This window comes from Nycticebus coucang, chromosome 12 (genome assembly GCF_027406575.1).
Source record: "Nycticebus coucang isolate mNycCou1 chromosome 12, mNycCou1.pri, whole genome shotgun sequence".
NCBI lineage: Eukaryota > Metazoa > Chordata > Mammalia > Primates > Lorisidae > Nycticebus > Nycticebus coucang.
The window spans coordinates 67,416,919-67,482,116 of record NC_069791.1 but is presented as its reverse complement, the minus strand read 5'-3'; the positions used below and the strand labels follow the sequence as shown (position 1 = coordinate 67,482,116).

The 65,198-nt window shown below is 48.2% G+C and overlaps 2 protein-coding genes across 11 annotated transcripts in view; both read right to left on the bottom strand.

Annotated features, from left to right (window-relative positions):
* The window catches only part of KDELR2 (KDEL endoplasmic reticulum protein retention receptor 2), a 21,381-nt gene extending 1,182 nt beyond the window's left edge, over positions 1-20,199 (bottom strand). The window contains exons 1-4 of the mRNA XM_053554492.1: positions 19,962-20,199; positions 9,280-9,380; positions 5,051-5,209; positions 700-952 (exon numbers count right to left, since the gene is read on the bottom strand). Of these exons, the coding sequence (XP_053410467.1) occupies positions 700-952; positions 5,051-5,209; positions 9,280-9,380; positions 19,962-20,052 (604 nt within the window). The 5' untranslated portion in view covers positions 20,053-20,199. The remainder of the gene's footprint in view (positions 1-699; positions 953-5,050; positions 5,210-9,279; positions 9,381-19,961) is intronic.
* Positions 20,200-27,482: 7,283 nt separating this feature from the next.
* GRID2IP (Grid2 interacting protein) lies at positions 27,483-63,012 on the bottom strand. 10 transcript variants are annotated; one of them, XM_053557415.1, is made up of 22 exons: positions 62,599-63,012; positions 57,446-57,600; positions 48,464-48,712; positions 48,191-48,276; positions 44,664-44,733; positions 44,244-44,338; positions 43,705-43,888; positions 40,406-40,560; positions 38,856-39,005; positions 38,568-38,665; positions 38,240-38,357; positions 37,219-37,559; positions 36,437-36,853; positions 34,196-34,283; positions 33,251-33,328; positions 32,507-32,703; positions 32,041-32,196; positions 31,806-31,892; positions 31,319-31,448; positions 31,111-31,229; positions 29,010-29,174; positions 27,483-28,784 (listed from the first exon to the last, which is right to left on the bottom strand). In XM_053557415.1, exons 1-22 carry the CDS (start codon positions 63,010-63,012, stop codon positions 28,713-28,715), a joined length of 3,624 nt encoding a protein of 1,207 aa, XP_053413390.1. In that variant the 3' UTR covers positions 27,483-28,712. The 10 variants fall into 10 exon arrangements, 9 of the variants coding, with proteins under 9 accessions (XP_053413390.1, XP_053413382.1, XP_053413384.1 ...); XM_053557407.1 differs by lacking the exons at positions 57,446-57,600; positions 62,599-63,012 and adding an exon at positions 56,183-56,300 and having other exon boundaries at positions 33,251-33,340; XM_053557409.1 differs by lacking the exons at positions 57,446-57,600; positions 62,599-63,012 and adding an exon at positions 56,183-56,300.
* Between the last annotated feature and the right edge of the window lie 2,186 nt (positions 63,013-65,198).

Sequence of the window (65,198 nt, the reverse complement as noted above, 5' to 3'; positions counted from 1 at the left end):
GACTACAGGCGCCCGCCACAATGCCCAGCCATTTTTTGGTTGCAGCCGTCATTGTTGTTTGGTGGGCCAGGGCTGGATTTGAACCCGCCAACTCAGGTGTATGTGGTTGGTGCCTTAACCGTTTGAGCCACAGGCGCCAAGCCGTTTATTTATTTTAGAGATGAGGTCTTACTCTGTCACCCAGGCTGGAGTGCAGTGGCACAATCATAGCTCACTGTAACCCTGAACTCTTGGGCTCAAGTGATCCTCCTGCCCCAGCCTCCAGAGTAGCTGGGATTGTAGGTATAAGACACCATACCTAGCTAATTTTTTAATTTTTGTAGAGACAAGGTCTCCAGACCTCAAGGTGGTTCTCCTGCTTTACCCTTCCAAGGTATTGGTATTACAGGCATAAGCCACTGCACCTGACCAGATCTGTTTATTGTCATGAAAAAATCTAAGCAGGATTAAAAAGTAGGGTATAGAATAGCATGTATATATACAGTGACACATCTGGCATCATGTCTACTGAAACAGTAATAAAGATTATCCTTGACTGTCAGGATACCCTGATCTAGAATTTTATTTGGCAATCATTTGTTTCTCTGAAACCAGTTCTGCTTTGTGAAGAGTACCAGATTAGGAGAGTGTTGGGCAAAGGAGCTGTTCTCTTCAAAGAACACATGATTGTAGAAACAACCCAAGTAGCACTGGACATACCTTTTGTAATGTACAAGTAAAAGAAGTCACAGTATAAAATGGTCTGGACTACGCCGGCCACAACAGCAATGAGGTCAAAGAAGCCCTCAAAGTAGAAGCGCCAGATCCAGTTGACAAGATACAAAGCTCGATAGAGGCCCAGGAAGAACAGGTAGTGGGTGGTGATGGTCTCAGCCTCCCCAGTCTTGCTAATCATAAAGAGCTGTGGGAGGATAGCCACTGATTCAAGGTAGATGGAGAAGGTCCATAAAATCTGGAAGAGAAACATCAAGCTTCAGTCAGGACCCAGTGCCCACCACAAATTATAGGAAATACTCCTGCTTTCCTGTAAAGCCAGCTTAAGAAGGGGGGGAAGTCTGAGGGTATGGGCATCTCAGCCCAAAACAGAACAGTCTGGTATCTGCATAAATTATAGACACTTAAAGAACTTTTTTTTTTTTTTTTGAGACAGAGCCTCAAGCTGTCTCCCTGGGTAGAGTGCTGTGGCATCACAGCTCACAGCAACCTCCAACTCTTGGGCTCGAGCAATTCTCCTGCCTCCACCTCCCAAGTAGCTGGGACTACAGGCGCCCACCACAACGCCCTGCTATTTTTTTGGTTGCAGCCGACATTCTTGTTTCGTGGGCCTGGGCTGCATTTGAACCCGCCAGCTCAGGTGTATGTAGTTGGCGCCTTAGCTGCTTGAGCCACAGGCACCAAGCCAGAAACTTAATGAACATTTAAGAAACAGGACACTGCCAATGAGAAGCTAAATAATCTAGTCATTTACTGTTTTGAATGTTCATTACCTTGTCTGTCCAATGTCTTATTCTTCCCTGTACAATTTTCTAGGAATCTGCATATAGATGTTCCTCCTGGATAAACTATGCTTGCTCTGATCTGGATCTGGGGTTCTGAATCAACTCTACTTTCCAACAAGGTTGGCATTAATATTGGTAATTAGTTTTCTCCTCCATTCTCACTGTTGTTTTTCCTCATCAACTGATCTCCTTACCAGACTACCTAAATATTTTCACCATTTTTCTTTTTCGTTAAGCTTTTTGATGTGGTTGAATCAAAGGGGTAAAAAATTGGAATTGTATCTACACAGACTCACTGCCCAACATGTTACTTTATTCATGTTGATCAAAAAAGGACTTATAAGTAGTCCTTGAGTGTTTTAAAAGTCTAGGCACTCCCAGCATCTGTCAAACACCAACAGCAGCACTGTAACCTGATACAACTCCAGGATACTAAGCAGCAGCACTTAGGAGCAGATCAGTGAACTGCACAGTGCCAAAAGCACCATAAACCGCCTTTCCTAAAGGTGAGGAGTGTAGCTCTGGTGCTCAGGAGAGTCACAGACACAGCATCAATGTGTGACATCTATACATGAAGAAGAAACAAAATTTGGGCCAGAGTAGGGAAAAGACCATGTTCTTCCAACACTAGGACAGGCAGGGCCCTGTATTTGATACCACAGAAGTCCAACTAATGAAATCCAGTTTTAAGTTTATATTCTAAAGGAGTCAGGCAATAAGCTGTCTCCAGACACAAATACTTGAGTGCTTATTTCTTAGCCATAATTTTTTAATACCAAATAGTGAATGTTCCACCAGTAGTTTGCTAAATTAGAAAATAAAATCCACAAAATCTAACATTATCTGCCAACAGGTCTATTTACCTAGGGAACCAGACATGACCACCACTTAACCTTTTGAACATGAACAATACCTACAGGCATTCAGATGGTTCAGATGCCGGCTTCAATATAAGATGCTTTGGTGCTAATCACACCTGTAGGTATTCATTTTGCAAACAAAAACTGGACAACACCTGTTACTGTTACATGACCTGACTTGAGTCTGTAAGCATCACATGCTTCAGTTCTCAATATTTTTCACAATTATGCCTAAACTAATTTGTACAACAGAGGATTCTTGTGGGAGTATATATAAATATTGAGTGGGATAAATTTGAAGAGTTGTCAAGTTTAGAAGACTCTATCACTGTTGGAGAATTTGTATATAGAGGTAGCTTTAAAAATACTTCTCACAAAAAAACAAACTGTCAAGTACCTCAGAATCTGATTTGGAAAACCAAAGTGTAGAACCTATTTCAAATTTAAAAGAAGTCAATCCTTGGCACCTTCAATGGAGAGAAGACAATTTTCTTTTCTTTCTTCTTCTCTCTCTTTTTTTTTTTTTTTGTAGAGACAGAGTCTCACTGTACCGCCCTCGGGTAGAGTGCTGTGGCGTCACACGGCTCACAGCAACCTCTAACTCTTGGGCTTATGCGATTCTCTTGCCTCAGCCTCCCGAGCAGCTGGGACTACAGGCGTGCGCCACAACGCCCGGCTATTTTTCTGTTGCAGTTTGGCCGGGGCTGGGTCCGAACCGGCCACCCTCGGCATATGGGGCAGGCGCCCTACTCACTGAGCCACAGGCACCGCCCTTCTTCTTCTTTTTTTTGCAGTTTTTGGCTGGAGCTGGGTTTGAACCCACCACCTCCGGCATATGGGGCCGGCGCCCTACTCCTTTGAGCCACACGTGCCCCCTGAGAGAAGATAATTTGAATCCAAAAAAATATGATTTTGATGTTCTGAGTTATACCATGCAGAAAAGGATTATTAAATTTTTATTGGCATGGCAAATATTTACCATTTCATATTAAATTTTGCTTGCATATTACTTTTTTTTTTGGAGACATAAATCTCACTCTGTCACCCTGGGTAGAGTGTCATGACATCATAGCTCACAGCAACCTCAAACTCTTGGGCTCAAGTGATCCTCCTGCCTCAGCTTCCCAAGTAGCGGGGACTATAGGTGCCCACCTCAATGCCTGGCTAGTTTTTCTATTTTTAGTAAAGACAGGGTCTCACTCTTGCTCAGGCTGGTTTTGAACTCCTGAGCTCAGGTGATCCACCTGCCCCACCTGCCTCAGCCTCCCAGAGTGCTAGGATTATAGACATGAGCCACCAAGCCCAGCTCATAATGCTTTTTTTTTTTTTTTTTTTTGAGACAGAGTCTCACTATGTCACCCTTGGTAGAGTGCCGTGGCATCACAGCTCATAGCACCCTCAAACTCTTGGGCATAAGAGATTATCTTGCCTGAGCCTCCCAAGTAGCTGGGACTATAGGCACCTGCCACAACAGCTGGGTATTTTCTTGTTGTAGTTGTCATTGTTGTTTAGCTGGCCCTGGCAGGGCTTGAACCTGCTAGCCTCAGTACATGTGGTTGACGCCGTAACCACTGTGCTATGGGCGCTAAACCTCATATTACTTATTTTTTTTTATAAATATAAAATATTGAAACTAAAACCAACTTGGGTGAGTACAACCTTTTTGGAAGGAAGTCTGGAGAAACCTCAAAGCACTCAACCTAGACCTCCCATTTGATCCTGCAATCCCATTACTGGGCATCTACCCAGAAGGAAAAAAATCCTTTTATCATAAGGACACTTGTACTAGACTGTTTATTGCAGCTCAATTTACAATCGCCAAAATGTGGAAACAGCCTAAATGCCCACCAACCCAGGAATGGATTAACAAGCTGTGGTATATGTATACCATGGAATACTACTCAGCCATTCAAAAAAATGGAGACTTTACATCCTTCGTATTAACCTGGATGGATGTGGAAGACATTATTCTTAGTAAAGCATCACAAGAATGGAGAAGCATGAATCCTATGTACTCAATTTTGATATGAGGACAATTAATGACAATTATGGGGGGAACAGAAAGAGGGAAGGAGGGAGGGGGGTGGGGCCTTGGTGTGTGTCACACTTTATGGGGGCAAGACATGATTGCAAGAGGGACTTTACCTAACAATTGCAATCAGTGTAACCTGGCTTATTGTACCCTCAATGAATCCCCAGCAATAAAAAATAATAATAATAATTAATTGTAAAACCAACTTGGGTGAATTATTTTGATTAGTAAAAGACCAAAGAATGGGGGCTGGGCATGGTGGCTCACACCCATAATCCTAGCACTTTGGGAGGCTGAGTAAGGTTGATCTTCTGAACTCAAGAGTTCTAGACCAGCCTGAGCAAAAGCAAGACCCCAACTCTAAAAAATAGCCAGGTATTGTGGTGGGTGCCTGTAGTCCCAGCTACTTTGGAGGCTGGGACAAGAGGACCACCTGAACCCAAGAATTTGAGGTTGTTGTGAGCTATGATGCTACGGCACTCAACCCCAGGATACAGAGGGAGACTCTGTCTCAAAAAAAAAAAAAAAAAAAAAAAAAGAAATCAAAGAATGTCCAGTAGAGTGCTATGTATGTTAACGGTTGTTTCAATAACTGCACACGTTAATGGCATATTTTGTTTCTGAGCCCTCCACAAAGGGTTAATAACCTCTTTACTAACCTCCAGTGGAGAGAAATCATGATTGACTAGGAATGAGAGGCCTCCCACAGGGACCACCAGAAACTCCACTCGGAAGGTATCATGATTTCCATCGTAGGTTGCCTTAAATTTCATGTAGATCAGGTATACTGTGGCGTAGGAGCAGGCAATGTAGATAAGCTAAAAACAAAAGAAAAAAATACCAGGTTGTCAGTTCCTTTCAATGGTTCCAACTTCCTCAGCTTTCTATATCACTCATATATTTAGAAAAGCTAGATTTTTTTTTCCCCTTGGCTTTAAACATAGTAAAATTAGTTTTTGGGGGTGTACAGTTCTATGATTGATACTATGTATAACCAACACCACCACAATTAGGACAAAGAACAATTCCATCACCCCCAAAATTCCACCATGCTGTTCCTTTGTAGTCAAGCCTCCCTCAGGCTTAACCTCTGAACTCCTAATTTCTTTGTCCCTAGGACAACCTTTTCAAAGATGCCACATAAATGGAGTCATACAGTATGCTGCCTTTTGAGTCTGGCTTCTTTCAGTTACCATAATGCATCTGAGTGTCAACTGAATTTGTTGTAGGTACAGAAGATCCTTGAATAACATTGTTTTAAAATAGATTCCTGTCTGAGATCACTGTGTGGCATTTGCAATTCTCCTCATAACTCTGTGGGTTTTCTCTGGGTACTCTGGTTTCCTCCCATATCCCAAAGATGTGCATGTTAGGTATGAATTGGCATGTCTACAATCTCTTGTCCCAGTTTAAGTGAGTGTGGGAGTGTATACAAGTAGCCCTTTGATGGAATGGCATCCTATCTAGGTTTGGTCCTGCCTCACATCCTAAACTGCTAAGATAGGCTCCAGTCACTTGTGACCCTGAAGTGGCAGGCTGGAAGATTATAATCATACAAAAAAAAAGATTATAATCATACAAATGTGAGACAATAAACAACGCAGCATGGGCTCAGCGCCCATAGCACAATGGTTATGGCACCAGTCACATACTCTGAGGGTGGCAGTTTCGAACCCAGCCTGGGCCAGCTAAACAACAATGACAACTGCAACAACAACAACAAAAATAGTCAGGTGTTGTGGTGTGCACCTGTAGTCCCAGCTACTTGGGAGGCTGAGGCAAGAGAATTGCTTAAGCCCAAGAGTTGGAGGTTGCTGTGAGCTGCTGTGATGCCAAGGTACTCTACAGAGGGCAACATAGTGAAACTCTGTCTCAAAAACAAACCAAAAAAAACAACAATGCAGAATGAAAGCACCCAGTAAGACTGCCATATTTGATATTGTTTGCTTTTGAACTGTGGTGGTAGGAGGTACTCCTTAAAATTTTCACTTTGCAAACATGTATTACTTGCTTTAATACACTACCACTATGACCACCATTTCTTACTGATTCACCAAAAACTGGGTAATTATCTTGTTTTTATTAATATTTCTTAAAAGTAAGCACAGCTGGCCAGGCGCAATGGCTCATGGCTATAATCTCAGCACTCTGGGAGGCTGAGGCAGGTAGATTGCCTGAGCTCAGGAGTTCGAGACCAGCCTGAGCAAGAGCAAGACTCTGTCTCTGAAAAATTAGCTGGGAGTCGTAGCAGGTACCTGTATTCCTAGCTACTTGGGAGACTGAGGCAAGAGAATCGTTTGACTGATTTTGAGCTCAAGAGTTTGAAGTTGCTGTGACCTGTGACACCATGGCACTCGTACCAAGGGCAACAACAACAAAAAAAGAAGTATGTATAGCTTGCATTTATTTCAATATTTTATATTAGAAGTCTTTTGGTCTTTATTTAGAAGTTTGGTGATATTTTTGTGATCAGAAATATGCCACAGGAACTTAACTCTTGTTTCTTTTTTTTTGTTTTTGAGACAGAGTCTCAAGCTGTTGCCCTGGGTAGAGTGCCATGGCATCACCACTCACAGCAACCTACAACTCCTGGGCTCAAGCGATTCTCCTGCTTCCACCTCCCAAGTACCTGGGACTACAGGTGCCTGCCACAACGCCCAGCTATTTTTTGGTTGCACCAGAGTCGTTTGGACTCTGTTCAGTTCAGGTGTATGTGGCTGGTGCCTTAGCCGCTTGAGCCACAGGCGCCAAGCCTTAACTCTCATTTCTATCAATTAGCCTATGGTAAAATTGGTTCCTTTCTAGAATTGCAATTTACAAGAACCTATTGACAGTATTAAGTGAGATTTACTGTATTAACAATTTGTCTCTTTTTATTGCTGAGAAGTAGTCCTTTTTTTTGAGACAGTCTCACTATGTTGCCGTTGGTAGAGTACTGTGGTGTCACAGCTCACAGCAACCTCAAACTCTTGGGCTTAAGTGATTCTCTTGCCTCAGCCTCCCAAATAGCTGGGACTGCAGGCACCCACAACAATGCCTATGTTTTTTTTTTTTTTTTTTGGTAGTTGTCATTGTTTGGCAGGCCTGGGCCAGGTTCAAACCTGCCGGCACCCTAACTGCTGAGATACAGGTGCTAAGCCAGAGTAGCTGTCCACTGTATTTTTGTACCACAGTTTGTATATTCACTCACTAAAGGACAAGTGGGTTGTCTATAGTTTGGGGGGATAATGAATAAAGCTGCTATGAATATTTGTGTACAGCCTAGAATAGAGCTGGCTACCCAGGGGTTCAGTTTCAGTATTTGTAGAATGAATGAATGAAATAAGTCAGACGCCTATTATCTATTCCTAGAAGCCTATTATCTATTCCTAGAAGCCCTATACTTTTCCTTCACAGCACCCATCACAAACCACAGTCATTGGGTGCTACCTGTGGCTCAAAGGAGTAGGGCGCCGGCCCCATATGCCGGAGGTGGCAGGTTCAAACCCAGCCCCAGCCAAAAACTGCAAAAAACAAACAAACAAACAAAAAAAAACTACAGTCATTTATTTACTTCTATGATGCTCTGTCTACCCTCACCCACCAGACTACAAGACTTTGGCTTGTTTTCTACTGTTTCCTCAGTGCTTGACACTGTAGATATTCACAAGCATGATTTCAGTGACTATGGGAAAGAACTGAGGCTCATTTAATCCACTACTTCCCCAAGTGTTGAGTGTGGACCACCAGTGGCACAAAAGATGTTAAAGAGTATGCCAACACTTGTTTTAATGTGAATTAGGAAAAACATAAGAAAGACAAAGGTGTCATGGAAACTAATGTGTAAAACAAATTAAAAGGTTTAAAAATATATATATATATATATATTTTTTTTTTTTTTTTTTTTTGAAATCTCTGGTAGAGTGCCGTAGCATCGCAGCTCACAGCAAACTCAAATGCTTGGGCTCAAAGAGATTGTCTTGTCTCAGCCTCCCAAATAGGTAGGACTGTAGGCGCCCACCACAATGCCCAGTTATTTATTTATTTATTTTTGAGACAGAGTCTCACTTTGTCACCCTTGGTAGAGTGCCCTGCTGTCATAGCTCACAGCGACCTCAAATTCCTGGGCTTAAGGGATTCTCTTGCCTCTGCCTCCCAAGTAGCTGGGACTATAGAAGCCCATCACAATGCCCAGTTATTTCTAGAAATGAGGTCTCACTCTGGTTCAGGCTGATCTCAAACCTATGAACTCAGGCAATCCACCTGCCTTGGCCTCCCAAGTGCTGGGATTACAGGCATGAGCTATCATGCCTGGCCACAGCTATTTTTTTAGAGATGAAGTCTCACTTTGGCTGAGGCTTAAAAAATATATTATTAAATTATGCCACAGACATTATTAAAGCATGCAAATGTAATAAAAATGGCACACAGCAGAAGTTTAAGAAAAATTGACCAAGTGAAAAAGAAAAAAAAAGTAGAAGCCTAAACGCAATTCCCTTACATTGCAGAAAAAACAAAATTCTGCCACTGGAAGTCTTGGATTTAATTCCTTGTTATGTACCAACTTGTTGGATTTCTCGGGGGAGTCTGTAATTTCCCACTGCTTGAAAATATAATAGTTATCCTTCCTTATAGGGTTATCAAGAGCTTTAGAAGATTTATCATACCTGAGGAACTTAAAATAAAAAATATCTAACTTCAAAGTAAATAGAAACTGTTTTGAAACAGAGTATGTGCAATTTTTATTCCCAATTATATGTACAAGGTGGTCTAAAAGTTTTAAAGGCAAGAATAGCATATTTATACATTATTCTTGGAGATTTTTAATTAAGAACACAGCTATAAATTAACAGTTTCCATAGGTTGCACACTACAGATAAAATACATTCTATCTGATGCCATACCATACCTTCATAGATGTATTATATAATGAAATAAATGAAGTAAAAAGATCCAGGTAACGAGTTGTGAAGACCAGTGCAAACAGAAGCTGGCTTTTCCCAGAAATACCTAAAGAAACAAAAGGAAAGTATTAGAAAAGCCCTCAAGGGCTTCACGATCCTGTAGATCACACTGTGTAGGAAGTACAGGTAGGGAAAGTGGGGCACTTGGGGTCAAAGGTCCAGGTCCAGGTATGACTTTAAACAAACAAGAGAAGTTGTAGGATTTTTTTTTCCCCTTAACATTCCTGAACATGCTCCTTTTGGGAGGTTCTAACAACTTTTCTGTCTTACTCTGATGGGCGAATGGGTGACTACAGGAAAATGACTTAGTTATGTCACCTCCGATAATGCTAGGATATTATCATTCAAATGAACATTATATTTCTCTCTTTTTTTTTTTTACAAAAGAGAAATTTATATTTATTTTATTAATGAAGCTGGCTAGATAATGATATCTTATGAAGAAAACTTTTTTTTTCTTTTTTTTTTATTGTTGGGGATTCATTGAGGATACAATAATATATTTCTCAAATATATTAGGTAGGAATAAATTTCATTCAGTAATTCTGCTGTTATTTAGTGTTGTGACTTCAGATCTTTTTCCCATTTTAAAACAACATTTTCATGGTGACAAATCTTTTGATAATGGAGTTAGAATCTATTCTGATTAAGGGGATGAGGAATCATATAAAGAACACTGACTCTGGTTAAGAGTTTGAGCAGTAACTCCCACTGGAATAATGGCATGACCTCCCATGGTGACTTCTTTGCTAAGGGCAGTGTAATTTACCTGAATGTTAAGATTTTTTAAAAAATTCCATCTCTTAGACCTCATATTAGTATTAAAAACGTTCTTGAATGCTATGACAACATAAAAGTTACATGAGGATAGGAACCTACAACTACAACCAACTTCAAAAGCAACTTTTTTAATACCTTGAAGCTGTTTTACTTCCACCCAATCAATCCACCCCAGAGCTGTGGCATAGCCAGACTCAGCTGGGAATACCAGAAGTTCACAGAGTGTGCACACAACTTTTCTGACATCTATATTTAGCCAAATATATATGTGACGGAGGACAAAAACTATAGGTTTTAGATACTGGAGAACCAGTGAACTCATTAAGGAAACTAAAGGTTGACTAAATATCAGAAACCACCCACCCTTGTCTACAATTAAAACATCACATTTTAGTAAGCATGTATTTGATAGAAATGTCACTGCACTCAAATCATTCACAACACTCCTCAGAACTTAAAAATTCCGTTGTTTTTCATTATTTTACAAAGAATCATTTTCCAGGTTACTGAAATTAAAAGCCTGTTACTTAAAAAAAATTTTTTTAAGAGATAAAGTCTAGATCTGTCCTTCAAGCTGAAGTGCTGTGGTATGATTGTTAGCTCACTGCAACCTGGAACTCCTGGGCTCTGGGCATCCTTCCACCTCAACCTCTCACATAACTAAAACTGACTAGGACTACAAGCATGTGGCATTATGCCCAGTTAATTTAATTTTTAGAGACAAATATTTTGCTATGCTGCCCAGCCTAGTCTTGAACTCCCGGCCTCCAGAGATCCTCCTGACTCAGCTGCCAGAGTCACTAGAATTATAGGCATGAGCCATTGTGGGCAGCAAGAATGTTACTTTCTCAGTATGAATAACTGCAGTCCCACTCTGTTCACAAGAACACCTAAAAAAAAACTGGAAAGGGTGGCTCAGTCGGTGGGGCGCCGGCCCCATAAACCGAGGGTGACAGGTTCAAACCTGGCCCCGGCCAAACTGCAACCAAAAAATAGCCGGGCGTTGTGGCGGGCGCCTGTAGTCCCAGCTACTCGGGAGGCTGAGGCAAGAGAATCGCTTAAGCCCAGGAGTTGGAGGTTGCTGTGAGCTGTGTGAGGCCACTGCACTCTACTGAGGGCCATAAAGTGAGACTCTGTCTCTACAAAAAAAAAAAAAAGTTGACTCCATTCTTCCACATTCATCGTTAGAAATCAATTTTGAGGACGAAAGGGGGAGATACAGACAGTAAACCTGCTGTTTATTCTTTCCCCCAATAATAGAGAACTTTTTTTTTTCCTATCAGACACCAAGGATCCAAAGCAGAAAGAACGAGATTGATGCTAACAGAGAAAACTAGAGAGAGAATACAAAAGGGAAGAAAGATGACATTTGATGTCTACTGAAGCCTTGAGAGAGAAATTGCAGTCTATCTCCTATATGGTTCTTTCCCACATTTTAAATAAAAACTTACAGAATATAGATAAGGCAAATTTTCTTATAAATGGTTTATTCTAATGGAACTTTGACGGGCAAGCAGATTTGAAATTTTGTCCACATTTCAGCATTCTTATACCAAAAACTAGGCAGGAACTATCATATTGCTTTGATGTTTGAGACCCAAGTCACACACCACCTCCTCTGGGAGGTCTTCTCTGAAGACACCCTCCCTTGGTGCTGCTGATTCACTCAACAAATACATAATAGGGACTACTTCATGCCAGCTGCTGCCCTAGCTCCAATTACAGGACTTACAAAAATACACTATGATGATCTAGTTCCTGCCTCCCTTCTCCCCCAAACCTCCACTCAATACCAAGATCTCTAAAGGCTGGGGTTATGCCTTATTCTATCTTGTATTCCCTGTGGTGGGCACTGGCCCTGACACACGGCAGGGTTCAGAAAACATATGATGAATGAAGAACAAATGGACAAAAGAAAATGGAATTCATTTTATCTTCATGTCATGGTGCAAATTCTCATTCTGTGGTATTTTGGGAACACTTCTGAGGAATTTCCAAGTCATACTGTGTCTCTATGACTGTAAATAGGCAATGTACACTGAGCTCTGCCCTAATTTACTACCAACTATAGGGTGGGAAAGCCCCAAGTGAGCACAGGGCAGAGGAGAGAGGACAGGCACCATGTGGTTTGGAGTCTGTGCCATGGTAGAGAATCCATGCAGGAACTGCCAAGCTGGAACAGTTCCACAATGCTCTCCCTGGCCTAGGATCCTGTTTAGCAAGTTGTAGCTTTTTCCCTTAAAACAGCAAAAATTGTCCTGTCTTCATAGGAAGTTGAAGATCTGAGCTGAATACAGGAGGAGATAGGGCAGGAATCTCCTGGGGGTAGGGAGAAGAACATCTGCTACTAAGTCAGAGCAACTTCCATAGTCAGTTTCTTTGTTTTGAGGTCAAAGCAAGCAAAGGTAGGTAATAAGCTCTGACAGATCCTCTTGTAGATGTTTGTATAACTGACATCCCAATACTAAATGAACCAAACATTCATGTTTAAGAGTATAACTTGTTGGCTCCGCACCTGTAGCACAGTGGTTACAGCATCGGCCACATACACCAAAGTTGGCGGGTTTGAGCCCACTCAGGGCTGCTGAACAACAATGACAACTGCAAAAAAAAAAAAAAAAAAAAAAAAAAATAGCCAGGCAACTGTAGTTCCAGCTACTTGGGAGGCTGAGGCAAAAGAATCGCTTAAGCCCAAGAGTTGGAGGTTGCTGTGAGCTGTGACGCTACAGTACTCTACAAAGGGTAACAAAGTAAGACTCTGTCTTCAAAAAAAAATGAGTGTAACTTGTTAAACAGAAATCAATCATTAAACTTAACATCATTCTTGTCTTGATCTCACTAGTCCAAGTAAAATTTATTATAATAATAATTATTAATTTCAGAGATGGGACTTTCTCTGTTGCTCAGGCTAGAGTGCAGTGGTATAATCATTGCTCACTCCTGGCATATCTCTTGGCCTAGCCTCCCAAGTAGCTAGGACTACTCAGGTGTACACCACCACACCTGACTAACTTTTCTTTTCTTTTTTTTTCTTTAGAGATGCAGTCTCACTGTGTTGCTCAGGCTAGCCTCAAATTCCTGGGCTTAAGCAATCCTTATGCTTTGGCCTCCCAAAGTGCTAGAATGACAGACATGAGTTACCATGCCAGGTCAAAGTTAAATTTAATAAAAGCTCACAACTATACACTTCATTAAATGTTGCTTTAAATTTTAGAAGTTGCATCTAAATTATTAGAAGTTTAAATTATTAGAAGTTGCTTTAAATTGGGCGGCGCCTGTGGCTCAGTGAGTAGGGCGCCAGCCCCATATGCTGAGGGTGGCGGGTTCAAACCCAGCCCCGGCCAAACTGCAACCAAAAAATAGCCGGGCGTTGTGGTGGGCGCCTGTAGTCCCAGCTGCTTGGGAGGCTGAGGCAAGAGAATCGCGTAAGCCCAAGAGTTAGAGGTTGCTGTGAGCCGTGCATGGCACTCTACCCGAGGGCGGTACAGTGAGACTCTGTCTCTACAAAAAAAAATAAAAAAAAAAGACGTTGCTTTAAATTATTAGAAGTGGCATTTCTTTTATTTCTCTTGATTTATAGAACAGACTCCTCAACTAAACAGAAAAGCTTCAGCTTCCAGGAATTATTCGTACCCTAGTAACAGCAGGCAATGCAACCAAACAATGTTAGGTCAGACCTCCAGGAAAACATGTCCAGCAACACAAACGGCTATGATCCTATCCGTAGTCTCAAAATATCTGGATATTCTAAAATCCATTAACCTCCCTTGGAATCAGCAGCCCAATAGTTAAGAACTGTTTTCACGGCGCCGGCCCCATATACTGAGGGTGACGGGTTCAAACCCAGCCCTGGCCAAACTGCAACCAAAAAATAGCCGGGCGTTGTGGCGGGCGCCTGTAGTCCCAGCTACTTGGGAGGCTAAGGCAAGAAAATCGCTTAAGCCCAGGAGTTGGAGGTTGCTGTGAGCTGTGTGAGGCCACGGCACTCTACCGAGGGCCATAAAGTGAAACTCTGTCTCTACAAAAAAAAAAAAAAAAGTCAAGAACTGTTTTCACAACAGGCTCTTTTCACGTGATAAAGAATGTGAGTTTGGAAAAAAGAGGATCTGGAGTAAGAGGGTCTAGGTTCAAGCTCACCCTGTGATGCACAAACCTGGGCTCATAATATACTTGGCCTTCCAAACCTCTAGACAAATTATATTAACTCTGTGGGATTCTTGGAAAGAGAAAAAGTTAAAGTGCTTTATATAATATCATACCTGCCACTGTAAATGCTTGATAAACAACAGTTCCTACTATATGCTGTTTTGCCTTTTTGTTTTCAAAGAAATTCATGCTGATTATTTTATTAACAATTCCAAATGGGCTAAAATGTATGGAAAAGAAAAAGTGAAAGGATCTTCCCAACACCCTTCCCACCTATACTTTAAGTGTAACTTTTCAGGATTCTTAAAAGAACCCTGGCCCATATGTGTGTTTGTGTGTACTCAAATATGTGTTTATCCCTTAAAATGTGGTTAATCTTCTGCTTTACAGCTTGCTTTTTGAACTTAATATCTGAGATTCACCTTCCCCTGCATTAATACTTCTATAGCTCTAGCTCATTCTTTTTAAAGACTGCACAGTGTGAATGTGCCAAAATTTGTGCAACTACTCCATTAATAAACATTTGGGTTATTTGTAACTTTTGTTGTTATAAATACTGTACAAATATGTCTGTACCTATAGGTAGTGCTTTGTACTTATTGTTCCTAATATACATAGTATGTTTACACATATGACAATTTCAGTAGTATAGATTCCCTAGAATTGTTGGGATAAAAGACATTAACATGGATGGGGGGAGATTGGTCAATGGGTACAAAGTTGAATTCCACAGGAGGAATAACTTCTGGTGTTCTATTGCACAGTAGAGTACCAATGGTTAACAGTAAGGCATTAGGCAGTGCCCTTAGCTCAGTGGGTAGGGCTCTGGCCAGATATACCCAGGCTGGCAGGTTCAAACCCAGCCCGGGCCAGCTAAACGACAACTACAACAAAAAAATAGCCAGTAGTCCCAGCTGCTTGGGAGGCTGAAACAAGAGAATTGCTTAAGTCCAAGAGTTTGAGGATGCTGTGAGCTGTGATACCACAGCACTTTACTGAGGGCGACATAGTGAGACTCTGTCTCCAAAAAAAAAAAAAAAAAACCCAGTAAGACATTATATATGACAAAATAGCTAGGTAAGAGGTTTTTGAATGTTCTTATTACCAAAAAATAATGAATACATTACATGACGGATACGTTAACTACTCTGATTTGGTAACACAACACACACATGTATTCAAAGACTAAATTGCACCCCATAAATATATACAATTATAATGTAACAATTAAAAAATTTAAGAAAATTAAAAAAATCCTCCATAACCCCAAATAAGATAAATAAAAACACATAAACTGAAAAAAAAAATAAAACATTTTAAACTTTGATAAGTATTGTCAAATTCCTCCTAGAAAGGTTATGCCAATTTACATATCCACTAACACCAGATAAGAATGCCTTTCAGGGCGGCACCTGTGGCTCAGTCAGTAAGGCGCCAGCCCCATATACCGAGGGTGACGGGTTCAAACCCTGCCCCAGCCGAACTGCAACAAAAAAATAGCCGGGTGTTGTGGTGGACGCCTGTAGTCCTAGCTACTCCGGAGGCTGAGGCAAGAGAATAGCTTAAGCCCAGGAGTTGGAGGTTGCTGTGAGCTGTGGGATGCCATGGCACTCTCCGGAGGGCCATAAAGTGAAACTCTGTCTCTACAAAAAAAAAAAAAAAAAAAGAAGGCCCTTTCAGGGAGAGGGAAGGAGGGAGTGGGGTGGGGCCTTGGTGTGTGCCACACCTTCTGGGGGCAAGACATGATTGCAAGAGGGACTGGACTTTACCTAACAAATGCAATCAGTGTAACCTGGCTTATTGTACCCTCAATGAATCCCCAGCAATAAAAAAAAAAAAAAAAGGAAGAAAAAAAAAAAAGAATGCCCTTTTCTTCATACTCTTATAAAGTTTTATTTTCACTAGTGGACAAATAACAGTATGCACTACTATTTAAATATTCAAGTTCCTAACTCCTAGTGAGGCTGGGCATTTTTTAATGCTTAATTGGTCCTTTGTTAGTCAGTATTCTGTGAACTGCCAACTTGGCCCATTTTCCTATCAAGTTTTTTTTTATATGCAGGAGCACTTTATTATTATTATGGATATCAACCCTTTCTCACTTAGATATATTACAGATTATTTCTCTCAGTATACTGTCTTCAACTTTGAGGATATTTTGAATAAAATAATTAATTTTGAGAGATGTGTCATCTTGCTTCCTTATCAACCTGCCTGGTTCCATCCAGGACCATGGTATGAATACACATACATGCACCTTGTCTGTCAGCAAGGTTTTATACTTTTCTTCATAGAAGTCTTATTCATGCCTTGCTAGAAAGCCAGAGGATCCTTCTTGTCATTTTATAATCATAGGATTTACTATCTAGAAGGTTTAACCCCTACATTTTTATCTTTTCCTATATTTACATGTCATTTCCATTCAATTGCTGCTTTCTTGAAAGCAAAAACTTTTAATCTGCAAACTACTTACTGCTCAGAATTGTGTGCCAGTCAGTGGGTGGTCAAAAATGTAATGATTGCTCAAGAGACTGGTTTTCAAAGAACAGAGGTTACAGCTGCTACAAAGGGAGAGTAGAAAATGTGAAGCAAAAGTTTCTTGAAGTGCTCAGATATTGACAATAAAAGATGAGGTGTTCCCATTTACTTAAAAAATATAAACTGTCCAATTAAACGACATGTAGGGACACCATATGTCCTTGGATGGTGTTTGGCAGAATGAAAAGTTTATAACCCCACATAATAACAGCTAACAATAATCTAAGCAATAGGCAAAGGACAGAAGAGAGAGACTAGGGGAGGAAGGCTGGGGGTCATGGATCTCAGAAGGATTCTACTAGTAATTTAAACACAGCAGATACAGCACTATTAATAACTATCAGCCTATAGGAAAATTTACATAGGAAGCCCTTCATCTAAGAATATGAGAAACTCACACTTCATTTTGGCACCCGTCTGTAATGACAATAACTGATAAATCCACAAGAAAATACAGATTCAAACAAGATCAACTTACCGTCCCTACTTTAAAATCGGTCCTTAAAGGCAGCTAATCTGGAATTAGACTGCCAGGAAAACAGAATCTCCAGCTTCTTCATTAGCCTCCCTCAATTTTGATCCTTAAGGGCTGCTGGCATGTTCAAAACAGGTGCCAAAATTCTAAAATGAACATCACTGCCAGTATTTTCAAAATGAGAAACACAACTTGGATATACATGTCTCCTACTCCAGTCACTTGAGAAACTCATATCAAATTCTTACTTTTTAAAAAATCTCTAAATAGCTTTTATAATTTAGTATGCAAAAACAGGGCAAATTTAACACTTAATTCTGAATAAATGATCTTGATGATTTTAATTTTTAAAACATCAGGTAAACTCACAAACCAGAACAAAGTCATTCTAAGTCTGAGAACAAGAATAGTCAATGATACCCAAAGAATATTTGGCAAACACACACAAACTTGCCCCACCTGTTTATCTTCCTTTCTTAGCATTTTAGCTGAAGTATTTTATGTTTTTCTTAATGCTCCTAAATCTCTCAAATGAAAATAGTGAATATTAAAAAGCAAACAAAACAGCACACCCTCTTTTTCTCCTTGTTACTCAAGGTTCTCTTAGGAGTTCTATTTCTGGAGTTGCACTAAATTCTCCCAAACATAAATATCAAGTTTAAGAGATAATACATTTCAATGCTTAATGACTTGCCAGTGGAGGGGAGTCTAGGAAACATATGGAAGAAGATGAAGAGACTCATAACAAAGATTTTGGAACAAAACTAAAGATTAAAAAGTAACATCATCAGGGCAAGGCGTGATGACTCTGGCCTATAATCCCAGCACATTGGGAGGCTGAGGTGGGAGGATAGCTTGAGGTCAGGTGTTCAAGACCAGCCGGAATAAGAGCAAGATCCTGCCTATACAAAAAATAGAAAAATTAGCCAACCATGGTGTTGCACATCTGTATCCCAGCTACAAGGGAGGCTAAGGCAGGAGGAATACTTGAGCCCAGGAGTTTGTGGCTGCAGGGAGCTATGATGATGCCACTATACTCTACCCTGGATAACAGAGACTCTGTCTCAAAAAAAAAAAAAAAAAAAAAGAAAAGAAAAGAAAAAAGATCATCTGAGTGCTGGTTTGGCATCAAATGTTTAAACTAAAATTACTTAGGCCAAAGTAGACAGATACTCAATCCTTAATTGTGAGTTACTGTGTTTCAATCTGGTTCTATCATTAATTTACTTACTTCCCTAAGACTAAGATTCAGTTACCTCCTCCACAGAATGAGGACAACAGCACCTACCTTGTAAAGTTATTTTAATAATTACCTGGGATAAGCCACATAACATACTTTGCTGACTACTTAGTCTATAGCAAAGGCTTAAATGTTAGCTGTCATTATTAAAGCAATTAATTTGCTATCATTGGAAATCATACAACTCGATCTCTCAGAACTATGTACAAATTGAGAGATCAACTCCAAGTCAGACACACTGTAACATGGACTTTGTAACGTTTAGGCTCAAAGGTCTTTTTGTCTTTGCTTACTTCCTGTATCTCAGCTATGTCCCAGGGAAATAGGTGAGGCCTGCAGATGGCAGAGTCAATGATGTGGTGTTACTTCAGATGTGTAAATTTTTAGAAATAAACCTGGTAAATGGAGTCTCAGTCACCCAGCTCCTTTAGGATTCCCTTCATTTACTGTCTCTGAAAACATTAAGTTCTTGAGTTCAACAAAAGTTATTTCACTGAGGCCATTATCCATTAAAAATAAGTTAAAGGAATGAAAAAAATAATTCACAATCCTTACGCATTTAGAATTAAATGTAAAATTCCACAGCCATTATCTGGAAAGATTCATTTCATTGCCTCTCGGCAATGCCTGGATGAAATATGTACTCCTGAAGAGGGAAGTAGCCAACTCACTGGTGACGTGGAGCAAGGAATTGCATGAGACCTCAGCGGTACCCGGCGCCGCAGTTTTAAGAGAACCCGTTATTAGATGGAGGCGCTCCGAGTTCGACAAGCCAGTTCATTTCTCAGAGCAGCATTAATTACGTACACCAAAAAATTCACTTACGATCTCCCCACAGATCCTCCCATGGCGGGTGTGATCGTGCACCCAAGACCTTGGGCGAAGCCCACAGAACTCTAAGGACAGACCCGACCCGACCCCCTAATCTAGAGCCCAGTCCTTGAAGGGGCAGGGTTGAGGAGAAAGATGACCTCTTCCCCTGTGTGCCCCACCTCCTGGGCTGGCTAGGCTGCCACGTCAGGCCGAGCCGGCCGCGGTCCTGCCCATCCTCCTTCCGCCGATCCCACTGACTCGCGGGTTCCCCGCACCCCTGACTCTCCACCCAACCTGAACGCACGGAGAAGTGTCCCATCAGAACCCATGGCGGGGACACAGGTGACATACTCCTCAACACAAACTTTTCAGACAGAACAGGGCCCGCGCCTCGGGATTAGCGCCTTCCCCCCCAACCCGACAGCTCAAGTTCGCGAGCGGACTAAGTGCGAAACCGGGCCAGGCTATGCGACAGCCGAACCCGCCTGGGCGCCCACGCCGAAAATCCACAGGCCGGCCGAGGGGGTGTGTCTGCCCGGCGCAGACTCGCTGGGCTGCCTGGCGGCGGAGGTCGGTGGGTCCTCCAAGCCACCCAGCCCCCGCCCGAACCTCTCCGGGCCTCCCCAGCCACTCACCTGCGCAGGAGCGCGACTTCCAGATCTTCAGCAGCAGGATGACGATAGCCGCCAAGTGGGACAAGTCCCCGGTCAGCCGGAAGATGTTCATGGCGGCGTCGGTCGGCGCAGCGCGGCGGCCCCGGGGCTCGGCGGCAGCTGCGGCCCCTGAAACGAAGCGGTGAAGATGGCGAGAACAGGCGCGACGTGGCCAGGGACGTGGCCGAACTGCCGGCGCGCGCGCGCGCGGGGCAGCTTGGGAGAGCGGCCGCCGCCAGGCCTCGCTCATATCCCCGCCCCTTAAAGACAAAGTCGCCGATTGCAGGCCGGGCTCGGCAGCTTGTGAGGGAGGCTCCCAGCGGAGAACTCCGGCCTCTGGCTGCATGGATTCTGGCTTTCTTTCAGGTGCCGGCACATTCCTTTCATGTTTGAAATAATCCTTTTGTGAGAGGTTTTTTCTTCCTTTCACTTACCATAAAAGTTCTACAAGCTTCAAGCTTAATGTATGAAAAAGTATAAGAAGAAAGAAAATTAAGCTGTAATTACGCCGCTCAAGATCAACACTGGAGATATAGTGGAGAATGTGGTTTATTTTACGTGGGGGTCCGAAGATTTTATCAGTCTAGGGACTGTCATTAAGAAAGAGAACACAAAATTAGAAAACTGAACATTTCTGTGGGACTAGACAGTCACAAGAAATTACAAACGAAACAAGCTGACAAATAGGATCTGCTACAGAATGTGCGGTCCCCAGTGCGAATGGAAACACAGGATTCTTGGGGATGGGGGGACAGCAGCGCTAAATACTAAAAGATAACATAAAACATTTTTCTTTTGCAGTCACCCTCTCCCAACTTGCGGTGTTTCTTGTTTGCTATTTAACATCTTTCTAAATAAAGAAGAAATAATTTAAATTATGATCATGAATTTTACCATTTGTTTTTATATTGGGCAATGTCAGTTTTGAATGCAAGTATCAGAGCACATAATTCAGATAAAGAATCTCTGAAAGTACACGATTCTATTTCATGGCTTATCCATGGAGGGTGCCTGGAGCTGTCCAGAAGAGAAGGACAGAGGCCCAACCCAGGAAGGTTGGAAGGAAATGGGGGGGAGGGGTGTCCTACAGGCTCCGAGCAGGCCAAGTGAACACACCCACCTTCAGCCATGAGGATGCTGTTGTGGGCCAGTGTAGACCCTCAGGTATGCCAGGGAAGTACATGAGTGTCTTACACTGAACTTGGACAGGGTATGCACTTGGGCCTGATGGCATGGGCTCGCTTTCCCACCAACTAACCTGACAGGGCAGAATGTGAGTCAAGGATCACCCCTTTCACGTGCTACACTCCAACCCCTGGCAGAGGACTACCCTCATGGACATTGCAACTTCCATGCTAGGACATGCTAGGTACCTGGATCAGGGTGGGCAAGAGACTTGCCCCTACTGAGTTGCCTGCCAGTACGCCATGAATTGGTGGACAGCAACTGCTGTGACCTGCCCAGAGAGGATACAGCTTATCCACTGTGACCTGACTCTACCCACTCTGTACCTGCACGTAAGCCTCCACTGAGTGGAGGGCAGCAGTGGTCACTGGGCAAGGGCAAAGAAGGAGAGACCAGGCTGCCAGATTGCCAGGGCATGTGGAGGAGGAGAACCCACTGTGGGGAGGCAAGAAGGTGGCAAGAAGTGGAACTGTGTGTACGTCCAGGCTTCAACTCTCTATTTCAAGCTCTGTTGTCTCGTTAGTCTTCATTTGCAAAACACACATTCAGGGCCGTGCCTGTGGCTCAGTCGGAAGGGCGCCGGCCCCATATACAGAGGGTGGTGGGTTCAAACCCGGCCCCGGCCAAACTGCAACCAAAAAATAGCCGGGCGTTGTGGTGGGCACCTGTAGTCACAGCTACTCGGGAGGCTGAGGCAAGAGAATTGCTTAAGCCCAGGAGTTGGAGGTTGTTGTGAGCTGTGTGAGGCCACGGCACTCTACCGAGGGCCATAAAGTGAGACTCTGTCTCTACAAAAAAAAAAAAAACAAAAAAAACCCCACACATTCAAAGACAAAATTATTATTATTATTATTTTTTTGAGACAGAGCCTCAAGCTGTCACCCTAGGTAGAGTGCTGAGGCGTTACAACTCACGGCAACCTCCAACTCCTAGGCTTAAGTGATTCTCTTGCCTCAGCCTCCCAAGTAGCTGGGACTACAGGCGCCTGCCACAATGCCCTGCTATTTTTTGGTTGTAGCTGTTATTGTAGTTTGGCAGACCCGGGCTAGATTTGAACCCGGCAGCCCTGGTGTATGTGGCTGGCGTCTTAGCTGCTTGAGCTACAGGTGTTGAGCCTGGTTGCAATATTTCAAAAAAAAATTTTTTTTTTTTTGTAGAGACAGAGTCTCACTTTATGGCCCTTGGTAGAGTGCCATGGCATCACACAGCTCACAAGACACTTTAAATAAAATTTATTTAGCTTATTTTGTATTATTGGCTTATTTTGCTAGATCGGGCAACATAAAGCCTGCCTTCCCTCATAGAAGTCTACCAGGTAAAGGGGAATGGAGACACCCCCAACCCTGGAACAGGCCACCCACCCTCCTGGTCCCTCAGTCTCCAGTCTTTTGTCACCTCTCCTGTCCCTATGTGTCAGCTGCGCATCATCCTTAGCCTCAAATAAGTTGTTTTTTTTTTACATCTGGCCCACTCTATTACATGTGTGCATTACTTGTAGATCTACTCTGTAGATCAAATTTGCAATTTGTTTTAAAGCTTTGGATACACATGGCCAAAATCTTTTCCAGAAAGGAGCCAGTCATGTTCTTGAGCAACTTTGTAGTCCCCTATCTTGATGGCATTTTGTTTTGACTTAATGGGCAATCATTGAGCACTTGATGTATGCAAGAGCTACAAGCAGCTGGGGTAATGAGAAACCAAGCCAATGACAGGATTATACTTGGGAACTGAACTCTAGGTGTGTGTGAATTTGGCAGAGGAGGATAAATAGTGCCCAGTGCTGCTTAAAGGTCAAGAGAAGGACAAGCAGCTCTCCCTATAGCTTCCTATCAGGAGTCATAGTAGGTTTAGGGGAATGACGGGAGAGAACACCAGGCTGCAGTGTGTCCAGAGGTAAGGACACAGAGGCAGCAATTGGAAATAGTCAATCTGAAAGTTTTGGCTCTGAAGGGAGAAATGGGAGGGCAACGGCCACCTGGGCCTAGAATGTTCTGGGGGAGGAACAGTAGGGAGATGTTGATAGGTGAAGGAGACAGAACCAGTGGAGAGTGATTTGTGGTCACTGATGGACTGACAGCCCTGGGATCTTGTGGAGGCAGGTGCACAGCAGATAGAGAATTAGCTCTGAATGGGAGCTGAGAGGCCTGAATGTCCTGCAATGAGAATGGGGCAGGTGCAGAGAACTTGCACAGAGGGCCAGGGTAGGGGAGTCCTGCCTCTCTGTGAAGCATCAGCTCACCCAGAGATCTTTGAAGCCTCCTTGGGACTAGGACCATTGTATCCTTGATACACATTATGTATCCTTGATACCCATTATGTTTCCCTCAAATTCACATATTTAAGTAATTCCCATGGCCAGGTGCAGTAGCTCAAGCCTGTAATCCTAGCATTCTGGGAAGCCAAGGCACATGAATTACTTGAGCTCAGGAGTTTGAGACCAGCTTGAGCAAGAGCGAGACCCATCTCTACTAAAAAATAGGGAAATCAGTCAGGGTGGCACCTGTGGCTCAGTGGGTAGGGCTCCAGTCCCATATACCGAGGATGGCGGTTCAAACCTGGCCCCGGCCAAACAGCAACAAAAAATAGCCAGGGATTAGGATTAAAAAAATAATAATAAAAAAATAGCTGGGTTGTGTGGGCACCTGTAGTCCCAGCTACTCGGGAGGCTGAGGTGAGAGAATTGCCCAGGAGTTGGAAGTTGCTGTGAGCTGGCGATAGAGTGAGACTCTGTCTCAAAAAAAAAAAAAAAGGAAAATTAGACAGGTGTTGTGGTGTGTGCCTGTAGTCCCAGATGCTCAAGAGGCTGAGGCAGAAGGATCGCTTGAGCCCATGAATTTGAGGTTGCTGTGAGCTGTGATGCCATGGCATGCTACCCAGGGCAACAGAGTGAGATGCTGTCTCAAAAAAACAAAAACAAAAGTAACCTCAGTACATCACAGTGTGAGTGCATTTGGAGATAGGGTTTTTGAAGAAGTAATTAAGGTCAAACAAGGTCCTACGGGTGTATCCTAATCCAACAGGATCAGTGTTCCTATAAGAAAAGGGACACCAGAGATCCACATGCACCAAGAAAAGACCAAATTAGGACAGTGAGGAAGCAGCATCTGCAAGATAAGAACAGCCTCAGGAGAAACTAAGCCAGCTACACTTTGATCTTAGACTTCCAGCCTCCAAAGTTGTGGGAAAATAAATTGCTGTTGTTTAAGCCCCCTAGCCTGTGGCATTTCGTTATGGCAGTCCATGCAGACTAATACAGGAACAGGAGGAGGTGAGACAGAGGCAGGGGCTTTATGATGAAGTCACCAGCATTTACGGCCCTGACATATAGAAAAGAAGTTGTAGGCCAAGTGTGGTGGCTCACACCTGTAATCCCAGCACTCTGGGAGTTAAGGAGGGAGGATTGCCTGAACTCAGGGGTCTAAGACCAGGCTGAGCCAGAGTGAGACACCTGTCTCTACTAGAAATGGAAAAAGTAAGCTGGGCATTGTGGTGTGCACCTGTAGTTCCAGCTACCCAGGAGGCTGAGGCAAGAGGATCATTTGAGCCCAGGAGTTTGAGGTTGCTGTGAGCTATGATGATGCACTGCAGTCTAGCCAGGGCAATAGAGTGAAATTCTGTCTCAACAACAGAAAAAGTTGTATTAAGCAAGACAAAAAAGGTATCTCCACCTGGAGTTAGACAGATTGGTTGTAGATCCAGCAAGTCACATAAACTTCCTGAGCTTCAGACTTTTATTTGTAAAAAGGAGATAACAAAATTCACCTCAGAGGGCTGTTGTGAAAGCAAAATGAAACAAGATATTTAAAAACATTGAGCTTTCTAATAACATGAACTGACATTATCTGGAAGGGCAGTGTATAAGTAGGCTATGTTATTTTGTTAGTATAATTGAGAGATAAATTCCTGGACATAAGTGCCTGTATTCACACCCTGTCATTTGATGAGAAACTGGTGAGGGTGGGGCTGGATATGGTGCACACGTTGGTTCACATATTAGGGCTTTGCACTGTATGGAACTACCATAAATTATAATCCTAGGAAACCAAACCCAGGCTGACCCACATGATGTTTGCACCCAGCATTTTGCCTGGCACATGGTAGGCAGTCAAAAAGTATTGGTGAATGCATGTGTGAAGGAGAACTCACTGAGTATGTTAAAAAGACAACACCTATAAGCATCTGTCGATAGGTATATCAGCCAACCATCTTAGGGTTGCAAGTGGCCGAAACCCATTCAAACCAGCTTAAGCCAAGAGTCTAAAATGAATTTTGAAAATTTAAAAATGGAAATGGAGAAGGAGACCAAGTATGGTGGGTGGGTCACACCTGGAATCCTGGGATTCTGAGGTGGGAGGATCACTTGAGGTCAGAAGTTTGAGACCAGCCTAAAGATCCTATCTCTATTAAAAATAGAAAAATTAGTTGGGTGTTTTGGTGGGCATCTGTAGTCCCAGCTACTCAGGAGGCTGAGGAAGGAGGATCACTTGAACCCAGGAGTCTGAGGTTGCTGTGAGCTAACCTGACACCATGATACTCTAGCCTTGGGCAACAGAGTGAGAAAATGTCTCAAAAAAGAAAAAAAAAAAGAAAAAAAAAACAGAGCAAGAATTTGTTGGCTTAGAGACTGACAGGTCCAGATGTCTATTTCAGGCATGGCCAGATCCAAGGACAGGGAACTATATATGGTGATCTTCTCTCTTTTTCTCTGAAATATTGGCTTTACACCCAGGTAAGCACCCTCCACCTGCTGCTCCTGGCAGCCCCTCCAGGTTTCCACCCTTTAGACACCCAGCAATTCTAGGGGAAAGGGAACCTCCCTTTTCAAACAGTTCCAGCTGGAGTCTTAGAGTGACTCTGAGCCACCCAACTGGAATCATGAGACCATCCTCATCCAATCACTACAAATCTGGGGCCCTGGAGTAGGGGAGAGATTAATGTCCCAAGGGAAGAACAGGGAGCTTTTCCCAGCAGAAGGGTGAGACTGGTTGCTGGGCAGGCACAGACCTCTGCTGCCCACTGGAATGAGTATCTGGAAAAGAAGTCAGTAACTCACAGGTGACCAGGTAAAAGATAGAAGCATGCTACCTGGAAGACGCTTGGGGATAAGCAACCAGAGCTGTGCTGGGTCCAGACAGCCAGGACCACTGGGGATGTTACGAGGCTAAGTGTGCCTGGCCAAGGGGGCATGTGGTAGAACGGTTGCTAAAATTGTTCGGATTCTCCATTCATTCCTGAATCCACATGTTGTGCAATTTTGCAATGGCTCCCATCAAGAGTGGAGCCCATTTTCCCTCCACTAGAATTTGGATTGGCCTTGTTACTTGCTTTGACACAAGAATGTGGCAGAAGGAATGGTGTGCCAGTTCTGAGTCCAAGCCTCAAACCATTTTTTGTGTCTTTGCTTGTTAGTCCTCTTGGATGGCTGTCTGATATTTATCATGTAAACACACCTGGCTATTTATTTGAGTGTAAAATGAGAGACCACAGGAGGCTACCCAACTTTCCTAGCTAGGGCCCCAGATATGGGAGAGCTCTGTGTGATCAGAAAAGCTGCCCAGCTGACTCCCTGCTGGCTGCAGATGCATGAATTACCCTACTGAGCCCAACTCAGATGAGAACTGCCCTAATGACCCATAGATTCATGAATAGTAAGTGCCAGTGAGTTTGGGGACAGTTTGTTACATAGCATTATGGCAAGTTGATAACCAATACAAGGCATGTTAGGGAGAAAATCTAACTAGTATTTGACTTGCCAATCTATGCAAGCCAGAGGCTGGATTCCTAGAGGGAGCGTGCATTTCTTTCTTTCTTTTTTTGAGACAGAATTTTACTTTGTTGCCCTCGGTAGAGTACTGTGGCGTCATAGCTCACAGCAACCTCCAATTCTTGGGCTCAAGCAATTCTTGCCTCAGCCTCCTGAGTAGCTGGAACCACAGGCACCTGCCATAATGCCTGGCTAATTTTTTTAGACAAGGGGTCTTGCTTTTGGTCAGGCTGGTCTCAAACACGTGAGCTCAAGCAATCCACATGCCTCTGCCTCCCAGAATGCTAGGATTATAGGCATGAGCCTCCGTGTCTGGCCTGAGAGCATGTGTTTCTAACACACAGGAAAATGCCATGTAGGTACCTGGGTGTGGACACCACCCCTGGCGGAATCTATGATCTCCACAGACCTCATGTGGAGATTTTAACCGACCTTCTGAAATGTTTTCCAGAGATGCTGGCACTGGGAATTTGCAGAAACTATCCAGCTTGAGCTGCTAGGGAGAAATGTACCTCATCAACAATACCTCCCAACCCCCCCACCCACCCCGTTGAAGTACACATTTTGGTTTAACCATTTTTATATGGTAGCTGTGAGTAGGGAACAAAAAAAGAAGTAAGATGGCCTCACAGAAAGGCCTGTGGGAGACTGGGAAGAATTGAATGGGTTCCAAATACTACCCAAGAGCAACATTAACCATTTGATGACAGTGGGAGAAAAATAATCCAAGAGATAGGTTTAAAGCCCATTTCAGACTTCTCTGGAAAAAGAGAAAAGCTAACAGGGGAAGCTGTCTAATACAGGCATCTGCTTACTGGAGAATGAAAAAAGTGAAACAAGTCACACACCCTCCCTGACCACACTCCTATTCCTAACATCCATACAACTCCCTCCTCTATCCCCAAACACATATAAACCAGCCTCTCAAATCTCAAAATATGTCCCAGTTGTGCCATTTGCCCTCAAACCTCTCTGTCTACATGACCCCTTCCAGGGAATGTCATCACCCATCAGGTAAGAAACCCAGCAGTGGGCCACAAAATCCTGCTCACCCAAACCTAAACATCTTCCTGTTCTCTCTGCCCCTAACCATAACAATCCCCATTCCACTCCCAATCTCCTCACTTTGAGTCTGGCCACCTCTAAACGGGTTTGAATTTGTCCACTGGACTAAAAACTCAATCCTGCAATCTGACATACAGTGTTTTCCTACTCCAGCCCTCTGTTCTCCTGTCCCCTCCTCAGTAGCAGCCAACTGCAATTTCTTCTAGCTCTCAAGATCCAGGCTTGCTTTCAAGCCTGCTGTGTGTGGCGTGCTCTAGGGTGTCAGTCTCCTGGCTCCTGGACTCAGAAATGGGTTCACACATCCTGCCACGCTCCAGCCAAGTTGCTAGGCCAGTGACAGACCCTGCCCCAGGACAGCAGCCTCTTTGCAATCCACCTGTGGTCTCAGAACGGGAGCAGAGCAGGAGAGTGGGGCCACTGGTTCTCAGACCTCTTGGGCAGGCTCCTCAGGAACTCTGGGTCCAGCTAAGGGCAAGGGACTGAATGAGGGCGGGTAGGGAGGCCCCAGGCAGAGAAGCTGAGGTAGCTGGAGGTGAGTGGCTGGGCCCTTCCCTCCAGGAGCCAATGGGCCAGGCTGCTCAGGGTCAGGCAGGCAGTTGCTTGCACAGTGCCTGGGGTGCCACAGCACCGGTCTTCAGTGGCATCCAGGCGGCCCCCTTGAGTGTAGTCTCTGATGTTGGTCTCCGAGCTTAGGCCGCAGAGAACCCAGCTAGTTGCTATCACCAGGCCAGGGGAGAAACCATCCCGGAGCTGCGTGGGCCCTCTCCGGCCTGCAAGTCGCTGAGTGCTCGCTGGGGAAGAATACAGAGGGACCAGTGGTCAGTGGTTCCAGGAGACTCAAACATCATGTCCCTACCCACTACCAGCACGGAGGCTGCAGTACCCCCCATGGGGGTTGTGTGGACGTGTCACTCACTAGAAACCCACTTCCACCCTGGTCTTCTGGAGGACCCTTCTCACTTGCCCTTTGGCCCTGACCTCTCTGAAGGGGCCTGGAAGCCAACACCATGGCTTACCTCAAACTTGCTCATGAACTCTGCGAAGATGCCAAAGAATGCTTCAGAGGTAGTCGCCTTAGAATCCTCCCCAAAGAAGGCCAGTGCCTTGCTCAGCTCCTCCATGGCCTCACGCTGCAGCCCATCCAGTGCCCGAAGTGCTGGCTGGGCTGTCTCCAGGAAGGACTGATGGGACTCCATTAAGGAAACAGCCAGCACGCTGGGTGCCCCCAGACAGCACCCCAGCTGCCACACTCTCACTCTGGCTGAGCGAGTCCTTCAGAGGACCAGGCCCTGTGTCAGTGGAGAGGGGTGGCCTGTTCAGAGGTGTCAGTCCCACTGCCCACTAAGCTCACCCAGGAACCTACATAGCCATGGCAGCCTCAGGCCTTTCACCTTGGCACTCTGCTCAGAGGCCATCAGTCCCTTTTCCCCCAACCACCCACTTACAATATCCCTTCTGTCACTCTCTAGGCTTTTCTCTCTTTTCTTTTCTTAAATAGAGATAGGGTCTTGCTCTGTCACTCAGGATGGAGTACACTGGCCCAATCCTAGATTTTGCAGCCTCAAACCCCTGGCCTCAAGCAATCCTTCTACCTCAGTCTCCCCAGGTAGCTGTGACTACAGGAGGATACGACCACACTCAGCTAATTTATTTTGTAAAGATGGGGTCTCACTATGTTGCCCAGGCTGGTCTCAAACTCTTGGGCTCAAGTGATCCTCCTGTCTCAGCTTCCCAAAGTGCTGGGATTATAGGTGTGAACCACTATGCCCAGCTCTCTTTTTCTATAGCATTTGTCATTATATGAAATTGCTTTCAAGTTCATTTTCTATCCTTAAGTGCAAGCTTGTTCCCTGTATGTACCTCTGGTATTTAGAACAGCATCTGGCGCACAGTAATTCCTGGGGAAAGATTGAGTGGCTGAATTGCTATCATTTTTTCACCACTTAAATCTCTGCCAAGCTTTGCTCTAAGCAAGCCTCTATTCTTATTTAATCATCATAATACTTCTATGAGGTAGATTATCCCTGTTTCACATATAAAGAAACTAAAAGACAGAGGACTTTAGCAACTATCCCAAGACCACACGTTGAGTGCAGTGTCAGAGCCAGGGCTGAACCTGACAGCATCACACTCAGTGAATGAGTACAACAGCCCCCTGTAATAGGGGTTCTTACTACCTCTCTTTTTACTGATGAAAAAACTGGGCTCAGGGTATAAGACTTGGGCAGAATCACATAGCCAGTGAGCAAATGAGTCAGGATTTGGGCCTAGGCCTATCTGATGGTTCAGGTCAAGTCCCTGAAGAGGCTGTCTTCTCTCTGGGGAACCCTCCCCAAGCCCAAGGAAGCAGGGAGATACCCCTATACTGAGGGATGCTAGAATGGATGAACCCTCACTTAAACAGTCTCAGTTTCAACATCTGCAAAATATCTAGGTGTTATGTGGGTGTGAGGGGGTGACAGTGAGAAGCAGGTGAGTGTGAGGGGGTGACAGGCTGGTAAAGCCTGGCAGGCCTCTTCTTGTATGTGACTTAGGTCTGGACTCCACTGGCCACGAGGATAGATGGGGCAAGGCAACGGCTTTAGGGCACTCAAAAGAGCTTGGGCTTCAGTTACACATAGACTTGACATATGCCCTTAGTTGTTGTTGTTTTTGAGAACACAGTCTCAATTTTTTGCCCTGGGTACAGTGTGGTGGCATCATCATAGCTCATAGCAACCTCAAACTTTTGGGTTCAAGTGATCCTCTTGCTTCAGCTTTCCAAGTAGCTGGGACTATAGTCACTCACCCTGATGCCTGGCTAGTTTTTCTATTTTTAGTAGAGACCAGGTGTTGCTCTTGCACAGGCTGGTCTTGAATCCCAGAGCTCAAGCAATCTACCCACCTCAGCTTCCCAGAGCGCTAGGATTACAGGCATGAGCCACTGTACCTGGCCTGCACTTGGATTCTAAATGACCCAAGACAGAACCTCTTTCAGGACCCCTAAATGCCACAGAAGCCTGTGTCCAGAATCTCTGTTGGGAGTTGGGGTCTGTGGTGGCCACTGGAGCCACAGCCAACTCTACCCAACCACCCGAGGGTCCAGCTTAATGCCAAGACAGTCTGCTCAGAGGATACTGCCATGACGACAGCAAACTTGTCCTCATTGGAGGGGGACATGCTCTGGCAGGCGGCCTGTATCTCACTGATGGTGCCGTGGAGGTCAGCCAGATCACTGGTCAATGCTCGTTGGTTCACTGTAAGGAGGGCGACCAAAGCCTCATGGGGCCACCCTCCCAGAACAGGACAGCATTCCTCTACCTCCCTGCCCATCCACCCAGCTTACCTTTGGCAGCCAAGGGCACAGTGGGCAGGTCCTGAGCAAAGCCCAAGAGTTCAGGGAAATGCTGGCTCAGTGATTTGGCAAGGATGTGCAGGAAGGTGGACTTCCCATCCACCGTCTTGGTGGAGTTCAGCTGCAAGTGAACCCCAACACATACTCCTTAAGTGCTCCCTGGTCACATGCACCCAGCTTCTCCTAGATCGTGGCATCAATTCCAGGCCTTTGACACTCTTTGCAACTCCCCTTCTACCTTCCACTTTCCTACATCCTGAGACTTGGCTTGGGGAAGCCACCTTCTCCCATGCCATCCCCAACCTCTGCTGCAGTCAAGTCCTGGACTCAGGGCAGCTAGCTTTTCCTCCCGGCAGGAGAGACCTTCTTGATCACAATGTTCTCTCCTCCCCTCTGCCACATCTTGTGTTAGGCATGACCTAAACCCCTCGCTGGCTGGTAGTGTAAGCCAATCCATTATCACCAAGTGACCTCTCACCTCTGTCAAAAAATTGATCTTGAAGCCTGTGGTCTTGTTGGTTTTGGGCTGTCCATCGTTAAGATAGTTTCCCATGGCCAACACAAACTGTGGAGAGAAGGCAGGTGGATCCTGCCAGGTATTCATCCTCCCAACACCCCACCCCGGCCCAGCTGTCTGGATGGACCTCAAGGCTGAAAAACTCATGGGGTAGAGAAGCGCTTAGGATACCGGGGAGGGGATGGCGGTCCCTGACCTCCAAGATTTTGGCGAGCTTCCGGCTATTCTTGAGCTCATGGGAGGCCTGGCGCAAGCACTCGAGGCTGCCTCTGATCTCCTCTGTTTTTTCCTGAAGGGTGGCCTGAAAGTGGAGGCTGCGCAGTCGGGTCTTGTATTCGGGAACCGAAAGCATCTGTCGCGGAGAGAGGGCCAGGATTCAACTATTCCCCGAGGGTATCCCCTGCCCCTCCCCCACCTGGGTTAGGGGCCAGCTGGCTGCCTGGGCTAGTGGCCGTAGAAAAACAAGTACAACCCTTAGGGGAGCCTGCATCCCATCCGCCTCAGACCCCGGGTGGAAACTGGCCGTCAGAGGTGTAAAACTGGGACTAAGAAGCGTAAGAACGGTGGCGATACCCAAGGGGTGCGGAGCCAAAGCAGCCCCCGGCCACAGCGCGAGCCCTGAGACCGCCAAGGCCACCGGGCCGGAGCTGCTGCCGCCTCACCTGCAGGACGAACTGGTCTGGCTCGCTGAGGCGACCGGGCGCCTCGCGGAAGGCTTGGTAGCGCTGTTCCTCGTCGGCGTCAGGTGCAAAGAGCAGCAGCTGCGCCAGATGCGCAGGTTCCAGGCGCCCAGGCTCCATGTTCATGAGCACCTGCCGCAGCTCCGCTGGGCTCAGCTTCAAGTGCGCCAGGAGGATGGCTGAGGGCGGGGCCACGAGGTGAGCAGGGGCGGGGCCTGGGCTACGGCGTCCCGGGAGAGGGGATACAAGGACCGGGGGCGGGGGCGGGGGCGGGGCCGGGGCCGGGGCGGTCCAGAAACCTCACAGTCCTTCTGCGACCGACTAAAGGGCTAGGGCGAGGTTCTCCGAGACTCACAGACTTAAGAGGCTGGGTGGGGTCTGGGGGGGAGGGGCCAGGAACCAGGGCGGGACCTGCGAGGGGATGCGGCTGGAGGCCGGGACATCCCCTGCGAAGAGGATGCAGCTGGAGGCCGGGCCCCAACCCGGCAGCCGATTACCGAGTGAGGGCGGGGCGGATACCAGGTGCATCCAAGGCCGGCAACTGCGCCCGCGTGTGATCCGGCTAGCTTTGGGGCCTGGGAGGGGGCCTTCACCCAGCTGGGCAACAGGGGTCCGGGCGCCTACAGTCTAATCTCTGTCACCCACCCGGGCAGGTATGAGGCTTTGCGGCCCAGACGGAGGGCTACCGCCCTCCCCCTGCACCCCTAGGGGGTCCTCGCCCCTCACAGGTGTTGTAGGCCTTCTTATGGGACAGGATCTCCACCACCTCCTTCTTCTTGAAGGGCTCGGGCCTGGGCATCGGCTCTGGAAGGGAAACTGGATAGTTTAAGGAGAGGCTAGGCCGAGAATGCCGTGGGAGGGCCCAGGACTGGTGTGGCCACAGCCAACAGTCAAGACCTCGTCCCCCAGTATGACCCTGACTGAATTGACTCCTGATGTCCACAGTCCCCTCATTCCTCAAATTGTAGACCATCAGGTCTAGTCAGGCACACAGCTTGTGTGTATCATGCCGCTCCCACCCCATCCACTGCCCTTAAATGCCCTCTCTCCCCTGAGCCTTTGGGACTCAGCTGGCAGAGCTTTCGGCCTTTCAGATGATTCTTGAACCAAATAGGGCCTTTCTCCTCCATCCTGGGACCAGCTGCCACATAAAACTATGGCTGCTTGGAGTCCCGCTCAACAACTAACTTTAGGGAGATAACCAGAAAGGGGTGATAGCAAAGGAGACGGGGAGATGTATTTGAGGAAGCGTCCTGTCCACCTTATTCTGTGTGACTTTGAGCAAATTACCTAGCCTTTCTATGCTTCCTCAAGAAGTAGGTTGATTATAGTATGTACCTTATAGAATTGTCATGGGATTAATTTAGAAGTGAGAATGTCTAATATTTGGGCAGCACACCATAAATGCTAGCTATTATTGTCTCCACTTTGATACTACACATGATCTTAGCCAAAAGGCCGAGAAGCGATATTATCTCCACTTTGAGGCTGAAAAAACGGAGCATCTGAGAAATCAACTCCAGGTTTGCAGGTTTGAAGATGAATTAGTAAACAGCAGTCAGTGCAGCCCTTGGGGACTCTAAGCCTGAGGATGCTACAGAACACAAGTGGGTGGGCTGACACAGTTGGTGTGGAATCTGGGATTCCCCTAGGGCCCTCAGGCCCACTCACTAGCAGGTTTCTGGGTGCCAAAGTGGAGCTCCAGGTCAAGGTATTTCACCATGTCACTCAGCTTATCGTAGTCAGAGTCTTCCCCAAGCTGCAAAGGAGGGTGGGAAGCTCAAAGTAGGAAGAACAACAGTGGCAGGACAATTCTCCCCTATCCCCACACTCAGGGCTTTTCTGGGAGCTCCCTGAGGGAAAGCACCCCTCAGGCCTGGGAAGAAGCCAAAAGAGGGAGGAGACTATAGAAGTCAAATCACCCAAGTCGTCGAGTGGTAAGCCAGCAACTCTTACAGTTAAAATACATTGGTGGCACCTGTAGCTCTGTGGTTAGGGCGCCGGCCACATAAACCAAGGCTGGCAGGTTCGAACCTGGCCCAGGCCAGCTAAAACAACGATAACTGCAGCAACAACAAAAAAATTAGCCCAGCACTGTGGCAGGTGCCTGTAGTCTCTGCTACTTGGGAGGCTGAGGCAAGAGAATCGCTTAAGCCCAGGAGTTGGAGATTGTTGTGAGCTGTGATGCCATGGCACTCTACCCACAATAAAAGCTTGAGACTCTGTCTAAAAAAAATACACTCATATGTGAAACTCTAGTCATGCAGAAGCCAGCAAGTGGGGCTGGAGCAGGAGACATAAAGGAGCTGTGAAGGGATAGAGTCTACCAAGGCAGCTAAAGGTGGTGATTGAGGGGTCTGGCCCTGTTTCCAGGCCTTCTTGGATGAGAGTAAGTTCACCGGAGCTGCCCTAGGCAGAGGGAGCCAGTCCTAGGAGTGCTGAAGCTGTGAAAACGCAGGGGCTAGATGCTGGACAGGTGGCGGTGATGAATGGCCCAGGTGAGAGCTATCTGGGGCTAAGACAGAGAGTAGGAGGGGGCAGTTGCCAGAAGGAAAGACAAGCAAAGAAATGGCCGCAAGTCAGGTACATCAGGTATGGGCTTGGACATGGCCAGATGTGTGACCTGTGTCCTTGTGTCCAACTTCAGTAACCAGTGGAAGTACCATGCTGTGGAGAAGGCTTAAAGACCCATCTAAGGCTGGTAGGACTAAGGTCTCCAGGTGACCCCATAGGTTCCTGTTTGTGGCCTTGTCCTACTGAGCATCTTTATTAGCAACATGGAAAGGCTCCCTGGAGACATGGGCTGATATCATCTTGGCTGGGAGGGCAGGAGACAGAACCAGGACCCAGGAGATGGCAATAGGGAAAAATGACAGGCATGCCTTGCATAGCGTGACTACATATGAGAACATGCTATTGGTCCCAAGAAGATGAAGAAACTGGGGTTGAGGATGATGTTGGGCATGAGCATTGGGATGGGGTACCCCAAAAGCTGGAAGGACCATAGGCCATGTTAAAAGGTATATGATGTCCAGGTCAATGAAGGCGAGAACCTTGTTTTCTCTTATAAGCTGGTTGAGCCCCACTGGGAGTTCCATATAGGGCCTGCTCTTTGAAAGGGACATGGCCACTGGACTGTGGATTAGAAACTACATGCTGGGCGGCACCTGTGGCTCAACGGAGTAGGGCGCTGGACCCATATGCTGGAGGTGGCGGGTTCAAACCCAGCCCTGGCCAAAACTGCAAAAAAGGGAGAAAAAAAAAGAAAGAAAGAAACTACACGCTAAGGAAATGACCTAAAAAACAGGGGTAGGGTGAACTTTGTTCATCTTAAAGGTTGGTTGGTCTGTAGACAAGGGAATATACTTTCTGTGCCTGATTTAAAGGGCCAGACGGAAAACAGGCCATGGGAATCTTAGGGAAGGGAGATTTCAGAAATACAAAGAATGGTTAAAATTGTCCAGTGTGGGAAGGAGGGCTCTGACAGGCAGTGAGTTCCCCATAACTGAAGGTGTTCAAGTATATACTAGTATATACTAGCAGTGATGTGTGGGAGGAAATTTAAGTATCAAAGTGGAATGGTGCAGGCTGATGTACAGTAGTTTGGGCTAGCTGCCCTTTTAAGAGTCTAAGAAAACTAGTCCAGCTTCAAGAGCGATAGGTTTCAAGGGTGGGCATGGCAGCATTTCCAGGTGTCCATAGTGTATCTTTGGCTTCAGCTCCCACATTGAACACCAAGCATAGGCATGTGCTTGGGCTGGGCCTCCACTCATCCTCTGCTTGGGGAGGAGGGGAGCAGGGGCTGTTCCAGCTGATATTGGAATTGGCCCAGAGGATGGGTTTTCTCTTCAATGCTGCGGCCCAGGCCATCCTCCCCTGGTTCAAGGCATCAGTGGGCCCCAGGTCACCCACCTGACCCCAGATGGTGCCTTCTGAATTCTCCACCTGCTCCCACCGCAAGCGCTTGACACTCATGTGGCTGGTCTCACTGCGCCGGTGACCCAGGCCCCGAGATAGTAAGGGAGGTGCACAGGGCACGGGTGGGGGCAAGGGCGGTGGTGGTGGTGGAGGGACTGGGTGACTGAGTTGGGTAAGGGGCTTTGCCAGTGCCTGAGTGGGGCCCCGGGGCCCATCAGAGGGGCGAGAACTGGGCTTGGGGTCATGAAAAGGCAGGGGTGGCGGTGGTGGGGGGCTGAGTGGGGGTGGGGGGATGTGGTCAGAGATGGAGGAATAGGTCAAGGAGCTGCCTTCCTCGCTGCTGCTGACACAGTCGCTAGCGCTGCTCCGTTCGTTGGTTATAAAGCTGCCCTGGTCATCGTGGAAACTCATCTTGGGGGTAGAATGAGAAGAGAGGGTGAAGCTAGGCCCAGAGAGACTGGGAAAGGTACATGTGTGAAGCATGGGGCAAGGTGAGGGAGAGTGGGCTAGCCCGGATTAGCCTCAGGCTGTGGGTGGATAGTCTGCCTGAGAGGGTATAGGATAGTCTGGGACAAGGGGTGTGATTGGGATAGCTTGAGCCAGGGAGTGGGCTAGCCTGAAACACATTCTAGGACAGACTGGGGCAGGCAGAGGGGTAGCCTGGGGAAGATCATGAGGGCAGTAGGCCTCTTGCAGAAGCCCAAGGACAGGGTTCGCCTTGCAAACCTCCACACCCCACCTCACCTCCTGCCCTCCATGCCTGCTTGCATGCCCACCTCCTCGTAGTCATTCTCGGGGGTCAAGAAATCATCCACGATGGTGACTCGGGGACCCAGCTGCTCACTCAACACATCCAGGAAGCGATCCGTATCTCGGCTTCGCATGGGCCGAGAGAAGGTGAAGAGCTTCCTGTGGCTGGGTGGGCGGCCAGGGTCTGGGCTGGGGGGGCTGTCAGGGACTGGCTGTGGGGAAGGTGCCCTGCTGCTGTCCAGGCTGGCATAGGGGTGGGACTCGGAGCTGCTGGGGGAGGCCAGGGCCCCTGAGCACAGCGGGTGGTAGCAGGGGGAGGGCAGGAGCTGCTCACTGGGCCACGAGATGCCGGATAGGATCCTGGGTCCTGAGGTGGGGGATGAAGCATGAGGACCTCTCTTTACCTAGCACTTGGGTCCCAGGTGTAGGCTGGAAGGAGGGTCCCACAGGGCAGGTGGGTTCTGTGTCCTAGGGCATTCCACTTTCCCTCCCTGGGCACAGTACGGGAAGAACCTGGGTGACCAAAGGCTGGTGCAAGTTAGAGGAAGCACCACTAGGGACCAAGATAAGCCAGGCTGCAGCTCATCTTGGAATGGACACCAGGGGTTCCAGCCAGGACTCGCAGAACACAAATCAAAGGGCCAAAGGCCTTCTCTAGCCCAGACCAAAGGTCATGAGAAACCCCCATGCCCAGTAGGTTCTAGGTTCACTGGAGCCTTTCCCAGGACTCCTGCCTTCTGAGCTACAGAGGAACCATCTTCCCATTTGTGCCATTCACACAGCAATGTGTGCACTTAATAGTTTACCCAACAGCCACAAGCTAACTTTGAGACTGCTTTGGGGCAGCCCTCTGCTTTCTTGATCCACAGATAAGGCAAGAGGAAACATGAGAGGGTCTGAGCCCCCTACCCATGAGTGGAAGCCTCTGGGGGTTCGCCACAATCTACAGGAGAAGCTTCAAGGGTGTGCCTAAGGGTGGGACAATACCTGCCATGCAGTCAAGATGGCCAGTGCCGTCCTCTGGAGTCAGGGCTGGCTGAACCCTACCTGCAGTGACTGCCGGGCTGGGGCCTGGTGGGGATGCCCGGGATTTGGACACAGTTCCCATCTTCCCTTTGAAGCTGCTGTTCAGACGAGACTCAAGCTCTGCATAGACGGCTGACATCTGGAGGGAGGCACAGGTGAGTCCAGCCCACCCTCACTTCCCCTCAGGGCTCAAACATGGCTCAGAGGCCAGACCTGGGTGGTCTGGGAGACAGAGATCTGTCACTGCAGCAGCCACAAGGGTACCTTGACCTGGGCCTTCTGGGCCCAGCCCCAGGGGCCACCCATTCCCCATCTGTACTGACACCATCTGGACACAAAGAGGTCTCACCATTTTGGGGTTGGGAGTCTCAGGGAGGGACGTGCCATCACCTGCCTGGCGCTCGCCTGGGATCAGAGGAAGAGGCATCTCAGGGCAGTCACCAGGACCTGCCAGGGAATGGGGTCTAGTTACCACATCTGAGTTCCAAGGCCAAGACCCAACAGCCCTGCAGACCTAGGAGGGCCACCACTCAGCCCTGCTTACCTGCATTCTCTGGGAATTCTCATCTCACCAAGCCCATTTTGTAAGTGGAAAAACTGAGCCCAAGTTGTACCTTCCCACCTGTTGCAGCCTTACCGCAGCTGAGGCCAGCTTCCATGCCCTGGGATCGAAGGCTGCGGCAGCACATTGAGGAGCCTCTCAGGGAGCTCCGTGGCTGGAGCTCAGGAGTAGGCTCTGGTTCCAGGTCAGGCTCAGGCTCCAGGTCCAGTTCAGGCTCTGGTTCTGCTGTGGGACATGAGGCCCCTGTGTCCTCAGAGCCAGTCAAGAAGCCTCCCAAAACAGGGAGAAGTCATCTGCACAGTGTGTGAACCCCAGGCTGTGGGGCTTACCCTACTTGCCTCTAGGACAACTCTGGAGGCAGGGAAGCCCTGGGGTGAGAAACCAGACACCAGGAACAGGAGAAGTACCTAGGTGGAGCTGACCTGAGGACAAAGGCTCTGATGGGGATGGCCAAAGCCCACCCCCAGCTGGGCTTCTCCCATGAGCAAAGCCTAGGTCTTTATGCTTCCATGACCTCAGTGCCCTGTGCTTGGACCAGGCCTAGTCACATGAGGGCTTGTCAGGTGGAACAGAAAGTTCTAGGTCTAGGCAGATGTAAGGGAAATGTGCTGCCCAGCATGGCTCCTGAGCTTGTTTTTTATTGGTGGGGGGATAGAGCCTCATTTTGTTGCCCTTGGTAGAGTGCCATGGTGTCACAGCTCACAGCAGCCTCAAACTCTTGGGTTTAAGTGATTGATCCTCTGCCTTAGCTTTCCAAGTAGCTGGGATTACAGCCACCTGTTGCAATGCCCAGCTATTTTAGATTTTAGATCTTGCTCTTGCTCAGGCTGGTCTTGAACTCCTGAGCTCAAGCAATCCACCTGACTCAGCCTTCCAGAGTGCTAGGATTACAGGTGTGAGCCACCATGCAACTTTTTGCTAAACCCTCAGCCCTCCCCAGAAAATTGTTAGTCCCTGAGACCACAGATAGTAAGCACACAAAGGCCAGTATATAGCAGATCTGCAGGGACTGTCACAGTAGGCATTGTCATAGTGCCTAGAAAAGAGTTGATTCACAGGGTGTGGCACACTTCCCATTCGCACTACCTAAACAATGAATGTGTGGTTTGGGGGATGTTCGTGGGGGGTGGGGTATGTTGTAATGGGCAGGCAGCAGCAGGGAGCTAAGGCTGCACACCGCCCCACAGGCTTATGTGTGTGCACGTGAGAGCACACTGGGAGGCCACCAGCCAGGCGTGATCCAACCATGTGCTCACAATGCAGGCAGTACGTACTGGCATGTCTATAAGCAGCAACCATACAAGTTTCTGGATCTGTGCCACACTTCCCAGAATACAAAGCCAAGTCACTGAGATCACTTCCATTTTGGGGTGAGAAATCTGAGACCCCAGGTGGTTAGGTGGTAAATCAGGTTGTACTGCATAAAAGTCAAGCTGAGAAGATACATCTATGGGACCAAGTGTGGGCCAAGCCCTCATGTGTTAAGCATGTATTTGCATGGCAGGTGGGCACATCTGTGGGGGATGTAAGAACTCACAGGTAAGAACAGGTATGTAGCTGTTTCCCTGGGAGGCTGGGCAGCCAGCAGTTGTAGGCAGAGAAGTGGCAGGGCAGAGGATGCTTACCTGTCATGGCTGAGTAGCCCAGGAAGCATGCAATTTTCTCCTGACAGAGCTCCTGCTCTTCATAGGTCAGCAGCTGGTAAATAAACTGCCAAAGGACCTGCTTGGCAGGTGTGTCCAGAACAGGGTAGACATCAACAATGAGGGTGTCAATGTTTCTGGAAAGGGGGTACAGAAACAAGAGGTTCATTACTTAGGGGTTCACCCTGATGAGTGGGGTGGGGGTGGACATGGATGGTATTTTCAGACCACAGAGGTTGGCCTCATGTCCTGCCCCTGACCTTGAAAGAAAGAGAAGTGGGCAGGAAGGAAGATTCCATGCCAAGCAAGTCAGATTCAAATCTTGGCTCTGCCACTTACCAACTAAGTGACCTTTATCAAGTTACTTAACTTCTCTGTGACTCAGTTTCCTCATCTGTAAAATGGGGATAAAAATAGCATCTACCACACACAGCTGTTGTGAAGACTAAAACATACAAAGTGTACCAGGAAAACTGACTCATTAAATCAGGAATTGGCAAATGATGGCCTGTAGGCTAAAACTGTGCCCTTGTCTCTCTTTGTAAAGAAAGTTTTATTGGAACGTGGCCATACCCATTTATTGTCTTTGCCATATATAGTCTATGGCTGTTCCCAAGATACAACAGTAGAGTTGTATCGTTGTGAGAGAGATCTGCATGGGCCTACAACATTTACTACATGTATTTGCCCGTTTGTAGACAGTTTGCTAACCTCTGAATTATATGGGAAAATACAGGATCCTTACATAATACCATACATATAGGTGAACTCTAGATGGATGAAAAACCTAAATGTGAAAGGTAAAATTAGAAAATTATGAGAATATCTTTTGACCAAGAAGCAGGGAAGGACTTCTTAAAATTTGAAACACCAAAACCATAAAACCAAAAATGTGATGAGTTTGATTACACTAAATCAAGGAGATCTGTTCAAAGAAGCACAATTTAAACAGATTAGTATTAGATATAACAAAACTAATAATAGAAGTAACAGGGAGAGGATATATACAATGTCTAAAATCAATAAGGAATCAGTATCTAAAATATAATATATACAATATATAACTCATGCAAATCAATAAGAATAAAAAACACCAGAGGGTATGAACAGGTAATTTACAGAGAAAAACACAGAAAAAGTTCACAAGTATATTAGAAGATGCTTAAAATAGTAATCAAAGAAAACCATATAGGCTTAGTGCCCGTAGCTCAGTGAGTAGGTCGCTGGCCAAATACACCAAGGCTGGCGGGTTCCACCCCAGCCCAGGCCTGCTAAACAACAATGACAACGGCAACCAAGAAAATAGCCAGGCATCATGGCGGGCACCTGTAGTCCCAGTTACTTGGATGGCTAAGGCAAGAGAATCGCTTAAGCCCAAGAGTTAGAGGTTGCTGTGAGCTGTGATGCCACAGCACTCTATTGAGGGTGACATATTGAGACTCTGTCTTAAAAAAAAAAAAAAAGAAAGAAAACTACATAAAAATAACAAGATGTCATTTGTCACTTCATGGCTAAAAGACTGGCAAATATTAAAAACTGGATAGTGCTACCATGTGATCTATGAGAATTGTCTGCCATTATCATCAATTAAGTATACACAGAGCAATGTGGACAGAGCTAAACACATAGTGATGGGTGAAAAAGTCAGACACTAAATGTCATACCTGTACATAGCACAATGATGTAAAGTTTAAAAAACACATCTTACTAAGCAGCAATGCCCACTTTTCAAGAACACCTTCAAACAAAAGGACGCCTATTAAACTCATACTGGTGGCCTTTGGAGAAGAAAGAAATGGGAAGAGTGTAGTTAAAGGGAATCAAAGATGGAAACAACCAAAATGTTCACCACTGGACAAATGGATGAACTAAATGAGGTACAGCCATACAAGGGAGTATGATTTCACTGTAAAAAAGGAGCCAAGTACATTCTATAACTTGGATGAACCTTGAAAACATTATGCTAAGTGAAAGAAGCCAGACATAAAAGTCCACATACTATATGATTCCATTTATATTAAAGCCCAGAATGGGAATATCTACAGAGACAGAAAGTAGATTAGTGATTTCTTAAAATCAGGGGTAGGGACAAAGGAGTAGGGAGAGTTGCAGTGAGAGTTTTTGATGTGATGAAGTTCTACAATTGACAAGATATGAGTATGGTTATACATATTCGTGAATATACTTAAAACCACTGAATTGTATACTTAAAAAGGTTGAATTATATAGTATGGGAATTGTATCTTACTAAAACTCTTTGGCTGGACATGATGGCACCATGGGAGGCCAAAGCAGGAGGATTGCTTGAGGACAGGAGTTTGAGACCAGCATAGGCAACATAGCAATACCTCATCTCTATAAAAAATTTAAAAATTAGTCTGGTATGGCCAGGCTTGATGGCTCACACCTGTAATCCTAGCACTCTAGGAGGCTGAGGTGGGAGGATCCCTTGAGGTCAGGAGTTTGAGACCAGCCCAAGCAAGATGGAGATCCCATCTCTACTAATAATAGAAAAAAGTACCTGGGCATTGTGGAAGGTGCTTGTAGTCTCAGCTACTTGAGAGGCTGAACCAAGAGGATTGCTTTAGCCTAAGACTTTGAGGTTGTTGTGAGCTACAATGCTACAGCACTCTATGCAGGGTGACAGAGTGAGACTCTGTCTCAAAAAAATATATTTTAATTAAAAAAAAATTAGCCAGATGTGGTTGGCATGTACCTATAGTCCAAGCTACTGTGGAGGCTGAGGCAGGAGGATCACTTGAGCCCAGGAGTTCAAAACTGCAGTGAGTTATAATCACATAACTTCACTCCAGCCTTGTCTTTCAAAAAATATATAAACTGTTTAAACATAATAAAAGCGTACAAACAAGTGATGGGCTTTGTACAGACCATGAGAATGACCCCATGAACCAAGGAGGATAAATGCAGCCTGTTTCAGTTGAGGTGCAAAAAGAAAGACACCCAAGGGCCTGGACCATGTACCCAGAGATGAGACTGTCAAGAGTGTCCCACTAACAATGGGACAGGTGGTCTTTGTCTGCCTTACTTGCTTAACTTCATACAGACCCTGACTCCAACAGGAGGTCTCAGAGTCAGGGTCTATCCTAGGGTAGCCCAATCACCCACAACCTTAGAGACCCTGGTACCAGCTACCACTTTCATGGAGCTTCCCCCAGGAAAATGGGTTGAAGAGACTCAGGCAGGGAGAACAAGATGTGTGTCTGAGCAGGACTTGGGGCACACCACAGGTCAGGTCCCTACCACCATTCTGGCCCAGCCACCTGTGCTGGAAGAAGCTCTCCAGGGCCCGGCACACCCCATAGCGCTCAGGAGGTGTGAGCAGATGCTCTAGCTGCTGGCTGAAGGTCCGTCCTTGGACTCGAATGCTGGACGGTAGGATCTCTGCAACCCACTGCAGGGAGGTGAGCGCTGATGATGGGTTGGGGGAATCCAAAGAATCAGAGTCTGCTGGGACCATAGGCAAGAGAGGCATGAGTGACCCAGAGTCCTCAGGCCAGATGTAGTTTCTCTGGCAGGTGGTGCCACCAGACCTCCTGAGCTGAGGTGTGGCATCCAGTGCCTCCATGCACCTGCTATCCAAAGCTGGGTACAGGGACAAGGACAGAGGAACCCCTGGGGCAGGGTCCCTGAGGCTGAGTATGGGATGAGGGTCTACAGCACTACCTGGGGGAAGCCCTGGGAAGAAAAGCTGCAGGTTTGGGGCCAGAGCAGACTCCCCTGCACACTCATAAATCCCATTCACAGTGGCCCGGCAGGGTCTCTGTGGGCCAAGGAAGCCAAGTGTCAGTGGGTGTCTCACCGCTAGCAAATGGGATGAGCCCTTCCTCCACAACCAGCGTGGGCATTGCTCCACTCCCCTGCAGCATGGACACCACCTTGTCGTGGGAGCAGTTCCTGCCAAGCAGAGACAGCCCAGGAGGGCCTGACTGGGGTGAGCCCTGTCCATGGCCACCAACCAGACCTCCCTGTCCTGCCCATAGGGGCCACACATCAAGTCCACAGTTGTGCCATTCTGTGTGCTCAGTATGGAGCTGGGTTATTTTGGGGTTGGAAGGATGAACTGGGGTCCTGGCCAGCATAGGGGTGTAGATTGCCCCTGGAAGTGGGACAAACCCTGGGGACCAACTGGTCAAAGGAGATCAGGACCATGGTCTGGCTGTCCCAAGAGTCTTGGCAGAAGGTACAGCACCAAGCTCTGGTTTCCCCAATAGCCTCTGACCTCATATCCAGTCCGTTGAGAAAGAGGATCCGGTCACCTGACTTGAGGGCAGCATTGTCAGCTGGGCTCCCTGGAAGCAAAAAGACAGGGTGTGCTGGCTCAGTGCCTGTAGCTCAAGCGGCTAAGGCGCCAGCCACATACACCAGAGCTGGCGGGTTCAAATCCAGCCCAGGCCTGCCAAACACTGACAACTAATAGCCAAAAAATAGCCGTTGTGGCAGGCGCCTGTAGTCCCAGCTACTTGGGAGGCTGAGCAAGAGAATCGCTTAAGCCCAGGAGCTGGAGGTTACTGTGAGCTGTGATGCCACAGCACTCTACCCAGGGCGACAGCTTGAGGCTCTGTCTCAAAAAAAAAAAAAAAGAGAGAGAGAGGGTGTGCTAGTCAGCAAGGCAGGGCCCCATTCTGGGAGCCAGACACTATTTTCCCACTATACAGGTGAGACATGAAGACTCAGACACACAGGCATGGGTGGCAGAGGAAAGTCCCATCGGGTCAGCAGGCCATAGTCCTGGCACCTCTCTGTTCTCAACTGCTTTAAGGACCTAATGCCAAAAACAGGAGTGATCCCTGGAGGGGCAGGACCATCAGTCAGGCACTGAGCTGTTGGAGAGAGGGAAAGTCTTAAGGACAACACCTCTGTAGTATCTATACTCATTGCAGGGAAGCTCCCACACTGCTCTTGGCCCCTCAGATAAAGGTCCCTGGCAGGGATTCCTCTTTTCAGGAAAGAATGTGTCTGATAAGAGGATGGAAGTCTCCTTTATCAGGCTTGGAAATGTGGTGCATTAATTGTGTTTTTACCCCCCCCTGGATTTCCTGATGCTTTGACATCTTGGAGGCTGGCAGAGGCTGGAGGACTGGCCTCTAATCACCTTTGATGAAAACTAACCTTGATGAAACTAATTTTACCTTAATGAAAACCTACTGATCCAGAGCAACCACCACCTTGATGAAGCTCATACTCCACTACATTAATCTCCTCTGGAACCGGGGCGAGGTACCAGACAACCAGGGATAGTCCTTATGCCCCAGAGCAACCAGCCAATCCTAAAACTACTAGGTCTGCCCTCCCATTCCTTTTCTGAAAACTACAATAAAGGCTCTTGACTACATTGTCCCTCAGGCCCTCTGTCTATCCCCTGACCAACCAGGTACCATTCCTCACTACCATCCTGCCCCATGGTGTAGCATGCCCCCTCCTCTTGGAAACTTCAAGTGATGAACTATGTTTTCAATGGCAGTTGTCTTTTGATCTGTGGGCTTCACATATCTGAATAATAATAAAACCTGCTTTTTTTTTTGTAGAGACAGAGTCTCACTTTACTGCCCTCGGTAGAGTGCCATGACGTCACAGGACTCACAGCAACCTCCAGCTCTTGGGCTTCCACGATTCTCCTGCCTCAGCCTCCCAAGCAGCTGGGACTACAGGCGCCCACCACAACACCCAGCTATTTTTTTGTTGCAGTTCGGCTGGGGCTGGGTTTGAACCCACTACCCTCAGTAGATGGGGCTGGCGCCCTACTCACTGAGCCACAGGTGCCACCCAAAACCTGCATTTTTAAAACACGTGGGAGCACTGAATTCTGGAGCCTTTGCCTTGACGGCCCTGAAGGTCAGGGCCTAACCTGGTACCTAACACCTAGAAAAGAGGGCTGATAAGTTGGCTTCTATGGATGGAGATATTTTTTCATTTCTGCCTCTTTTGTTAGTCATCACTCTAAATTTGATTGGGAAACAAGAAGGGGAAATGACAAATGGCTAAATGATAAATACTCTTAAAACTGTGACTACTGCTCTTTTGAGGCTATGCAGATTGTCCTGAGCAGAAGGGGATTAGTCAAGGAAGACTTCTGGGGAGAGGTGGGATGGGGGGAAGTCCTTTCCTTGGACTAAAAATGAGAGAGGGTGATGACAACGGCTAATCCAATCTCGCTTGCCTGAAAGGGGTGGTAGGGCCAGAAGGGATGTCAAGGGGATCAAATACAACTGGGCCAGGAATCAGGAGACCCCAGGTTCTGGTCCTTAATTTGCCAGAACCTCTCTGGGCCTTAATTTCCCCCTCTGTAAAACCTCTCATCTAAGCATCCGTTTGTCTTTCTGTACCTGAAAGGCATATGATTTCTAGCCTGCAGGATGGGATGGGAAGAACAGCACACCTGGATTTGAACAAGGCCCTAGGCCAAGTATCCCTGGCTACATGCCTGGGAGAAACAGGGAGATGAAGGTAGTGGTGGCATAGCTGAGAGAGCTACACCCAAAGAGGAGAGATTAATAATTTTTTTTTTTTTTTGAGACAGAGCCACACTATGTCGCCCTCAATAGAGTGTCGTGGTGTCATAGTTCACAGCAACCTCAAACTCCTGGGCTAAAGCCATTCTCTTGCCTCAGCCTCCCAAGTAGCTGGGACTGCAGGCACCCAACACAAGGCCTGGCTATTTTTTGTTGCACTTGTCATTGTTGTTTAGGTGGCCCAGGCTGGGTTTGTGGTGTAACCACTGTGCTATGGGCACCAAGCCAAGATTAATAATTTCTAGAGGAAGCTCTTTCAAGAGTAACTTTGAGCCTTTTCTTTCCAATACTGTGCCAACAACTCAGTGATATCCTAATCCAACAAGAACTGGAACATGCCAGTTATTATTATGATTAGATCTGAAGGCTGGAACAATTATGCAAATGTACCAAGACACTTCCCCAGAGATTAGAAAATGCCCATCTCACAAATCCATTCACTGGAGATGTGAGATGCAGAGTATGGAAAGGATAGCACATCAGCAGGGACATGTAACCAGGATGGGAAGAACCAGGAGTATCATGCTACCATGCTCAGGTGCTGGGAGAGGATAGATACAGGACAGACCAGGTGACCCAGCCTGGTGGGGTGGCTGCAGGGAGGGAGAGCTCAGTTCAGGGCTAGGAGATGTTTCTGCCCTACAGAGATCTTCCACAATGAAAACAAGCAGCACTTCCCACCCACATTGGTAGGATAGGAAGAAAGGATTTCTGCACTGGGAAGCCTCTACCTTCTTCAAGATGCCAATATTTCAGGAGCAGGAAGGGGCAGGCTGGATGGGAGAATAAGAGTCCTTATTCAGGGAAAGGTTGAATACGGGGCAGAGGCCCTGAATCCCTGCTACCTCTCTGAATCTGGCCTGCTCAGCGAGTGCCAGTTCACAGTGGGCACTCCACACAGGGAATGTTGTTTGGGGCATAGCCTAGTCAGGCTCATTCCTGGCTCCCTACCGTCCTGGATAGTGCCTGTGAAAAAGGCAGCCCTCCCTATGAAAAAAGGAAAGGTCTGGGTGAAGAACTTGGAGGACAGTGCCCTGATTCAGGCAGAAATCTCTGTCCTCAAACACCTTAGGTAGATGCATGACTTGGATCCACGGCACAGGCTACACAAGGTTGGTGTGAGGGATTGGGGGTATCGCTGAGCAGTAGCCTACATTCTAGTTCTAAGAAGCTACAACAGGCTCCTTCATCCCATCCTGGGCCTTCCTGACTCATGGGACAAACTGCCACCCCTCACCAGGCAGGACAGACTCGATCCAGACAGGCCCGTGGCCACGAAGGGTGAAGCCGAAGCTCTTGTTGCCCTTGTAGACTCGAACAGTCCTGGGGAAAGAAAAGGAGTAGGGCATGACCTGCCCTGAGGAGAGGGGGTCTTGGGGCACAGGGCATGGAGATGTCCAGCGTCTTGCTTCCCTTAATCCCAACCCCCAGGTGCCCTCCGCCCACGTCTCCACCCCCAAGCCCATGGATAGGGAGGTGTCTGCAGCCCACGCCCCTGCGCCCGGCGTACCTTTGGGCGCCCCCTGGGCCTGCGCGGCCGCCCACCAGCGAGGCGGCCTTGCGCGGGGGCGGCTCGTCCGGGCGGCGCGGCGGGGCGCTAGCGCGCGTGGACACCAGGAGGCGCTCGGGCCGCTCCTCGCTGCGGCTCCGGCGCAGTCTTTGCGCGCCCTGCGCCCGCCGCGCGCGGCACAGTTTGCCCAGCAGCCCCTGCGACACCACCTCGTCGAAGCGCGCTCGGTGCTTCTTCGGGATGAAGATCCTGCCGGTGAGGATGACATGGTCGGGCCAAGGCGCCTCCTCGTGGGCGCCTACCCCGGCTCTCCCAGCCCTCTGCTGCAGGGATAGGCGAATTGGCAGCAGGTGTCATCTCCTTGGTGCCAGGACTTGTGCCCACAGCCGCCTCGGGCCACATAAGGGCGTAGCCTCCGGCTCATTCCACTTCGCGAATGTCGCCTTGGGTCTGTCTCCCATGACTCTGGCCTTTTGAGGGCCTTTGTCCCACCAAAGGCAGTCCATGAACCTCTTTCTCCTCTTGTCTCTGTCCTCCATCTCTGGCCTCTCCCCTACTCCCTCTGCACCCTCTAGGCCAAGCCTGAGCCAGGGATCCCCGTAACTCCCTGCTCCCCAGTTTGTTTCCAGGTGATTCAGAGAAAACGGGAGCCCATGAGCCCAGGATCTGACTTCCCTCAAGCCCTTATCACACATCCAATCTTCCTACCGGCTTCTTTGGCCAGCCCCATCTACAGCTGCCTCCCTACTCAGATATTTGCCAGGACCACCTCCAAGCTTTTGCCCAGGCAGTTGCTTCTGCCTGGTATACTCTTTGCTCCTTTAGCTAAACTGGGCTCACCCTTCCCAGCACTGGCCTCCCTTCCATTCAATCCTATGTGCATTTAGTGAGCCCCTGCTCTCTGTGCCTGCCAAGCACAGGGGTTCAAAGCTGGAGGGGCTGTAATTCCTGCTTTCAAAGGAGTTACCCTGGAAGAAGTGAGAGGCAGGGGGGAGGCAAGGTTCCCTGTGCCAGGTCTACACCCTGAGATGATTCCTTGGTTGGTACCCATGGGTCTCCTTTGCAAGACTGGAAGCTCTTTTCTGGGTCTGTAGCTCAGCAGTGAGCTGCAGTGGGGTTCAGCACCTGGGAAGGATTCTGTAAACAAGGGGGCCACCAGCAGCTTGACCACTTCTCTGAGTAAAAGTGTCAGTTAACTTTCTGGTGGACTCCCTGGTCCAAGGCAAAGGATTCTGAGGCACAGAGAGGTTTCATAACTTCCCAGGTTTACTCAGCTGGCCCTTGGCACAGGCAGAGTGGAAACCCAGCCTTCTGAGGTTTTGGGAACCTCAATACTGTGGCAGAACCTTTGAAGGGGGCACTTGAATGTCAAGTTGCTAGAGAAGCCTCCCTGGCTGCATCCCAAGGCTCCTTTCCCTGTTCTTTGTACCAGGAGCCAGTGCCAAGGGCATAATGGAGAGGAAGAAAAGAGGCAGTGGCCTTGCAGCCAGCTGAAATACAAGTCCCACTGGTCACCAGCAGCCCCCACACAGTTTCCCTAGTCTCTGTGGGTAGAATTAATGAGGCCAGATAGGCAAAATAAGTTACCTGGTGGAAGGGAAGGGGTGTGGGTCTTTCAGGAGGAGGGTGCATTTGCCCTGCTCCCAAGTGAGCTCTGTTCCAGGTCTGGATGTTCCAGGTGACCAGGAAGCCAGAATGAATGGCCTGTTTAACATTGCCAGGAGCCTGTTTCTGCCCCCCCCAATACAGATTCCCGAAAACTTTGAGGTTCAGCCTCATTCCCCAAATGGTTACTCATGGTCTCTGGAGCCGATGCCTCCATCTGCCTGGCCTATATATTCCCCACACCCTCCCAGAACTCATGCCTCATGCCCAGGCCAAGGAAGGATGACAAGATTGAAATGTCCACCTCACACTTCAGGCTCCAGCCAGAGGCTCTGGAAGGCATTAGCCCATTATACTCAGCCCAAGCCCGTTCTGGGCAGGGTCAGGTGACCATCACAGCTAATTTACAGCAGTAACCAAAAAAGTTCCCTTGCTCCTGCACCAACTGCACAGGTCGGATGGCCCTTTCCCTGCTTGGTGAGACAGAGTCCAAGGCTGCCTGGTGAGCCAGATATCCTTCCTGGCTTGAGGGCCTTCCATGCAGCTCTGGCCCAGGCTCCCAACCCTGGGTCTGCTCTGAATTGACTGACCCAGAGCCAGATGCAGTGGGGCCACAATGACTTGTAACCAATCACTACCCCTCTGACAGTCCAGCAATAGCTGTCCCAGGACTTCTATGTCTTTGGTATGCCAGCAGGCCTCTCTGAGGCCACAGGACTCTTCCTAGGAACCACACGACGACCTTGCACTCACAGTCAGTTCTCTCTGCCAGGCTCAAGTCTAAATCCAACTCCAGGTTCCTACCAGGAACTCCCTTAGGGTCCTCTCTCGAAGCCCAACTTTCTCCACTTCACCCTTGATCATCAGCCAATGAACTGGTGGGGAAGGGGTGAGGGTGCCCCAGTTCACAAGGGTAGCCTCAGCCCCCATGCAGTGAGGAAATCATCCCTCCAAACTCAGGATGGGATGTGCTGGGTTCTCACCAGAACGCCCGACTCCACCCTTGGCCCTCTGCTCTGTCCGGTGAACAAGCCCAGTCATAGGAAGTAAAGAGAGCTTTTCCATCCCAGACCTTTGTCTGGACCGTGACCCTTAGGGCCACGTGCAGGTTCCCAGTGCCCAAAGTGGAGACCTTGCCAGCCTAGTGCTGCCCAGCCCCTGGGCTCCGCCTAGGGTCAGAGGTGCCCACTCAGGGACTGAAAGCCCCACAATGCTCCAGCCCCACCCTCTTTCAGGTGTGCCCAAGACCGGTCGGCTGCGCCCAGGGCGCACGGTTCCCGGAGGTGCGGGGCGCGGAGGGGAAGCTACCGAAAGTGCCGAGAGAAGCCCTGGTCCTTCCCCATCTGGAGCCGGAGACCGCAACGTGGCAGGTGCCGAAAGGTAGAGAATGGCCGAGCCCACGAGCAGAGCGAGAGCGCCGCGACTTCACGATCTTCTACCCCGCGAGCGCGCGCTGCCGCTCCGGAGCTGTCCCAGCCTGTGGCCCCGCGCCCGCCCCCTCGCGGTGGCCCCGCCCCTCCCCGCCCTGACTCGCCTGAGACTCTCACGCTAGCTGGAAGCGGGGGGCGGGGAGGGTGAAGAACGGGGAAACTGGGGGCGCCACGCTTCCTTCCGCTAGGTTCCCTCCATCATTCCTTCCGCAGGGTCCTCTCCTGTCCTCAGCTCCCCGAGCCTTTCCCATTCCCCGTACAGTGGCGAGTCCCCAAGACCCAGTTGCAGCAGAGACTTAATCCGACAGTTCAGAGAGAGCCTCGATTGACTTTTGTAGAGCGTGCAAGGCTTTATGGAGGGGATGGCCTTTGCCCCAGCCTGCAGGGCTCAGCAGGAATCGCCAGCGAGAAGCAGCCTCCCTACCTAAGGGGGAGAAGGGGTGGAGAGGGAGGCTTTGAATGCCCGGGGGCTATAGGTAGCAGCTTAGAGCAGTGGGGTGCCATGAAAGGTTTAAGGAGTCAAAGGTAAGCGGAGGGACTCCAGAGGTTTTGGTACACCAGAGGAGAGGATCTAGAGAGGGGTGTTGGGATGGGACAAGGGACTAATGGATCCTAAAATCACAGCGGAAGCAGAGTGTTTGAGGCCTGGTAAGTGAGTAGAAGTGAAGGCCAGGCTGAGACAACTGCCAGGTGAGTGGGGAGGAGCTGAGTAGAAAGTCTCCCCTTAGATGGACAGCCCTGCCCTACCAAGAGAGAAGAGGTGAGGAGTAGCTAAAGGGGAGGAGAAAGAGGTGACAGGACATGGGAAAATGGGCTCTGCAGCAGGCCCAGGCCCCAGGATGTCCTGTTCTGCATTGCCATTTCTCAGAGTCCTGACTGCCCTTGAAGAGGGCCTGAATCTGAGACCCAACCAGCAAATGATAGATCCTGGGGAGGAGCCATCAGCATGAAGCCCTCTCCTCCCCACCAGAAACAGCCACCACCCACTTAGGCAGGAAACCTCAGGACCTGACCTCTGTCCTATGAGTATCTCTAGGGTCTGGTGAGGTGATGCCTGCAGTCAGTCACAGGGATGACCCTGCAGATCTGGCCTTGAGTCTCTGGTATTCTGTCTGCACTACACTCTCCAACACACTTCAGCTCTCATTCCAGGGCCCAGCAAGGACCTCTTAGGGCTGTGTTTTTCCCTGGCAGCGACAGAAAGCCAGAACCAATGCCCACTCAAGCCTCATCTTATCCTAAGTCCTGACTGGGAAAGAAGTACATTTGCAGGGCCACAACCATTCCACCATGATGGAGCTATTTCTGGTTGTTTTGTACCAGTTGCAGTGGCCCAGCACCCAGAACCAGGCATGCCCAAAGTCTTTGAAAACTGTTCACCATGTTGAAGGCAGAACAGGTGCAACCATGGAACAAGAGCTCAAGCTTGAATCCAGACATGCTGCTCAGGGCCAGGTCTCCACAGGCACAATGGGGGACAGTGGATGGGGCCAGCAGCTGGTACTTCTGGCCAGGTGATCCACAGCAGCATAGGGTGGTCACTAGGGGACAGACAATAGGTGAACTTCCTGAAGTGCCTGTCCCAGTGAGAGGGCACTGCCAAAGATTCCTCTTTGTAGTACTTCACGACAAGAGGTTACTTGTCCTCTAGGGGACATTTGCCAGTGTCTGGAGACATTTTTGTTTGTCACAAAATGACAACTGAGAGGTGGGTGTGCTATTGGCATCTAGTGGGGTAGAAGCCAGGGGTGTTGCTAAACATCCTACAAGGTATAGGGCAGGCCTCAACAACAGAGAAATATCAGGACCAAAATATCATTAGCACCATACTGGAGAAGCTTGCTCTTGGGGAAAAGACCTTTCCTAAGGTCTAAACAGGCATATATTATAAGCCTGGCACTTCTACCTCTGTAGTGTCAGAATTCTCCCACTAACTAACTCTGTATTATGGTGCTCTTGACATTTGTCACTAAAGCAGAAAAGGGTGAGCCAGGTGTGGTGGTTCACACTTGTAATCTTAGCACTCTTGGGAGGCCAAAGGATCACTTGAGCTCAGGAGTTTGAGACCAGTCTGAGCAAGAGTGAGAACAGAAAAACTAGCTGGGTGTTGTAGCGGGTGCCTGTAGTCCTAGCTACTTGGAAGGCTGAGGCAGGAGGATTTGTTGAGCCCAGAAATTTGAGATTGCTGTAAGCTGGGCTGATAGCCATAGCACTCTAGCATGGGACAACAGATGGTCCTTCCTCATACCCTATCCCTAGATTCTCAACTAATCTTTTTTCTACTTAAATTTGGCAGAGTTCATTTATATGGTTTCCTACCAAGAACCCTGCTGGGAACACATAGAAATTGCTAAGCTGGGGGCAGCGCCTGTGGCTCAAGGAGTAGGGCGCCGGTCCCATATGCCGGAGGTGGCGGGTTCAAACCCAGCCCCGGCCAAAAACCACAAAAAAAAAAAAAGAAATTGCTAAGCTGGGCGGGCATAGTGGCTCATGCCCTGTAATCTCACCACTTTGGGAGGCTGAAGTGGGAGGATGGATTGAGCCCGGGAATTCAAGACCAGCCTGGGCAACATAGCAAGACCTCATCTCTACAAAAGGTTTAAAAATTAGGCCAACTGCAGTGGCTCGCACCTGTAATCCTTGCACTTTGGGAGGCTGAGGTGGAGAATTGCTTGAGCCCAGGAGTTTGAGATTACAGTGAGTTATGATCATGCCACTGCATACCAGCCTGAGCAACACAGCAGGACCCTGTCTCTAATAAAAAAAAATCCATTTTACAGACAAACTATAGAGGTCAATGAACTTGCTCAAGGTTGCATTGCCAGTGAATGGACCTGAGCATCAAGTCAGGTATATTGGGATTCTAAATCCCAGCTTCCACCACCCCCACTGAACCTCCCGACCCTCCCCTCCTCCCATATTTCTTGAGACACTAGGGGACCACAGAGCTGACTCTGCTTTCCTGTTCCCTCCTGGCCACATCACACTTTCCAAATTGCCTAGCCTGTCCTAATTAGAAAGACATTTTATCACTTCATCAGACTAGGATCCCTTTGGGGACAGACCCGAATTAGTCTCTGAGTTACAGGATTAGCTGCCACTGTAGAGGAAGAAAAGACCTCTTGCATTCTTTGCAGCCACTAACCCATCTCACCCTTCACAGCAGCAGTGCTGTCCTAGAGAATAACCTGAGATCCCGGGATGACAAATATGTTCTACATCTGCTCTGTTGTATTCTACATCTGCTCTGGCTAGCCACTAGCCTTATATGGCTATTAAGTGCTTGAAATGTGGCTAGTGAGACTGGGAAAATTAACTTCAAATTTTATCAAATAGTAATGTTAAATAACCATATGTAGCTAGTGACTACTATTCTGGATGACTCAGTAAGGCCACACCTCTCTGATTTGGGTGGGTTCTAGCTCTGGTGTGGAGCTTTGACACACATGCATGTTTGTGCGCGCGCGCGCGCGCGCGCGCGCGCACACACACACACTGTTCAACTCTCATCCTTTGGCCATTAGACCTTTCAGTTAAATTTTCTTTCTCCCTTGATGTGGGCCAGAACAATGGCTGTCTGCTGGGTGGCTCACAGCTGGGCATGAGTAGGTACCATGGGCCAGTGTGACAGTGCTCTCACCCTCTGGCTAGATGCCTGGCCCTGATGAACTCCCCTTGGGGACTGTCCTCCCACCTCCACAGGACACGCTGCCAGATCCCATAGGTGTCATTGTCTGAACTGCAGCACTGTCTCCTGCTGCCTCCTCCCAGGAGCCTGCCCTGATTACTCCATGCTGAGTTAGCCATCAGCTGCCCCTCAACTCTGGGAATCACAGCTGTGTCTGTGACTCCCTCATACTGTCTCTCTCCAGGAGGTGCTGCACAGGGATGGCCACCCCTTACCTAGAGCCCAGCACAAGGGGCCACTGGGGACTGGTCACCCCTGGGGAGGAGCAGTTAGGAAGAGGGGGTGCTGGTGAGGTGGAAGGTGGCTAAAACCTCCTGGATGGGGGGTGGAGGTGGTGGGGTGGTGGTAGTGTAACCCTTTCCCTACAGAGCTCAGCGGGGCACCACCCCCTCCTCTGGTAGCTTCCCCAATTTTCCTGTCGCACTTGACACGCTCTGACAACACAGGCTGCGGTTTGATCCTCCCCAGCGGTGCTCTGAGGAATGCTGCGGGGACCGGGCATCCCCAGGTGTCTAGGGTTCCCGCTTCTCCGGTTCTAAATCAAGCACGCCCAAGGGGGCGCCCCTCCCCCGCCCTTCCTGACCCGCTGCAGCGACTGTGGTCGCCTGGGGACGAACTGCAGCAGGGAAAGGCAGGCGAGGGGACTGTCCTGGGAGTCAGGAACAGGAGCAGACTGGCGGGGAGAGGAGGCAGAAGCAGAAGCGGGCAACACCGAGGGAGGTGAAGGGAACCGCTGGGGCCTCCAGCCGAGTCCGGCTGTCAGCATCCTGGAGACAAGAGCGCCAACTTCTCGGGGACAGCCGGCAGCCGGCGCTCCCCTGGTCCAGTCGAGGCGGAGAGGGACCGGACTGGGGGCTGCCCATCCGTCACCTCCCCAGGAAACCCTCAGAGCTAGCGTATCTCCGCCGCAAATTCTGCTCTAGAAATAACTTTCTTCTCTTTTTTTTTTTTTCCCCTCTCCGGATTTTCCAAGCAAGGGGCTCAGCCCTTACTCACCCCAGGCAGCTCATGGTGGCCTCTTTCGGTGGTCTCTTAAGCTCCGCTGCAGAGCTGAGGCGCTGCACCCGGGCTTGGTGGGGGGAGAGCAGGGTGGCCAGCCCGGTCTCTGACATTGGCCAGGCCCAGAGGGAGGGGCAGGCTGCGGGGTGAATGGCAGTGAGGGGAGGAGGCGGGCTGAGCCCGGGGAAGGGGGAGGGGAAGATGGGGGAGCAGCTGCAAACAGGCCGGGGAGGCTGGAGTGATGGAAAGAAAGCTGGACAAGATCCAGCTAGGGGAAGCATCTCTTGGGCTCAGAGGGGGCCTGGTCGAAACCGACGCTCAAAGGATGAGGCTGGGGTCAGGAGATTGAGTCACTCCACCAGGAAATCTCCCCCACCCCAAGTCAATTTAGAGGTTGAGTCCAAAGCAAAGCAGAAGAGCAGAAAGTGCATAGCTGACATGGTTCACAGTCCTGTGACTGCCACTAATTTGCTGTGTGGCTTTGGGCCAAACTTTCAATCTCTCTGAGACTCAGTTTGCCTCTGTGGAATGAGGTTAATAATAATTCTGTAGGGATTAAGCCAGAGAGTGTTCCTTTAGGGCCTGGTGAGGCCCTTGACACGTACTTAATCATCATCAAAAGATGGTGTCACAGGGCCAAGATAATCGGGTCAAGATTCAAACTCAGACAGCCATTCTAATGAATATTGTAAGAATCAAAGGAATTAATTCAAAAGCTTAAAACTCTGCCAGGCACTCAATAATTGCTAGTTACTACTATCATAATACTATACTCCCTTCCAATACACTGTTTGCTGAAATATCAGAGGGCAGAGGATGCACACTATTTGTAGGGTGAGAGGTGAGTGTCAGGGATCCACACGGCACAGTCCTAGGCTTCTTTCCTTGCCCTTGCATTATGCCATTACTCTGTCTCAAGAAAGAATTGGGCATATCTGGTATCCTGTTAGAGATTTCTATGTTCTGGGGTTTGTGATAGAGCAGGGAAGGTCATGACTTTAGGTCAGGCGGTGGGGCCTCTCTGAGGTCTGTCCCAGGTCCCATCCCTCACAGGGAGGTACCCTGACCTTCAGCAGAGCCAAAAACTGTCTTATCCGGGATGCCTTTCAGGCTTACTGGGTCACTTTTGTTCTGGGGCTAATGGCATGTTGGGATCCAGCTCAAGAGTGAGCCACCATCTCTGACCTGGGCTGCTAGGAGACTAGACAGCCCTGAGTGACACCCACCCTGCCTTCCCATCTTGCCCCCAGACCGCAGTACCTGAGGTTGTCCAAGAGTGGCCAACAGGCCTCTCGGGGCAGTGCCAGGGTGAGAGCCCACACCAGGTCATCCACTCGCTGCTCAGTTGCAAATTGCTTCAATGCAGCAAATACCTGCTCCTTGGCAGTCAGCTGGTCCCCCAAGATTTCATCCACCTGTCAGGAGTGGTCCAGTGAACGACCAAAAGGGATCTAGGGTGGAACCCTGGAGAATCTCTCCCTTCCTCTCAAAGTTTACTTCCACAAGATAGGAGACATGGGGGCACAGACTGAGCACTTTACCCATATGACATCATTTCAAACTTCATAGCTGCCTCTCAAGGTGGGCATGGTTAGTATCTTCATTTTGTGTCTAATGAAAGTGAGACTGATACAGGTGATGGTGTAACAGGGCCAAGATAATCAGGTCAAGATTCAAACTCAGACAGCCATTCTAATGAATATTGTAAGAACCAAAGGAATTAATACAAAAGCTTAAAACTCTGCCAGGCACTCAATAATTGCTAGTTACTATTATTATAATACTATACTCCCTTCCAATACACTGTTTGCTGGGAGATCCCACAGAGAACATTCTGGCTCCATTAAAAAAAAACAAAACAGGGCGGCGCCTGTGGCTCAGTTGGTAAGGCGCCTGCCCCATATATTGAGGGTGACGGGTTCAAACCCGGCCCCGGCCAAACAGCAACCAAAAAATAGCCGGGCGTTGTGGCGGGCGCCTGTGGTCCCAGCTGCTCGGGAAGCTGAGGCAAGAGAATCGCTTGGGCCCAGGAGTTGGAGGTTGCTGTGAGGTGTGTGAGGCCACGGCACTCTACCGAGGGCCATAAAGTGAGACCCTGTCTCTACAAAAACAAAAAACAAAAAAAAAACAAAAACAAAATAAAAAGCCTGAAATGCAAGCCTAGTCCTGAATTTTGAATCCTTCTGTTCTCCCTCCAAACTTTTGTTTTCCTTGTTTTGGGGTACAAACCAGCTGATACTGCTCATCTATACAGAGGAATCTGTGTGGCTATTGGAAGTGAGAGTGCAAATGGGCACACCCCATTTCTAAAAGGCAGCTTAAGTGTGTCTAAAGCTGACCCTTTTACCCAATGATTCCATGTCTAGGAATTTATCCTAGACATGTCCTAATAAGACAAAACAAATGCACAATGATGTAAGAGTGAGGAAGCTCACCTCTATTATTTATAGCACTGACATGATGGAAGCAATATAAATACCTGACAATATGGGCTAACTTGCTTATTGCCTCTTTCCACACAGCAATGTTAGTTGTGTGAGAGCAGGATCCTTATTTGGCCTGTGCATCACAGGTGCATAATCAAGGACCATTAATTGGTTTTCAGTGTCTCTACTGCTTCCCTCCTTGCAGCCAATATAAATGTCGAAGTCTCTCCCAAGCTATAAACACATACATACATATATGCATACATACACGGAGTCCTTTGATCCTGAAAGCTGACCATTCTCTTCCTTTTTCTAGCCTAGAACTGTCTACGCTTGCTATTTCCATACCACTGCCCTTAACTGCTATAGCCCACACCGCAGCACATACACTTGCAGCTCTCCAGGACTCTGCTCTGGCCAAGAACCCCAGATGGTGACTCCCAGATCTTGATCTTCGGCCCAGAGCTTGCTCCTGAACTTTAGAAGTGTGTATTAAACTGCTTTCTAGATGGTTCCCCCACAAGAGGATTAAAGAAGGCTTTCCAGAGAGGTGAAACTAGGGAGGACAAGGGGCTTCAAGAGTTTCCATTCAGAGCCATGTTCTGCACATGTCTAAGTCCTAGCACATACACACCATGAGTTTAACTGTCTGTCTCCCCACCAGCTATGATAGCTGAGGTCTCACTCCTATTCAGCCCCTAGAACAAGGCCAGGCACAGGGTAGGCACTCAGTGAATATTTATGGAATGGAAACAAAGTGTGGTGTTGCATTGCATTTCCTATAGGCCCCCAGCTGAGTGCTCTCTGCTAGTGAGCAAGGTAGGCTGCAGCCCCAGGCACTCCCTACCCCTCGCATACACCCACAGTGCTGAGAAAGATTCATGGTTTGGAAGTCAAAGTCAGCAGCAGCCTGATTCAAAGGAGTACATGGCTCACTGAAAAGATGTTTTATGTAAGAAAGAGGAAAAAAATAGTTCCTCCCTCCTGGGGCTGGTGCCACAATGCAGTTTTGGTGTCAGTTATTACCCAGATGTTCTCAACCTACATCTAAGCATGAGGCACCATCCACGGGATATTAATGGATTTTCTATTAAATATCAGCTTCCTCAAGGAGGAAAAACTGGGGCAAGCAGAGTGAAGGCAAGAAGGCAAAGGCTGGTTATTGAAAACTGCAGGGGGCTGTACACAGGCCTTCCATCATCTGAAGAAAGTCACTCTTAGATTTCGGGGGTGTTTGGGGAGCCCTAACCAGAATCTATCACTCCACATTTCTCCTTGCCATAAAAAGCACCAAGGCTGGCTTGGGCAGCCTGTCAGATTATACCCTTGGCTGGTTGACATCCCAGCTCTGCTTCCCAGTCAGTTCTGCTCACGCTAGGGGCCCTGAGTATGCCCTCTTTCAACTCTGCAGGGATTAGAGGGAGTTTGGGACGAGCCTTTGGTTCCCTGGTAGGTCATCTGGGATTGTAGTGAACGTTACTGATACTAACCAATATTTTTATTGTAGTTTTCTCCTCCTTTCCTGGACACATAGAAGATTACATTTGCCAGCACCCTCAGGGAGCAGCAGTATGACCAATTCCAGCCAATGAGTATTGAATGACAGTGCACTCATAAGAGCAGATACAGTTTTCCGTACTGTCTTCCTCTTCCATGGAGAACCCTGAAGCTTCACATCAAGAAGAGGAGACTGGAATTTTGAGACCTAATGTGGACATTAGCCACCCTGGAAAGTTGCCTGAACTCCTAGTGGACTTTGTGTGTGGGAAAAGTAAACTTCTATAGAGCAAAGGCACTAAGATGTTGATTTTGTTTGTTATAGCAGCAGAGCCTATTCTGGGTATAGGAAGAAAGTCACTTCCTTTAAGGAGCTAGAAATTGGTGACATGGGGAAGCCTTAGATAGCTCTGTATGAGTTAGTGTGTGTGCCCGGCTGCAAAGACTGGGCTGTTCAGTGTCATGGGACTGAAAGCCCAGACAAGAGATCCTGCCAGGGTACATGATGAAGGAAAGGCTCCTGAGGGGGTCAGTTTAGAAGAAATGAAGACTGAAGAAAGCTTGGGTGCTGGAAGGGGCTGGAGTGGTGGGGATCTCACAGCTGAGCAGTGGCTGGCCGCCATTTCTGCAATTCCCAGCAAGGCTTCCCTCCCAAGCCCAGTGGCCAAGATCTGCCAAAGGCAGGACCAAGCAGTTTTCCTTCCTCAGAGGAAAAGTCTGTGAACTCAAGTTTTCTAGTCACCAAGCAGATACTGAGTTTCCAGGCTCAGCATTCACAAGGGGCCTGAGCCCCAGGCAGAGAGGTGGAATGTCAGAGTTCCAGATTATTTCTTGTCACACATAGGCTCACTTTTTGTTACATTCAAGCCAAACAAGGGCCTCAGAACTACTTCTGAAAGCCCTGGAAGATAGGCATATGATGGTAGGTGGCCTGAGGCAGTTGTACTGAGACCTTGCTGATGGCATGAAGTAGACATGACCTTGCTGGGAAGTCTTTTCCTCCATAACTGTGTCACATTCCAGATTTCCTTTATTGGCCTGCATTTGTCCAGTAAATACCGGGTTCTTATAAATCAGGGGTTGCTTGGCCTGAGGCCATCCTCCACTTTCCTTCTCTGCCCTGGGTCTTTGAACTGTGCCTCCATCTCTCCTTGTGGCCACCGCTTGCTTTCAGCAGGTGACTTAGGCCTTGGGCTCCTCTGGTGGCTGGAGGCCTCAGCCATTCTAGGCTCTTGACTCTGTCTTTAGAGTTAAACTACATTTCTACCTGCAACCTCTCAGAGCCTGGTTTGTGCCAAAGTTTAAGGAAACGCTTTTGGGAGGTTAAAGGACCCAAACTGCCCCTGTCCCCACTGTGGCCAACCAGCCAGTCAGACTGCTGTGCAAGGCCCACCAGGTCCTAGTTTTGTGGGCCTTGCACAGCAGTGTGGCTCTTTTAAGACAGAACACTAACACTGTCTTAGTAATGTGAGCAATAGAAATAAGGATCCTACAGCTGCACACAATATGGATGAAGGTCACGAATATGATGTTGGACAAATGAAGCCCAGTATTGAAGAGCACATACTGAATTCTATTCTATGAGTTTGATCATATGAAGTTCATAAAGGGAAAAACTACCTATAGCAATGGAAGTCACAACAGCAGTTACAGGAGCATAGACAAGGAAGGTGGAAGGTGGTAACTTGGTGTCAAGGAATTATTCTATAGTCTACAACATTCTATTATTATTTCTATTCTATCATTTTATTTTGTACTTTTTTTTTTTTTTTTGCAGTTTTTTTTTTGTTGTTGTTGTTTGTTTTTTTTTGGCCGGGGCTGGGTTTGAACCCACCACCTCCGGTATTTGGGGCCAGAGGCCTACTCCTTTGAGCCACAGGCACCACCCTATTTTGTATTTTTTTGATACAGAGTCTCACTTTGTCACCCTCGAAAGAGTGCTGAGGCATCACAGCTCACTGCAACCTCAAACTCCTGGGCTCAAGCGATTCTCTTGCCTCAGCCTCCCAAGTAGTTGGGCTACAGGCGCCCGCCACAATGCCTGGCTATTTGTAGAGATGGGGTCTCGCTCTGACTCAGGCTGGTCTTGAACCCCTGAGCGCAGGCAATCCACCCGCCTCGGCCTCCCAGAGTGCTGGGATTGCAGGCGTGAGCCACTGCACCGGGCCATGTGCTATTTATTATGTTAAATCTTGGTGGTGGTGCGGTATAGTTTCAGGGTGTATGTGTATGTAAAATTTATTAATCTGTACACTTAATAATCTTTACTGTACACCTATAGTACCTTAATCAAAAATAAAAATAAGTAGACAAATATTACAGAATTAGACCCAGGGTCTTGAAGCTTGAGTATCATTAAATTTTTGTTAAATCTGTGGGTAGAAATTTTTTCTGCTTTGGCCTGCGGGAGAGCGTCTCCCGGTCTCCAGGAGCCCCCAGTCCCCAGGAGCCCCCGGCCCCGTGAGCCCAGCCCCGCCCCGCGCGCCCTACCTTGTGGCTGAACTCCTGGGCCTTGCGTCTGCGCTCTCGGTGCACGGCGTCCGGGCGCTTGCCGCCGACTAAGCGTAGCGGCTCCCGACCCAGAGCGAGGCGGCGGCCGGACCGCTGGGTCCGCAAGGTTGGGGTCAACGCAGCCGGGCCAGATGCCAGGGCGGGGCCGCCGTCGGGGCCCGGGAGCACGCCGAGGCTGGGCGGCACGCGCGGGCAGCGCCGCGCCAGGCGCACGAGGCGCTCTCGACTCAGGCCGCTCACGGCCACCCCCTCCACCTCCAGGATCTGGTCCCCCGGTCGCAGACCCCCGGCGTGCGCGCTGCTCCCCTCAGCTACCTCCAGGACGAAGCAGGGGCCGGAGCCGCCTAGCCGGAAGCCGAAGTTCTCGGGCCAGCCCTGGTTGGTGGCTGGCATGGCGTGGTGGCTGTGCGGCTGGAGTAGGAGACAGCACACGGGTTCCCGCGGCCCGGTGAGTTGATGCTCAGCCTCTTAGAGGCCATGGGCACGTGCCTGTCGAGGCCTCTACTTCTCTCTGTCTCAGTTCCCCTCCTTTCCCCCTCTTCTGTGGGTCTGAGTATGAGCCTTTTTATTTTTCTATCCCCGACAACAGGAGGAAATGTAGCTGAGAAGATGGAGCAGTTTAGAGGGGGGCAAAACCGGTCTGAAAGACAGTAGGGGATCTGAGGGATGCAGACCAGGTATCAGACCCTGCAGAGGCAGCGGGAGGGCGTGAGAGTGAGAGGGACTGTGATTAGGGTGTGTGGTCTTTAGGCAGAACTGAGGTCCTTTCTCTACAGTGCTGTTAGTTCTGGACTTTCTAATTTGAAAACACGGTGGAGGGGGCATATAAAAGATAAATGGCCCTACCTTAAATTTTTAATCTGAATGCCTTGGTTTTTTAACCAATAAGGTTACAACTTTTCCTATGGGTCTGTTTTACTGCCTGACTTACATGATACAATCTGCTTTCATTGGTCCCTCTTTCCTCACTTCCCCCCACCTTAATGTTTTTTTCTTGCCCCTTCTCCATCTGCCAAAATCCCCTTTCAGAGTCTTGCATGAATCACAAACTTCCAGAAGCCCAGAATATTGGAGCAAGAAGAGGCCCCAGAGACCACTTATACCCCCTGGGGAAGACTTTATAAACCTCCCCAGAACCAAGAGATGTAGTGTCTGCAACTTGAGACAGGAGGGTCCTAACACAAGGTCACCCAGCAGGGGAATGGCAGAGCCACACCCAAGGTTCTCTACAGTGACACAGTGCCTCCCTGCCTATCTCAGGCAAAGCCCTCAAACCTCTGCCCAGAGGGCTTCTGCCTGTACTGAGTAGCCCTCACAGGCCTCCCCTCTTGTGTTGTAGGAGATGGAGTAGGTTGACTGCTAGGCATGCCCTTCTCTCCCATGCCCTGTGATACTGGGAACAAGCAATTATGTATTGGCCCTGATAGCAGGGGTGGGAATTGATCAGGCTTGACCAGTCACTATCTTCTGGCCTGTGTGTCTCTAGAAGGGTTCTTCAGAACCCCTTCGGAGTTGATATGTTGGCCTTAGAGCAGCGGTTCTCAACCTGTGGGTCGCGACCCCTTTGTAACAATGAAAATACGTCATGGCATTAGGAGGGTTGAGAATCACTGCCTTAGAGGGTCTTTCTCTGGGCCCATTAGCTGTAAGAACATTGCAGATTTAGGGCTGCCAAGCCATGTTGCCACAATGTGGAGGATCAGTTCTTATAATAGCATCAGAACTCCTGGATCTAGCTAAGCCTGAAGTTCACCCAACTTCCATTTGACAAAAGGACCTTTCAGTCATGGGCTCGTGAATTTTTCTTAAAGGCTGTTTGGAATTGGGGTTTCATGACTTGCAACTGATAAGATACTGTGTACAAGAAACTTCTAAGCAAAGAGAAAATGAGAGGAAGTCTTATATGGAAGTACCATTTCTTTTCCTACTGACTTTTGGTGAGAGGGGATTTGTTTTTTGAGTTGACCTCCTTGGGGAAGGATGGTATGGCTGGTTTGGGGTCTCTGGGCTCCTGGCTGTAGGATAGCTTCAACAGAAGCTAATTTTGTGGGCTAGTGAGGTATACTAGGACCAGTCTGAATGGAGCAGTTCATGTGTGTGTGTGTGTGTGTTGTTTAGAGTGAGAATTCCTTACAAGTGCCCATGGGGAGGGAGTCCTCTGAAACTGTAGAGAGTATGTGGTGTGAAAGCTTATTGTTTGGGTCACAGTGGTTTGCAAAGATCCTGGTCTCTGGTGTCCCTCAGCCCCCTGCAGGTAGTTAGAGACCTGCTCACAGAAGTCATCCTTCCAATGGCTACCTCTTTGGGAACCAGCCTCTCCCAGGAGGCCTGGGGGACACTTCTTAGAAGCTGGAGGGCTGGAAGAAGGGAGGAGGCCCATAATGGACTAGGAGAGCACCCGTGTCATGTGGCCAGCAGGGGGCACCATGTGAGAAGTCCTCAAACCGGGTGGAGGCTGTCACACCCTAAGCTGGCAGGATCAGTCCTGAACCCACCCCAGGGGCACTCATCCTCATTTCTTGCGCAGTGGTGCTGGCCACTAGGCATGAATCCTCAGAGACTTCCTCTGCAACTTAGTG

Excerpts from the sequence above, each read along its gene's own strand:
- GRID2IP (XM_053557415.1), bottom strand. The coding sequence starts at position 63,012 with ATGCCAGCCACCAACCAGGGCTGGCCCGAGAACTTCGGCTTCCGGCTA. Across the intron at positions 40,561-43,704 it reads GAGAGCTTCTTCCAGCACAG|AAACATTGACACCCTCATTG; the intron begins GTGGCTGGGCCA and ends CCCCCTTTCCAG. Across the intron at positions 37,560-38,239 it reads CAGCCCGGCAGTCACTGCAG|GACCCAGGATCCTATCCGGC; the intron begins GTAGGGTTCAGC and ends CCCCCACCTCAG.